Below are 72,089 nucleotides of genomic sequence, written 5' to 3'. Positions count from 1 at the left end.
CTGTTAGTGAGCCCACAGTGCCTTAGGTTAGGGCTTTTCACGGGATAGTTTTCTCTTTCTCTCTCTCTCTTTTTTCTGCTCTTTCTCTGGCTATCCCACAGTTTAGGTTGCTATCTCATGTTAGCTCCCTCAGATTGCCCTCAGGGCATTCAGGCCCGGTGCTTACCCTAAGCAATGCAGCCCGCTCCTCGCCATTCATCCCCGCCTACTCCTGGCAGATGTGAGTGTCTCGGGTACTCCTCTGCTGGGAGTTGCCCTTAGGCACATAATCTGTGGGTTTTATTTATTTATTTTTCCTCCTGGTTATGTCGCCCTCCAAGATTCAAAAACTTCCCACAGACTGGCTGGTGAGAGGGTTTCTTGGTGTTTGAAAATTTCTCCTCTATTAAAACTCCCTTCTCAGGATGGATCTCCATCCCTGACTCTTTTGTCTCTCTTTTTATCTTTTATATTTTGTCCTACCGCCTTTCGAAGACAATGGGCTGCTTTTCTGAGTGCCTGATGTACTCTGCCAGCATTCAGAAGTTGTTTTGTGGAGTTTGCTCAGCGTTCAAATGTTCTTTCAATGAATTTGTGGGGGAGAAAGTGGTCTCCCCATCCTGTTCCTCCACCCCATAGTTAATTCTTAGAAGTAGGATTGCTGGGTCAAAAGGTAGGTGCATGCTAGTTTTGTTTATTTAGCTATTGGCAAATTCTCCTCCATGAGAAATGTAGCAATGTGCATTCCCATCAGCAATGTTTGATGTTTCTCTGAAGCCCCACAAATGTGTTCTCACAGTTTTGAATTATCATCAATCTGATAGGGGAGAAATGGTACCTTGGTGTTGCTTTAATTTTCATTTCTCTAATTTTGAATGAGTTGAAGCATCTTTTCATATGTTAAGGGATATATGTGTATATTTGAGAATTATCTGTTCATGCCACACCCCTTTAACTGCCAGGTTTTGGTCCTTTGTCCCTCAATTGTTGAATATTCTTCATATTTTATGAAACTAGCCTTTGTGATACATGCTACAAATATCTTCTCCCGGTTTATGGCACAGTGATAAAGAATCTGCCTGCCAGTGAAGGAGATATGCAATATGGGAGTTTGATCCTTGTGTTGAGAAGATTCCCTGGAGTAGGTAATGGCAACCCACTCCAGTGTTCTTGCCTGAAAAATTCCATGGACAGAGCACCCTCGCAGGCTGTGGGGTTGCAAAGAGTCAGACATGACTGAGCATGCATGCATGTAATACAGTTTATCAATTTTAATTTATTTTTAGTGTTTTCTGCAAAGATTATTTGTTTTTATGTCATAAAATTGGTTTTCTTCTTTTCACTGGATTTTTAGTCACAATTATAAAGTCTTTTCCTGCATCATGCTGCTGCTGCCACTAAATCACTTCAGTCATGTCCGACTCTGTGTGACCCCATAGACAGCAGCCCACCAGGCTCCTCCATCCCTGGGATTCTCCGGGCAAGAACACTGAAGTGGGTTGCCATTTCCTTCTCCAATGCATGAAAGTGAAAAGTGAAAGTGAAGTTGTTCAGTTGTGTCCAACTTAGCGACCCCATGGACTGCAGCCCACCAGGTTCTTCAGTCCATGGGATTTTCCAGGCAAGAGTACTGGAGTGGGGTGACATTGCCTTCTCTGTTCCTGCATCATAGATAAAGAGAAACGTATATATGTTTTCTTCTAGTACTTGAATTGTTTCACTATTTTTTGCATTTAGGTATCCCACTTTTAGTTTTTCATGTATGGTGTGAGGTATGGATCTTATTTTATAGTTTTCCACTTGTCCCTACACTGTTTGTTTAAATAGTGACTTGAAATGCCATCCTCATCATCGAGATTGATGATTTGAAATGCCAGTTTTATGCTAAATTTCCATATATGCTTGAGTCCATTTCTCAATATCTCTTAAATAAGATGATTTTTATACCCAGCCTCTCTCCAGGAGGAATTGCAGGGTGTTCGTCCAAGATCCAGGTCAGATTGTGGTCAAGCCTTGACTAAGTGGTCCATATAGAGACCAAAAGTTCATTGAGACCAAAAGTTCATGTGGTGGAGCTGTTCTCCTATACCTTTAGTGTTTCTTGTAGTTGAGGCCTGCTGGCAAGGATTTTTTTTTTTTTTACATTTGTTTTATCTGAAAATGTCTTTGTTTTGGCTTTATTCTTGAAGAATATATTTGCTGAGTATAGAATTCTGGGTTGGTTTTTTTTCATCACTTTAAAGATGTTGCTCTTCTTTCTTTTGGGCTTCATTGTTTCAGATGTCAACCATATTTGAAACTTTTTCCCCTCTGTATATAAAGGATTATTTTTCTCTGACTGCTTTTATGATTTTCTAGTTACATTTAGTTTTCAGTGGTTTGACTGTGATATTTCCAGAGTTTTGTTTTCTACCCTGTTGGGGTTTGCTGAGCTTCTTGAATCTTTAAATATATGTCTTTCTTTAAAATTGATGGAAACTTAAGCTGTTACACATTCATTATTTTTTTCTACCTCATTCTGCCCTACCTCTCCCTCTAGAATTCTAATTTCAAGTATGATAGGCTTTGGGATACTGTTCCATATGTGCTAGAAGCTCCATTCATGTTTTTGTAGCCTAAAATATTTTTCTCTCTGTTCTTAAGATTGGATATTTCCATTGTTCTATCTTAAGATTACTGAAACTTTGTCTCTTTTATTTCCATTCTGCTGTTGAGCCCATCCTGTGATTTTTTTTTTCAGATATATGTTTCCAATTTTGAAACTTTTATTTGGTTTTCTTTCAAAAATGGTTCCTATTGCTCTGTGATTTTTATCTTTTCATTCGTTGTGAGCATATTTTTTCTTACTCCCTTGAGCATAGTTATAATAATCACTCTCTATTAATCCCAGCATCTTGGGATTGCTTTCTGTTGATTGCTTTATCACTCTCAAATGGATCAAAGTTTTCTGGTTCTTTATATGTTGAATAACTTTGGAATGTATCCTGGATATTTTGAACATTATTTTATGGATGCTCTGGATTCTGATTTATTCTTTCAAAAAAATATTGATTTTATTGTTTTGATGGACAGATAATGTGGTTAGGTTTAAATTCTAAGCTTAGTTGAGGGCTTTAGGGGAAGAATTTAGTTCTTCCCCATGTATGTATGGTTCAGGAGTCAGCTGAATTTGGGAAGAGTCTATAGACAGAAATTGGGGCTTTCTCTGTCTGGTCTCTTTTTTACAGGATCTGCCTTTTCCTGTCCAGTGGTTGTGGTCTTTAGCTCTGTCCTATGGTTCCTCATGTCAGCAATATTGTGAGTTTACTATTGGTGCCTTAGCCACTGGCAGTTTTAGTTTGCCCTCAGTCTAAAAGCTGTAAAAATGGGTAACTTACGTTGTGTAAACTCCCTTTCAGAATATGCTTGCTTCTGTTCACCCCCCAGTCTCTTCATAATGTGGTTTCTTTATGCTTTTTTCCAGAGTATATAGTTGCTGCCTACAGGAGGATCAGGATCAAGAGGAGTTTACTCAGCTGCATCAGGAGAAGAAAACTATAATGCTCAATTCTTGTTTCACTCTCACAAGTTTATCCTTAAAGTGGAATTCTGTCCCAGAAGGAAACCTTGGCAGGTCAGCTTTGAGAATGCATAGGGACTAGGTTTTTTCAGCCCCTTCAGTCCTTTTTGCCACAGGCTTCTTGAACTCACTTGATGTCAGACAATGTACAACCCCTCCCAGTTTCATCTGCTGTTCTCAATTGTCCCACCATACTTTCTAGTGAATACCCATTAGCTGTTTTTCCTAGTGGGTTGTGATATGTAACTAGGGGAAGAAATTAAACCTTAAGGCTTGGATGGTGCCCCTCAATAAGTCTGATAGGGAAGATATGCCTCTGGGAGAAAACCTCTAGTGTTACAAGTGATAACTGGCCTCAGCATTCCTTTCTTTCTAGAGTTGAAGTACTTGAGCTTTCAGGGTACTGTTATTTCATAACATTGGAACTTAACAATAAGAGATTCTTTCTGAACCCTAGAAGACCTTTGAGAATTTCAAACAATGAAGAATAATTGATCATCAGCTTTGGGTGCTTCCCCAGTTAATGGCATAGACATATTACCAGCTAGGGTATAGATGTAAAATGTACCTTTACAGAGGTATGTTGTAACAGTATAGGAGACTATTTTTATTTTCATAAAATGTCTCATCAATAGGCTAGAAAGTGATGAATGACTTTTCATGTATTATTGACCAGAAAAATGACGCTGGTTGCAATATTTGTTACCTAATAAAACTAACAATATCTGATTAATTATTTTTTCCTTTGCTTATGGGCCTTGTTTATAATCTTATGAGGGTAAGCTATAATTTATAGCTTCTAAGTAGATGAAGATGATAAAAAAAAGTTTGAATAAAAAAACAAGCCATATCAAATTCCTCTAGCTCTTAATTTTGTCTGAACTATTTAAAACCCAATTAGATGAGACCAAGGAGAAGGCAATGGCACCCCACTCCAATACTCTTGCCTGGAAAATCCCATGGACAGAGGAGCCTGGTAGGCTGCAGTCGATGAGGTCACGAAGAGTCAGACACGACTGAGCAACTTCACTTTCACTTTTCACTTTCATGCATTGGAGAAGGAAATGGCAACCCACTCCAGTGTTCTTGCCTGGAGAATCCCAGGGACAGAGGAGCCTGGTAGAAGGCCGTCTCTGGGGTTGCACAGAGTCGGACACGACTGAAGCAATGTCGTGTCTGACTCTGTGCAACCCCATAGACGGCAGCCCATCAGGCTCCACCGTCCCTGGAATTCTCCAGGCAAGAACACTGGAGTGGGTTGCCATTTCCTTCTCCAAGCAGCAGCGGCAGATGAGACCAAATTCCTGTTTATTATAAGCTTCAGAAATCTTATAAATGAATACTAACATAGTTATGGGAGTGCATTGTTTTCTACTCCATGCAATTTTTTGCAAAAAGGCATTGTGTCATTTTAATAACAAGTATGTGTTCCATGAATATACTTATTCACATTGAGAAGACAGCCACAACCATTGACACGCCAATGATTCCAACTGTTTAAGCAAATGAGTGCATGAGCCATTAGCCAGCTTCTTTCCTTCTTACATCTTCTCTCTTTGGTACTCGATCCCCACCCCTACCCCTGTCAAAGCTCTGTTTATATCATACAGGACCACCTCAAAAAACATTGAGCTCAGTCCCTCCTCCATAAGACACAATGACACAATTGATTGTTTCCTCCTTCATTCTCCTCTTGTTCTCTAACACCTAGCCCAGAACCTAGCCTGCAGTAAATGGTAGGTGAATGCAGGAAGAGTAAAATCAGCTGTGAAATGTTATCATTTTTAGAGATTGTCCACAAAGATGGTGCTTTCAAAAGGCCTTTCTCCTTTAATGGCAGTCAGCCAGGCCTCCCTGTCCCTCACCAACTCCCGGAGTTTACTTAAACTCATCTCCATTGAGTCGGTGATGCCATCTAACCATCTCATCCTCTGTCATCCCCTTCTCCTCCTGCCTTCAATCTTTCCCAGCATCAGGATTTTTTCCAATGAGTCAGTTCTTCGCATCAGGTGGCCAAAGTATTGGAGTTTCAGCTTCAACATCAGTCCTTCCAATGAATATTCAGGACTGATTTCCTTTAGGACGGACTGGGTGGATCTCCTTGCAGTCCAAGGGACTCTCAAGAGTCTTCTCCAACACCATAGTTCAAAAGTATCAATTCTTCAGCGCTCAGCATTCTTTATAGTCCAACTCTCACATCCATGCATGACTACTGGAAAAACCATCACTTTGACTAGACAGACTTTTGTCGGCAAAGTAACATCTCTGCTTTTTAATATGCTGTCTAGATTGGTCATAGCTTTTCTTCCAAGGAGCAAGTGTCTTTTAATTTCATGGCTGCAGTCACCATCTGCAGTGACTTTGGAGTTCCCCAAAATAAAGTTTGTCACTGTTTCCATTGTTTCCCAATCTATTTGCTATGAAGTGATGGAACTACATGCCTTGATCTTCTTTTTTTGAATGTTAAGTTTTAAGCCAGTTTTTTCACTCTCCTCTTTCACTTTCACCAAGAGGCTCTTTAGTTCCTCTTCCCTTTCTGCCATAAGTATGGTATCATCTGCCTATCTCAGATTATTGATATTTCTCCTGGCAATCTTGATTCCAGCTTGTGTTTCATCGAGCCCGGCATTTCACATGATGTACTCTGCATATACGTTAAATAAGCAGGGTGACAATATTCTTGATGTACTCCTTTCCAGATTTGGAACCAGTCAGTCGTTCCATGTCCAGTTCTAACTGTTGATTCTTGACCTGCATACAGATTTCTCAGGAGGCAGGTCAGGTGGTCTGGTATTCCCATCTCTTTCAGAATTTTCCACAGTTTATTGTGATCCACACAGTCAAAGGCTCTGGCATAATCAATAAAGCAAAAGTACATATTTTTCTGGAGCTCTCTTTCTTTTTCAATGCTCCAAAGGATGCTGGCAATTTGATCTCTGGTTCCTCTGCCTTTTCTAAAATCAGCTTGAACATCTGGAAGTTCACGTTTCACAGACTGTTGAAGCCTGGCTTGGAGAATTTTCAGCATTACTTTACTTGTGTGTGAGATGAGTGCAATTGTGCAGTAGTTTGAGCATTCTTTGGCATTTCCATTCTTTGGGATTGGAATGAAAACTGACCTTTTCCAGTCCCGTGGCCACTGTTGAGTTTTCCAAATTTGCTGGCATATTGAGTGCAGCACTTTCACAGCATCATCTTTTAGGATTTGAAATAGCTCAGCTGGAATTCCATCACCTCCACTAGCTTTGTTTGTAGCAATGCTTCCTAAGGCCCACTTGACTTTTCATTCCAGGATGTCTGGCTCTAGATTAGTGATCACACCATCATGGTTATCTGGGTTGTGAAGATCTTTCTTGTACAGTTCTTCTGTGTATTCTTGCCACCTCTTCTTAATATCTTCTGCTTATGTTAGGTCCATACCATGTCTGTCCTTTATTGTGCCCATCTTCACATGAAATGTTCCCTTGGTATCTCTAATTTTCTTGAAGAGATCTCTAGTCTTTCCCATTCTATGATTTTCCTCTATTTCTTAGCACTGATCACTGAGGAAGGCTTTCTTATCTCTCTTTGCTATTCTTTGGAACTCTGCATTCAAATAGGTATATATTTCCTTCTCTTCTTTGCCTTTAGCTTCTCTTCTTTTCTCAGCTATTTGTAAGGCCTCCTCAGACAACCATTTGCCCTTTTGGATTTCTTTTCCTTTGGGATGGTCTGGATCACTGCCTTCTGTACAATGTCACAAACCTCCTCCATAGTTCTTCAGGCGCTCTCTCTATCAGATCTGTAATTTACAAAGGCTATTTATGTTGGAAGCAGAGGGACCCAAGCATCATGGCATTGACTGACCCTGCAGATGCCAGTATTATCTTGCTGATGCTTGACGATGTAAAGCAAGGTACTCGTGATTTGCATTCTTGGCAGGGTACACTGTAAGGATGGAGACAGACCTCTTCCATCAATCACAGACGTCTGCAGTCACTGTGACCCAACAACAGGGAAAGTGTGAAAGTGTTAGTTGCTCAGTAGTGTCTGACTCTTTGAGACCCCATGGACTGTAGCCAACCAGGCTCCTCTGTCTGTAGGATTCTCCAGGCAAGAAGACTGGAGTGGATGGCCATTCCCTTCTCCAGGGGATCTTCCCAACACAGGTATCAAAGCCAGGTCTCTTGCATTGCAGGCAGATTCTTTATCATCTGAGCCACCAGGGAGGCCCTAACAACAGGGAAGAGGATAACAAATCCATTTGGTGGTATTTTGTTGAGTTTCTTCTGTAGAAAACATCCCCCCACGTTTCCAGAGAAGGAAATGGCACCCCACTCCAGTACTCTTGCCTGGAAAATCCCAGAGATGGAGGAGCCTGGTAGGCTGCAGTCCATGGGGTTGCACAGAGTTGGACAGGACTGAAGCGATTTAGCAACAGCAGCAGCCTCACTTTTCAGCAGAAACTCTTTGAATTTTGAAATATTTTAAAGAGTAGTGGCTATCTCATTTTTGTGACATTGATGAATTAGTTGTTTACTTTTGCCCTCTCCTCATGTGTTCTTCATTTGAGGCAAACATGTTGCTCTTTTGACTTTTGCATTCTCCGATTAACTCCAAGTGGAACAACCTAATACATCTCCCCAGGGTTTGAGCTTAAATTCTGAGGACACCTTTTTTTTTTTCTTTTTAATGAATCTGACTTCAAGAAAGAACAGCAAACCAAGAAGCATTACTGGCCTTCTCTGTTTTGCAAAGCATCTTTTGCAAGAAAAGAGCTTGTGGAATTTGGCTCCATTTCCCGCAGCCCTGGGATAAGGGTCCCATGTAAACAACAATATCCTGTGCTACTTGGGCCTCATTTAACTGTCTTTGTTGCTTTAGAAAGACCTGCCAAGTAGCGTGTTTCTCAGAGCTCATGCTTGACATTCCAGAAATACTGTAGGCTCCACTTCAAAGATGGTACTCCATACCACCAAGCTTGTACTGTTGGTGCACTCTTGATCCCCATTGAGATTTGCATTGACACTTTTTTTTTTTTCAAATCACATGGGAAGTGCACCCTCCATGAAGAATGAATCTGGTACTCTGAGGGTGGGCCTGTCACTTCAGGAGGCTTCTGCACTTATCACTTGGGTGTTTCTCTAGAAAGCTGTGGTAGCCTGGCACCTATAGGATGACTGTGTTTGCTGAACTAGAAACAATGTGGTGAGTTTTACAAGGTAAATAGTTATGTGGTGGATAGATCAGTATGCTGGGAATCAGGAGACCTGTCTCTACTCCCCAGCTGACTGCCTTGACCATCTCTTTGGTCTTGTGAAATGTCCTCAGATTTCACATTTCTGGATGATGGGATTATGCTCAGTTCAGTCGCTCAGTCGTGTCCAGCTCTTTGTGACCCCATGGACTGCAGCACATCAGGCCTCCCTGTCCATCATCAATGCCCAGAGTTAACTCAAACTCATGTCAGCTGAGTCAGTGATGCCATCCAAACATCTCATCTTCTGTCATCCCCTTCTCCTCCTGCTTTCCATACTTCCCAGCATCAGGGTCTTTTCCAATGAATCAGCTCTTTGTATGAGGTAGCCAAAGTATTGGGTTTCAGCTTCAGCATCAGTCCTTCCAATGAATATTCAGGACTGATTTCCTTTAGGATTGACTGGTTGGATCTCCCTGCAGTCCAAGGAACTCTCAAGAGTCTTCTCCAACACCATAGTTCAAAGGCATCAATTCTTCAGTGCTCAGCTTTCTTTATAGTTCAACTCTCACATTCATATATGACTACTGGAAAAACCATAGCCTTGGCTAGATGGATGTTGGCAAAGTAACATCTCTGCTTTTTAATATGCTGTCCAGGTTGGTCATAGCTTTTCTCCCAAGGAGTAAGCATCTTTTAATTTCATGGCTGCAGTCACCATCTGCAGTGATTTTGGAGCCCACTATTTCCACTGTTTCTCCATCTATTTGCCATGAAGTGATGGGACTGGATGCCATGATCTTCGTTTTCTGAATGGTGAGCTTTAAGCCAACTTTTTCACTCTCCTCTTTCACTTTCATCAAGAGGCTCTTTAGTTCTTCTTCACTTTCTGCCATAAGGGTGGTGTCATCTGCATATCTGAGGTTATTGATATTTCTCCCAGCAATCTTGATTCCAGCTTGTGTTTCATCAAGCCCAGCATTTCACATGATGTACTCTGCATATAAGTTAAATAAGCAGGATGACAATATACAGCCTTGACGAACTCCTTTTCCTATTTGGAACCAGTTTGTGGTTCCATGTCCAGTTCTAACTGTTGCTTCCTGACCTGCATACAGATTTCTCAGGAGGCAGGCCAGGTGGTCTGGTATTCCTATCTCTTTCAGAATTTTCCACAGTTGATTGTGATCCACACAGTCAAAGGCTTTGACATAGTCAATAAAGCAGAAATAGATGTTTTTCTGGAACTCTCTTGCTTTTTGATGATCCAGCAGATGTTGGCAATTTGATCTCTGGTTCCTCTGCCTTTTCTAAATCCAGCTTGAACATCTAGAAGTTCACAGTTCATGTATTGCTGAAGCCTGGCTTGGAGAATTTTGAGCATTACTTTACTAGCGTATGAGATAAGTACAATTGTCTGGTAGTTTGAACATTCTTTGGCAATGCCTTTCTTTGGGATTGGAATGAAAACTGACCTTTTCCAGTCCTGTGGCCACTGCTGAGTTTTCCAAATTTGCTGACATATTGAGTGCAGCACTTTCACAGCATCATGTTTTCAGAGTTGAAATAGCTGTACTGGAATTCCATCTCCTCCACTAATTTTGTTGGTAGTGATGCTTCCTAGGGATTATGCTAGGTCATCTCTAAGCTCCTTCCTGGCCCTAAATTGGATCAGTTCAGTTCAGTCAGTTCAGTCACTCAGTCATGTCCAACTCTTTGTGACCCCATGGACTTCAGCACGTCAGACTTCCTTGTCCATCACCAAATCGGATCAAGTGACATAAAATAGTAAACAGAAAATTGGGAGTCAGAAGATAGAAGTTTCTTGTCCAGGCTCTCCTGCTCACTGACCCTGACTTGGAACAAGTCACTCAGTTACCCAGACTCTGCTCTCCATTTCTGGGGAAGCCAGGGTCTCCTCTGCCTTCCTCACCTGCTGGCTGGACTGATCAAGTCAGAAATGTCTTTTCCACTTAGGACTTATTGAGCAATTGTCCTAGGACACTAGCTTGATAGTGAAGATGTGAATGTTCTTGTGTCATCTGCAACCATGTCTAATGTTAGTTAGAATTCAGTGGCTCTTCCTATTTCCAGGCACTGAAGTACAACATCCCATGGAGTCTCCTTTTTAGGGATGAAAAAAATAAGTGAAAGTCTCTTAGCCATGTCTGACTCTTTGCGACCCCATGGATTATACAATGATGGAATTCTCCAGACCAGAATACTAGAGTTGGTAGTCTTTCCCTTCTCCAGGGGATTTTCCTAACCCAGGGATCGAATCCAAGTCTCCTGCATTGCAGGTGGATTCTTTACCAGCTGAGCCACAAGGAAAGCCCAGCAATACTGGAGTGGGTAGCCTAGCCCTTCTCCGGTGGATCTTCCTGACCCAGGAATCCAACTGGGGTCTCCTGCAATTTGAGTGGATTCGTTACCATCTGTGCTATCAGAGAAGCCCAGGGATGAGGAAACTGACATTCAAAGAAGTTGAATAACTTGCTCAGGATCACTTAGCTAGGCAGAGCTGAAGCTGAGATTCCTACAAGGATTCTGTTCTTCATTTTAAAAGTTTAAAAACTCTCACCTGTTGCCAAGAAGCTTGGGTTGCTAGTATTATTCATTTTCTGGCCTGTGCTTGAATCCCACAGCCTGGAATCAGTGTGCATGTTGAGGGGAGGCAAAGAAGGGGCCAGCTTGATTCATATGAAGATAAGCTGAAGGAGAAGTTCCCTGTGCAGACACTGCCTGGAGCAGCACAGTCCCTGAAAAGACCTGAGGGGCAGCCCAAGTCCATAAGCTAGGGGAAGTCCAAGGGCTCCACTCTTCTGGTCTTCACATCCACCCTGTGAGTGAACTGGGACACGGACAGCTTCAGCATCCTGTTTGAAATCACATAAGTAAAGAGTGGGTGTGTGAGCATTGCTTGGATCTTCAGCCAATCATTACCTAGAAGACCTCTCCCCTTAAAGGCCAGACCCTGCACTGGGCCAAGGTGCTAGTTCCAGAGAGAAGGGTGTGCAAGACCCAGGCAGGACAGAAGGGCTTATCCACCCAGAAGGCATGCATTGAGGACCATCCTCTGCACTACGCGTTCAGGGAGGAGACAGGGAAGATATTCTCATCCATCAGGGTGCTAGTTGTAGGGGGGCTGAAACAGTTGATAGGACAACATGTGGGACTTAGGAGTGGGAATTGAAGCAGGAGGCTAGTTGTTAAGCCTGAGTCGGTGTAAGAGGCAGGCTTGGAAAGAGTTCTGATCTGGGGTCGTTACAGACTCTCAGGTGTCACTTTGGGGGCACCAGACCCAGGAAAGCAGCCTGGTCCTAATCCACCAGCCTCCTGGCCAGGCATTGGCCCCCATGCCTATGGAAGGATTGGTCTGGGAACTGGGTTGGGCTTGAGCCTCTAGGTGTGAGGATAAGTGGCCTTATGTGAGGATAGGTCTAGCTTGGCAATCTGAATAGAGTAGGAGAATTGAACTGGGGGCTAATGGGCCAGAACCCAAGAGTGACACCTCAGCTCCTGTGGAGCCTGTTTCCCTTCTACTATTCCCATGGAAGCATTGGCCCCAGCTAGGGTAGAAAGTGAAATGAACTGGACACTGGGAGATGTGGGCTCCTTATGTTAGTAGAAACTATGATGACTGAACATCCTTGTTGGGATAGCTGAAATTCTTAATAGAAATTCCAGGAAGACCCGAGATATCTGGGAAATATATATGGATTGAAGCAGAGAGGAATACTCAGTCTTCTGGGGGACATTTCTAGGATCAAGAACCAGCTTTTTTTCATCCTTGTTTAACTGTTTTTTCCAAAGTGACCTGTTGAGTGATGTATATGAAAGGCTTTGTAAACTGCAAGGCAGTATCCCAAGGCAAGGCCTTGTCTTCATTGTTACAGATCAAGGGATTAGTGACCTCAGGAGTTCCCAGGAACTGGAAACATTTTTGCCTCCCACCCCAGGACCTTCTCTCTGCAACCTGCAGAAGAATCTGCAGCAGACTTTTCATTCAGCTGTGTTGATTAGTCTAAGGTACGTCACCAGCCAGGGCCACCCTGGCTTTGCAACATCAAGGAAGTTTATGTCTTTTATGTCTCATCTATAAACTGGAGGGTTAAATGTTAGTTTCTGCCTCATGGGATGATTGGGAGGGTTCCTTGACAGCCTGTAAAGCCCAGCACGTGGCCCACTGTCAGCACTGGGTAAATGTTAGCTGCCACTGGGTCTTCCCAGGTGGCGCTAGTGCAGGAAACCTGCTTGCCAATGCAGGAAACATAAGAGACATGGGTTCGATCCCTGGGTCAGGAAGATCTCTTGGAGAAGGAAATGGCAACCCACTCCAGTATTCTTGCCTGGGAAATCCCATGCACAGAGGAGCCTGGCGGGCTACAGTCCATGAGTTCACAAAGAGTTGGACACCACTGAGCGACTTAGCATGCATGCCTAGCCACCATCTTCTCCTTTCCCCCTTCTCTCCCCTCCTCATCTTTATCCTTTTCCTCCTCCTTCAATTTTCCCTCTTCTTCCTCTTCCTTCACCTTCAGAGGGCTTTCTAGAGCCTCAGGTAGGTGGCTTGGTGAACCTTGAACCAGGTCGGCTTGGCCAGTGTTGCCGCTCTGTGCTGTTGGCCTGGTTTGGGGTCCTGAGCCCCTGCATTCAGAGCATGAGCGCTCCAGGGCTGTGACTTCACCTGGCCCTTGCCACCACCCCTCAGTCCCTGTGATGGAGATCCTGCTCCCTGGGCTCAGAGGCCCCTGATCCCAATCACTTGTTGTCTAGACACGCTTGTTACCTGCCTGCCCTTTTTGGTAAGAGTGGCCTGCCCAGCAGAGAGCCTCTGGGTATGGTGTCCTTACGTCCTCACCTGCCATCCTACACCGCAACTCTATGCAGTAACCTCTAATGAGCCTAGTACTTATCTTAGTGAGCCTTTCCAACAGTCCTGTGAAGTCACATAGCTCATTTATTCATTCAGCAAACATTGAGCACCTGCTCTGTGCCCCTGGAGTAATAACCAGGGTGGCACAATGGAAGGAGAATGGGAGTCTTGGAAGAGGCATTCGGGCAGGGTTGACAGAGTTGGTAACCTGGCTCTGCCACTCACAGTGGTCACCCTACCTGCCTGTACCTCAGTTTTCTTGCATGTGAAATAGGCATATGAACAGTCCCTGTTTCACAGACTTCCCTACAAGCTGCAACTCCTAATCTGTGCTCTCTTATAATGTGCACATTCCTTGTATTTCTAGTCCGTATTGCATTCTAATTTTGTCTGCCTTCCCAGCTGTTTTTCTGAGCCCTGGGGCACAGGAACCTCCTGTTTGTGTTTGTATATCTAGTGCCTCCCTAGTGCCTGGCCCAGAATACATGTTCAACAAGTTGATGCTGAAATATTAACACTACGCTGTCATTCTTTCCAGGTTTGTCTTCCTCGTTAAGCTGGAAGGCAGATATTGTGTTTGTTTCAGTGTCTACAGAATGTAGCAAGGGTTCGGCTTAGAGCAGGGACTCGGTAATGCTGAATAAATGAGAGGCTGGACAAGAAGGTGAGTCAGGGAAGGAATGAATGGAGGAACAGATGGAGGCTGCTGATTAAGACAGTTTCTTCTAGGCTCACTATTGTTAGCACGGTCATTGTCATCTTGAAATTAATTTGGATACATAGTAGGAATGTGTGGTAAGAGATAGTTCACTTTCTGTGGCTTGATCCTCTTCGGTCTTGTTCGAGGACTTAACACTGTTGACCACCCTTTCCCTGAAATCCTTTCCTTCTTTGGTCTTCATGAGATTGAACTATTTGGGGTTTTCTCTTACTTTTCTCACCCCTTCTTTGTTTTGTTTCATTGGTGTTGAGTCTTCCTTTTCCTCTTTTTCTCTCAGCATCACCTCTTCTGCACCCACTACCAACACCTCACCATAAGGTAAATATTCTAGAAGGTTTGGACCAGGCCCTTTCTTCTCTTTTCCCAGTGAAATTAATAGAATCCTACAATTTCACTCCTTAGAGGCATCTGTATGAACGACTCCCAAATCTCTCTTCAGCTCTGACATTTCTTCTGAGCTTCAAGTGCGCATGTTTAAGCTCCTGCTGCACATTTATACCTGTTATTTGGCTGTCTTCCTGAAGTTCATGTTTAAAATTCTCATCCCTTTCCCCCTAAACTAACCTCTTTCCTCCATCTTCTCTTTTCTCATTAGCAGTAATGCCTTTCATTTTTTTTAGCCCATATACATAAATATGTGTGTGTGTCACAGTAGTTACAATATACCATCATATGTATTATATATATATAGTTATAGTATATTACATAGGTTATATGCAATATGATAACTGCTATTCTAATATCTAACAAAATTAACAATTCATTAATGTAATTTAATACCCCATCTGTATTCAAATTTCTCTGGTTTTCCCAAGAATATCATTTTATAGTTAATTTTGTTGGAATTAGAATCCAAAGCCCACATGTTGCACTTGGTTATGTCTCCTATACCTTTTATTGCTTTTGAGTTGTTGGGGAAGCCAGGTCATTTGCCCTGAACAATGTCTCTGTCTCAATTTACTTGGTTGCTTTTCTCATATTGTCCTTGAACTTATTTCTCTATCCCTTGTAAACTGGTAGTTCTGTCTAGAGGCTTTGATTAGATTCAGGTTGAAATTTTGGGTAAAAGATATTTCACAGTCAGTGCTGTGTAACTTCTATCACATTATTTCATGAGGCAAATAATGCCCGATTGCCCCACTTTTAGCAATACTAAGATTGATCAGCCGATTCAAATAATATCTCCTAATGGCTTTAACAGCCATTGATGATTACTGCTTAGGTCCATCATTGTATTAAGAGTTGCAAAATGGCATTTTTCTAATTGCTATTCCTTCTACATTTATTAGTTGAAGGTTTTTCTATAAAGAAGAATTTTATTTACCAGCCATTTAGTTACCTTGAATTACAGTGTAAACAAGAAAAAAAAAGAAAGAAAGAAAGGCAGGATAAATGTTTGGTTACTTCCTTTTAAAAACATCATTTTTCAGAATGAGTTGGTATCCTAGCAACCTCCAATGGTCTTTTTAAGTATTGTTATGAACTAATGGATTTTTATATATTTAATGTGTTTCAATCCATTGTAATCATTCATTTGGTTGCTAAAAGTGTCTCATCTTAGGCCAGTGGGGGTCTTTTCAAGTTGGCTTCTGTTTCCTTTTGTGATGATAGATTCCTTGATTTTTGGTTTGACACAATGTTTCAGGCTCATCTTGTACAATTACAAGCCCAGTCCTGGAGTCAGCCATTTCACCAAGGAACTCTAGCTCCTCTTGATGAAAAATGATATTAAGAGAGCACAGTCTGAAGGCTGGGTTTCCTCACTGATATTAGGTTGTCAGGTCTTTTTTAGTGAAAAGGGTTTAGAAAAATGAATATATTTTTAAAAAAGGAAAATGAGTTCCTATTGATGGTTCAAAGTTGACTTTAAGAGTATAGGCGTTTATTTAACATCTTTGATTTTGTAACTGTCTCTTGTCTCCCACTCTGAAAGTCATGGTCCCTAATGATATTAGCATAATTACTTGTATTCCCCTATAGTATATCTGGAAAAATTTCCAAAGAAGAATTCTAGTATTACTAGCAAAACTTCTGAACACAATTTAAGATTTCTTTGCTCTTCCTTTTGCCCTTAAACTAAATCCTACTAGGGAGATAGTCAAAGTATTGTGTTTAAAAGTCACCTGAAGTCATTTTTCTCTGTGTGATTATGCTGCCAAGTTGATACACAATTTGATTCAATTAACTCATTTTTTTCTGAATTTTAGGGGTTTTCTTTTAAATTTATTTTATATAAAACATTTACAGAGTTCCAAAGTCAAAACCACATAACAGGAGATATCCTAAAATTCTCTCTTCCATCCTGCCTCCATTCTTTATCCTTCTTCTCTCTAGAGCAATCATGTTTATCAGGGTTTTGTTTATGCATCTGTTATATATTTGAATATTAAACAAATGAGAAGTAGTTGTTTTCCACCCTCTCTTTTTTTTTTTAAAAAAAAGAGTGAAATTTTTAAAATGTTATTATTTATTAATTTATTTTTGGCTGCACTGGATCTTTGTTGCTGCATATGGGCTTTCTCTAGTTGTAGCGCACAAACTTCTCATTGCAGTGGCTTCTCTTGTGGAGCATGGGATCTAGAACATGTGGGCTTCAGTAGTTGTGCATGGATTTAGTTGCCCCATGGCATGTGGAATCTTCCTGGATCAGGGACCAAACACCAGTCCCCTGCATTGGCAGGTGGATTCTTAACCACTGGACTACCAGGGAAGCCCCGCCCCTATTTCTTACACAACTGTAGCATGTACTACAAACATTGCTCTGCTCCTCATTTTTCCACTTAACGTTTTGGAGATTGTTCTGTCACTGTATGGGGATCTTCCTTGCTCCTCTTTTTTTAACTGTATAGCATGCCATCCCAAAGAGGAACCAGAGTTTGTTTAACTAGTCAGTCCATATTGACAGCTATTTGGGTTGGCTCTAGTCTTTCATTATCACAAAGGATGCCCCCACAGTGACAGAGGTGTCTGTCTTGTGGTTCTCCTAGCCCCAAGCCTCAATGGCATCCTCAACTCTCCCCTCTGCTTCCTTTTGTACACCTAATCACTTCTGAGCCCTGGTGGTTCTTCCTTTGTGAAGAACCTTCCTTCTTGTTTCTGCCTTTCTGTCTCTGTTGCTTTCTCCCAATTTTGAACATTAGTTGTCTTTGCCTGGATTATAGCAATAGCAGTAAAATCTCTACTTATCTTCTTCCCCAATCCAGTCTGTGCTGCACACGACAGTTTCATCTCTGGAAGTAATTCTTCCATCATGATTTCTTCTCACCCTACTCAAAAATCTTCAATAACTGCATAAAACCAGTTCCTTGGTTTGGCATTCAAGGGCCTCATGAACTGACCCAGATCTCCTCCCCTGATATTCATTCCCTCTGCTTTGGTCTGAAGGTACATTGTGCTGAATATGTGACTTACCAAATATCAGGTTTATTACTACCTTTATACCTTATCTCTTTTTCAGAGCTCCATTTAAATTTCAGATCTTCAGAGACTCTACTGGAACTTCACCCATGCTCTCTCTCTCCCTCAAGCTCCTATTCTTTGTGATATCTGTTTGAAACTGAGCATAGACTCAGGCCCCTAGCCAAATGGAAAGATCCTGCTAGGACCATCTGGTCACTACTGTGAGATCTAAGGAATTCATTGATACATTCATGAAGCATTAACTGAATATCAGAATAGTATCTGAAGGTGAGGAAAGTGGACTTTTAGATTGGCTAGGATTCATTCATGTATTTACCAAAAGACATATACAAGAATACATACAAGAATATCCATTAAAGCATTATTTAATACCAGCCAAATAAATAGTGGAAATACCCCAAATGTCCATCAACAGTGAATATATAAATAAATTGTGGTGCATGTATACAATGGAATATGGTACAAATTAGAGTACATGCTATACACAAGAACATGGAAAACGCTTGCAAACATCGTGTTGATCAAAATTAATCAGACCCAGATTTCCCAGGCAGTCCATTGGTTAAGACTCTTCACTTCTAGTGCAGGGGATGTGGGTTCTATCTCTGATCAGGGAACTAAGATCCCATATGCTGTATGGTCAATAAATTAATAAATAAAATAAGTCAGACTCTAAAGAATCACACTGTCTGATTCAATTTCTATAAAATTCAGAAAGAGACAAAATTACACTGTTGCATTAGAAATTAGTACAGTAGTTAACTTTTAGGAGGAAAACGACCAGCCCAATGGGGCTTCTGGAGACTGGTAATGTTCTATTTGGGGGCCTGGGTGGTGGTTACTTGGGTGTGTTCACTTTATGCTCATTCATTGTGCAGGTATGAATGGTGCAGTTTTCTATATGTAGGTTATCCTTCAGCAAAAGTTTGAAATGCATGCACATGATATTTCAAGCTATATAAAAGAGTGTAGAGTGCAAAGGAAGTAACCCTCCCAGCCTAAATTCCCTTCCCCTTTCATCAGAGTCTATCACTGTTGCTGATTACTTGTGTATTCTCCTTGAAATGTCCTACAATAAAAGCACCATGGTGGTGTGAATGTATCCATATGTATATCTTTATTTCTTTTGTTTTTTTTTTACAAAAATGGAAGCACACCATATACACTGTCTTTCCATGTGCTTTTTTCAAGTAGCAGTATGTCTCGGACATCTTTTCTTATCCATAGATGGGAAATATCTACCTTCTTCTCTGTAAAAAGCTCCATAAAGTATTCCATTGTGGGGATACACTATGTTTAAACAATCTACATTGGATTAGTGAACATTTAGGATTTCTTCAGTTTTTAAAGTATTACAATAATGCATTAAATATTAAAAAATGTATTATATATACTGTTACACACATATGTAGGGTACAGTGGACTTTTGCATCTTTTGTTAGATTATTTAACTACCACATATGGAGAAAATCCCATATAATCAAAAACACCCTTAAAATTCCCTTAGGAAGGCTAACATACCCTATCTTCATCATTCCAGCAGAGTCTGTTTGCCCTCCGGTATTGAAATAGATCTTTGAGCATGGCTCAGCACCTGATGAGGAGATGAGCTTGTGGTTATGAGCCATGTTGAATGACATGTATGCATCTTTGAACACCAGAATCACAATGAGATGCTCACTCTATGAGAGCCACATGGAGATTGAGACTCACCGAGGGAGTAACAGAACCACAGCGTCCACCTTACTTTCTCTCTAGGGCAGAGCAGAGTCATTAAGCAGAACTGTCGGCCCAACTTGCTGCACCATTTCAACTGTTGTCTCTCTGAACTGTTTCTTCTCTGTCTTTATGTGTTTGTCTCTGTCTCTTTCTCTGTCCCTGTCACACCTTTCTCCCCTCTCCCTCTCTGTATGCTGAGTGCCTACTTTTGAATTTGTATGACTCATATATGTGATTCCACTGTATACCCATAGGATCAATTCCAAGAGGTGGGATTTTGGCATGTATATATGTATGCATGTATCTTCAAATCATATATATGTGTTATATCATTTAACTACACAAAAAGATACACAAAAGCAGATAGAATTACATAAGGGTACCCTATCACCAAACCTCAAAAATGATCACTCCATGGCCGTTCTTTCATCTATACCACACATTCACTTTCCTTCATTCTGTAATATCTTAAAGCAAATTGCAGACCTCATAAACGTTTCATCTGTGAATAGTTCAGTGTGTATTTCTAAAGTGTTAGGACTCTAAAAATCATATCCACAATGCAATCATCACAGCTCAGAATGAACAAAACTTCATTAGAATCAATGGATATCCAGCCAGTGTTCCAGTTTCCAATCATCTTACAGTTGGGGTAAATGGATTCTTGTTTGTTTGCATAAAGCTATAAATATGAACTAGATGCTGTAATTGATTGATATGGCCTTTTAGTCTCTCTTAACCTACAGGTTCCCCCTTGATCTTTTTTCATCTTGCAATTTAGTTTTTAAAGAAGATGGATTATTTTCCTTGTAGCATTTATATATATATATATATATATATTTATTTATTTATTTATTTATTTATTTATTTATAGAGAGAGAGAGAATGAACGTAGCATAGAGCTTGTCATACTCTGGATTTTGCTAATTGCATTCCCATTGTTACATTTAATAGATACACTAAGAATCCTCAGACTTTTGTGTTTTCTCTAAATTAGTAATTGATTTTAGAGGCTTAATCAGATTCATGTTTAAGCTTTTTACTTTTTGTTTTGTTTTTAGTGATACTACTTCATACATGGTTTTGCACTCTCCATTAAGTAATATTATCTGGGTGTCTCTTTTTATGTCAGCCACTGATGATCAAGTCTAGATTCATTCATTCATGAAGGACTGCAAAACTGTTATATTCTTATTTTATTTTTCCTTTCTTTATTTGTTAGATGGAGTACATCTGTATATCTACTACTTGATTATCTATCTGAGAGCACAGCTTATATAACAGTGTAAGATAAATGCCTGATTGAAAACACTGAGCTGATTCACCAGCATCTGCAAGTAAAGTCAATGAAGGATTACTTCTTAAAGTATGATGATGAATTCATGAATTTAACATATTTGATGTGTTTTAATCCATTGTTCTTATTCATATTGAGGCCTGCATTGGGAGTTTCTTTAAAATGACTCCTTAAGCTTTCTTTACATGACTTTAGTAGTCTTTGAAAGCTTGTTTGCTAGATATAAAGATAATCCAGGACCATCATGGACATTTCCTGCCTCATATATAAAGAACAATATTTTTAGATATTAACATGGTATCAATAAAGGACAGAAATGGTATGGACCTAACAGAGCAGAAGATATTAAGAAGAGGTGGCAAGAATACATGGAAGAACTGTACAAAAAAGATCTTCACGACCCAGATAATCATGATGATGTGATCACTAATCTAGAGCCAGACATCTTGGAATGTGAAGTCAAGAGGGCCTTAGAAAGCATCACTATGAACAAAGCTAGTGGAGGTGATGGAATTCCAGTTGAGCTGTTTCAAATCCTGAAAGATGATGCTGTGAAAGTGCTGCACTCACTATGCCAGCAAGTTTGAAAAACTCAGCGGTGGCCACAGGACTGGAAAAGGCCAGTTTTCATTCCAATCCCAAAGAAAGGCAATGCCAAAGAATGCTCAAACTACTGCACAATAGCACTCATCTCACATGCTGCTAAAGTAATGCTCAAAATTCTCCAAGCCAGGCTTCAGCAATATGTGAACCATGAATTCCCTAATGTTCAAGCTGGTTTTAGAAAAGGCAGAGGAACCAGAGATCAAATTGCCAACATCCACTGGATCATGGAAAAAGGAAGAGAGTTCCAGAAAAACATCTATTTCTGCTTTATTGACTCTGCCAAAGCCTTTGACTGTGTGGCTCACAATCCACTGTGGAAAATTCTGAAAGAGATGGGAATACCAGACCACCTGACCTGCCTCTTGAGACATCTGTATGCAGGTCAGGAAGCAACAGTTAGAACTGGCCATGGAACAACAGACTGGTTCCAAATCAGAAAAGGAGTACGTCAAGGCTATATATTGTCACCCTGCTTATTTAACTTCTATGCAGAGTACATCATGAGAAACGCTGGACTGGAAGAAACACAAGCTGGAATCAAGATTGCCGGGAGAAATATCAATAACCTCAGATATGCAGATGATACCACCCTTATGGCAAAAAGTGAAGAGGAGATAAAAAGCCTGTTGATGAAAGTGAAAGAGGAGAGCGAAAAAGTTGGCTTAAAGCTCAACATTCAGAAAACGAAGATCATGGCATCTGGTCCCATCACTTCATGGGAAATAGATGGGGAAACAGTGGAAACAGTGGCAAACTTTATTTTGGGGGGCTCCAAAATCGCTGCATATGGTGACTGCAGCCATGAAATTAAAAGACGCTTACTCCTTGGAAGGAAAGTTATGACCAACCTAGACAGCATATTCAAAAGCAGAGACATGACTTTGCCAACTAAGGTCCATCTAGTCAAGGCTATGGTTTTTCCAGTGGTCATGTATGGATGTGAGAGTTGGACTGTGAAGAAGGCTGAGCACCGAAGAATTGATGCTTTTGAACTGTGGTGTTGGAGAAGACTCTTGAGAGTCCCTTGGACTGCAAGGAGATCCAACCAGTCCATTCTGAAGGAGATCAACCCTGGTATTTCCTTGGAAGGAATGATGCTAAAGCTGAAGCTCCAGTACTTTGGCCACCTCATGCGACGAGTTGACTCATTGGAAAAGACTCTGATGCTGGGAGGGATTGGGGGCAGGAGGAGAAGGGGACGACCCAGGATGAGATGGCTGGATGGCATCACCGACTCGATGGACGTGAGTCTGAGTGAACTCTGGGAGATGGTGATGGACAGGGAGGCCTGGCGTGCTGCGATTCATGGGGTCACAAAGAGTTTGGACACGACTGAGCGACTGAACTGAACTGAACTGAACGTGGTATAGTTAAAAGAACATAGTCTTTGGAGTCAGATAGACTAGGATTGAATCCTGCCTGTATCTCATACTGCTTGTATGGCCATGGGTAACCTGCTTAATATCTATCCACTTCAACTTTCTTCATTATTAAAATGAATTAATGGCACCTCTCTTCTATGGTTCTTAAGAAAATTAAGCTATAGATGTGTAACTGCACACACACACACACACACACACACACACATATATATATATCTCCAAAATCAGTGCAGATGGTGACTGCAGCCATGAAATTAAAAGATGATTGCTCCTTGGAAGAAAAGCTATGACCAACCCAGATAGCATATTAAAAAGCAGAGACGTTACTTTGCCAACAAAGGTCCATCTAGTCAAAGCTGTGTTTTTTCCAGTAGTCATGTATGGATGTGAAAGTTGGACCATAAAGAAAGCTGAGAGCTAAAGAATTGATGCTTTTGAACTATGGTGTTGGAGAAGACTCTTGAGCATCCCTTGGACTACAAGGAGATCCAACGAGTCCGTCCTAAAGGAAATCAGTCCTGAATATTCATTGGAAGGACTGATGCTGAAGCTGAAACTCCAATACCTTGACCACGTGATGCAAAGAACTGACTCATTGGAAAAGACCCTGAGGCTGGGAAAGTTTGAAGGCTGGAGGAGAAGGGGATGACAGAGGATGAGATGGTTGTATGGCATCACCAACTCAGTGGACATGAATTTGAGCAAGTTCTGGGAGTTGATGATGGACAGGGAAGCCTAGTGTGCTGCAGTCCATGGGGTTGCGAAGAGTCGGACATGACTGAGTGACTGAACTGATTGATTATATATATATATATATATATATATATGTACATACATATATATATATATATATATATATATATAGAGAGAGAGAGAGAGAGAGAGAGAACTTAGCATAGAGCTTGTCACATAATAGATACACAGAAATTCAAGTTTTCTCTCCTTTATTTTTTTAGAGTAACCCCTCACAGATATTAATAAAAATCCCTTCTAACCATCTCTGCTCCACTCCTCAGAATGAGGTATGATGGTGATGCCAGCCTTCAATTATGTTAAAGAAAGAAGAGAAGCATGAATAATTGAAAAGGGTAATTCCCAGGCAGCGAGTCACTCCAAAGTCACTCATTTCAGTTTGAAAGACATTATTTAATATATGTAAAGCAGATCCCCTTCTTAAATTAGCGGTACTTACGCTACTACTCAAATGGCTTTTCCTCAAGGTCACAGCAGCTAAAGAGGGTCAAAAATCCAAAATGGATGGAACAAGCCATGGAAGTCAACTCAAGATGAGACAGTTATCCTGCATATTCTGCCACGCCTGTGTTGCTCTGGCACTGTCCTTGACTTAGGATTAAAATTAAGAAATTGTCAGGCAGCCTCGGCAGCCCAGCCCCAGCAACCACAGGAGAAGCAGGTGTTGAAAAGAGCACCACCATTTGACAATTAACTAAAAGATATTGGATAAAGGTGGAAAGAGTGGTGAGGGAAAGAGTCACCTCAGTAAAGCAGTATCGTGCAGTGGACTCACTTAGCATCTATTCCAGGGTGCATTGGGATTTTGAGACAGCTTGCTGGACAATTCTTTTGTCCAGTGACTGCTTCCCCCAAAGTACCCACAGGGTCATCACATGGCCCTATGCACTCAGAAGATGTTGATTTTCAAGTAGGGAAAGCTGTGTGACCACCCACCCATGGGGCGCATTCTCCAAGCTTTTGTCCTTTGGTGGGGTGGATGCAGCTGCCTGAAATGCCTAGAAAGCCCATTTGCCTTTTGGGGTCCTGAGAGCTGACCTCTGGAGCTATTTCCTATTGGGCAGGTCCAGGATCCCTTTTCCCATAAGCCTCAGGGTAGACTCTTAATAAAGACAAGAGCTTCCTCTTGGCCAGAGTTTTTAGGGGCTCTTTCCATGCGTTCTGACTCCAAATCCTCATATTCAGTATGGCAGTGTGGGTATGAGAGGCGCATTTGATAGATGAGGAATTGAAGGTTCACAGAGACTCAATGCCATGTCACATATGCTTGTCTTCTGCTTTGCCCTGGCTACTCTCATCCTGGGGCTTCCCAGGTGGTGCTAGTGGTAAAGAACCTGCCTGCCACTGCAGGAGACATAAGAGATGCAGATTTGATCCCTGTGTTGAGAAGATCCCCTGGAGGAGGAAACAGCAACCCACTCCAGTATTCTTGCCTGGAGAATCCCATGGACAGAGGACCCTGGCGGGCTGCAGTCCATGGGGTGGCAAAGAGTAGAACACGACTGAAGCAACTTAGCACGCACTCAGGCTCCGCTTCCTAGCTGAATTTTCTTTCATTTTAGGGACTTCACTGCCACTCAGTCCCTACTAGGAAGTAGGCAGAGGAAAGCAAGGATATCAAATAAGGAAAGGTGATTGAAGTTCTGGGAGCCTCACACAGTTGTCCTTCCATTTACTTCCCTCCCCCTATCCCGTCTCTTCTGGCTGGATCTGAAATTTCTAGCCATGACATTAAAATTCTAAACCATAATCTAAGAGCAAATATTTTTAGAACCTGGTTAATGAAGCCAACTATTGGAAATGTTCCTGTCCTGGGAAACCTGGTATTCTTGGTTAACAGAGCTTTGAGTCCTCACTGACTCCTTTCCCACTCTGGTCCAGTGGCCTCCCAGAAATGGTGAGGGGACCACAGGACTCACAGGTACAGTGTGGTGGGCTGCTAGCTGGGCCCTGGACAGACCACATCTGTGGTTCATATGGCTCTAACCAATTGAGCCACAGGATTTCAGAACTGATGCCAGAACAAAAAGCTGTGTCTCCATGTAAGGCTGTGGTCAAATAGAGAAAGAAGCAAACTTCCAGTATGAAATGTTTAATCTGAGCTAAACAGACCCATGGAAGCATTATGTTGGTGCCAAGTAACTGTCAGAAGTAGAAATTATTTGAGCAAGCACTCAGTATATTTAGCATTTTACTTGTTTTACTTTGTGATTAAGGATTGCAGATAAGTAAGAAAAAAATGAGAAGGAGAGCTTCTACTGAAGTTTTTACCACATCTCAAAAGATTATTTTCATCACAGGGCAGTTTTATATTAAGTGGTGGTGGTTTAGTTGCAAAGTTGTGTCTTACTGTTGCAACCCCATGGACTGTAGCCTGCCAGGCTCCACTGTCCATGGGATTCTCCAGGCAAGAATACTGGAGTGGGTTGCCATGTTCTTCTCCAGGGAATCTTCCCAACCCAGGAATTGAACCTGGGTCTTTGGCATTGCAGGCAGATTCCTTACTGACTGAGTTACAAAGGAAGGTGCTTATAATTTGGTCATAACCATTATTAAATAAAACCAATTTTCTTTGACAAGAGAGTTCAGTTAAGAAACATTTTCTTTGGGAATAACATTAAACATTGTATTTCTTAAATTGAAGGATAGTTGATTTACAATGTTGTGTTAATTTCAAGTATACAGCAAAGTGATTCAGTTTTATATACAGTAAGTCCCCTACGTACGAATCTTCAAGTTGCAAACTTTCAAACATGTGAATGTGTGTTCACTACCTGGGAAGCCTACTGTTGCTGCTGCTACTAAGTCACTTCGGTCGTGTCCGACTCTGTGCGACCCCATAGACGGCAGCCCACCAGGCTCCCCCGTCCCTGGGACTCTCCAGGCAAGAACACTGGAGTGGGTTGCCATTTCCTTCTCCGATGCATGAAAGTGAAAAGTGAAAGTGCAGTCGCTCTGTCATGTCCGACTTCGCGACCCCATGGACTGCAGCCTACCAGGCTCCTCCATCCATGGCATTTTCCAGGCAAGAGTACCGGAGTGGGTTGCCATTGCCTTCTCCGGGGAAGCCCGCAATGGACTATTATTCAGACATTTAAAAAATGACATAATGCCACTTGCAGCAACATGGATAGACCTAGAGATTATCGCCCTAAATGAAGTCAGATGAAGACAAATAAGTACCATGTGATATCATTGAAATGTGGAATCTAAAATGTGTCACAGATGAACTTATCTATGAAATGGAAACAGACTCACACATATAGAGAACAGATTTGTGGTTGTCAAGGGGGAGGAGGGTGAAGGGGGTTAGCAAATGCAAACTATTATATATAGAATAGATAAATAAGAAAGCCCTACTGTATAGCACAGGGAACTATACTTAATATCCTGTGATAAACCATCATGGAAAAGAATATGAAAAAGAATATATTATATAAAGCTGAGTCACTTTGCTGGACAGGAGAAATTAAACACAACATTGTAAATCAACTATGCTTCAATAAAATTTTAAGAGTTATTTAATTATTTAGATACAAGTACCTTATCAGGTATATGATTTGCAAATGTTTTCTCCCATTCTGTGGGTCATCTTCTCATTTTCTTGATTAGTTCAATATGCAGATATTATACAACACATTTCTAAATAACCCATTTCAAGATAAATTAGAAAATGTTTTAAACTAAATGGAAATGATGACACAATATTATAAAATCTGTGGGGTGCAGCTAAAACAGTGCTTAGAGAGAAATGTTTAGTATCCAGTATTTAATTTAAAAAAGAGCAATGGTCTAAGGTCTAAGCTCCACTTTAAGCAATGGTTTAAGCAGCTGTCTATGAGGCATTATGAGAGTGGCCTCCAAAGCAGTTACACCAAGTTGAAGCGTCCAGCGACAGGGTGTGTTCCCATCATCAACAACATTCCTGATATTGTTAGACTGTAACATTTTTGCTAATAGGTGGGTTTGAGATGTGTCTTCTTGCTTTAGTTTCTATTTCCCTGACTACTGGGGATTTGACTGACTTTTCGTATCTGGAATGGTCTTTTTGGTCGCATCCTCTATGTAGTTCATATTTTCTTTTCCACTTTAGTTGGGTTGTTTGTCTTTTATTTCTTGATCTGAGAAAGTTTTAAGGTGTTATAAATGCAAATATTTGCATTATATCTGTTGGAAATATCTTCTCCCAGTCTGTAGGTATCTCTGAACTTCATGTTGTCTTTGTTGAATAAATGTTTTAATGATAAAAAGTCTAATTTGTTAATATTTTATGGCTGGCTTGTGTTTTCCTCTTAAGGTGTCCTACCTTTCTCTTCTTTTAATGGTTTAATGTTTTACTTTTACATACTGCTTTATAATTCACCTGGAACTTATTTATGTATAGATATTTCCTTTTTTTACATGGCTAACAATTCTCTAAGCACCATTCATTAAACAGACTATCCTTGCCTCGTCTCTCTACTGTACTACCTTTGTCATAGACCAAGTTTCCCTACCGTTCAGCTTTCTGTTCTATTTCATTGGTCTGCTTTACTTTGCTCCTATGCTCATACCACATAGTTTTATTACTGTAAGCTCATAATAAGCATTGCTTCCTGATAGCAAGTTCCCTGCTTATTCTTTTCTTCTTCTTCTTCATGTTTTTACTATCCCTGCCCCTTTGTCCATGTAAGTTTTATTGTCAGCTTGTCAAGCTTGATGAAAAACAATCTGTTGGGATTTTTATTGAAATTGAAATTAATTTATGGATTCATTTTCGAAGAACTGTGGTCTCTGTAATTCCAAGTCTTCTCTCTTGTGAAAAGAACGTGTTTTAGAGGGACCTCTTGAACCCTCTGAAAGTGGTCCCACCTCCAGGGATCTAACACAACAAAAGCCAGCTAATCATGCTTATGCTGAAGTACCTTGCACTGTGTGTAGAATTTAGTCTAAGTGCTATGTTCCATAATGGTCAATTGTGCATAGAAGATCAACCCAGTGGTGTTTCTCAACTGTGTTCTTTTATGGTTTTTTGTTTTGTTTTGTTTTGTTTTTGCCACATCTGTTCGTTTCGTTTCTTCCAGGTCCTAGGCACTCAAGGACTTAGCACAAAAACCCAGGCTGGAGAAGAACAAGGAGTGTCTAAATAGTTCCACTTCTTGGTCTACACCCCTTTCCTCTGCCTCCAGTGGGAAAATCATAGGATGTCATGTAGTTAGTATAGATTGAAAGGGAACATTTTGTAGTGTTTTTATACATAGAATGACAACTATCCTCTGAGTTTCTGGTTTGTTTTGCTTTTTCTATTTTCATATGTTCTAGGGCTGTTGTTTAGAAACATACATGGTTCAGACAGTAAAGAATCTGCCTGCAATGTGGGAGACCTGGGTACTGAGTTTGATCCCTGAGTCTGGAAGATCCCTGGAGGAGGGCACGACAACCCACTCCAGTATTCTTGCTTGAAGAATCCCATGGACAGAGGAGCCTGGTGGGCTACAGTCCAGGGGGTCACAAAGAGTCAGACACTTTCACTGAGGTGACACTTTCACTTTCAGGGCTGTTGTTTAGATACGTATCACCACAGACCATGACTACATAATGCCCATAGAAAGATATTCCTAAGTATTTAAATACAGGATGAAATTGTCCACTATTTATTTCCGTGTGTTGATGCTGACTTTTAGCCAGGGTTTCTTGCTTTTCTGTCTGATATGGAATAGAAGCTTTCCAGACCTGCACTGCTTCTTTCCATATCTGAGCACTTAGGCCTATTTATTTTCTTTAACTTGTAGACTTTTGAGGGAGCAGTTTTAGGTTTACAGAGAAATGGAGCAGAAACTACAGAGAGTTCTCATATACTCCCTCAGTTTCCCCTATTACCAACATCTTGCATTGGTGTGGTACATTTGTTACAAGTAATGAACCGATGTTGATATGGTATCATTAACTCAAGTCCATAGTTTACCCTCGGGTCACCCTTTGTATTGTACAATTTTATGGTTTTGGGGCAAATACATAATGTCATACACCCACCATACATCATCTGTGCTCCACCCCCATCACTCCCCACTTCCTCTCAAACTTCTGGCAACAAGGGATTTTTTTTTTTTTTTGCCTTCATAGTTTTACCTTTTCCAGAATGTCATATATGTTGAACCATACAATATGTAGTCTTTTTAGACTGTGACTTTCATTCTTTTCACAGTAAATGACTCCTTTCACCTAGCAATATGCATTTAAGTTTCCTTATGTCTTCGCATGGCTTGATAGCTCATTATTTTTAATTGCTGAATAGTATTCCATTGCCTGGATGGATCACATAGGCCTATTCTTAATCTGTTGTTCTTTAATGTACCATTAACTATAACAGACAACCCCGAATTCTAAATTACAAATTCCTCTATGCCCAGCTGTAGTCAAGGGCCTGTTTGAACAGCCAGTGTATCTCTTTTAATTAAAAAAAATATATTTATTTTTTTGGCTTTGTCAGGTTTTGGTTGGGGCATGTGGGATCTTCTATCTTCATTGCACATGTGGGATCCAGTTCCCTGACCAGGGATTAAACCCAAGTCTCCTGTATGTGGAGCGCAGTCTCAGCCACTGCACCACCAGGGAAGTCCCAAGTCCATTTAAATTCATTCCCTGGCTGATGCAAACAACTGATCACTGGGGTCTGAAAAGAAATTAGCCAAATTAATGGTCACTGACTTGACCAGACAATTCTATAAAGATGATTGGACCAGTGGGACTTATGGGTCTAGTTTGAGAGGTAGGCAGGGTGGTCCAGTCTGAGGAGCCTGGACCCAGGAGTCAAGAGCTCTAGGCTGTACTCACAAGTCTACCATCAATGTGTGCCAACCACTCCATCTGTGGACTCTAGGCTTTGAAGGCCTTGTCTCCTTTACTGAGGACAAATTCCAGAAGAGCTGCAAGTCCTATCTTACTGCTCAGCCCATGATATGATATGTCATTTGCCTGTCAGAGTACATATACCTAGGCAACAGGACCAAGGACTCACACATCCTTGCAGAGATTTAGTTTCTGACCCTCAGCGGACATGAGTTTGAGCACACTCTGGGAGACAGTGAAGGACAGGGAAGCCTAGCATTCTGCAGTCCATGGGGTTGCAAAGAGTCCAACATGATCGAGCGACTGAACAACTTCTGACCAGGAGTGTGGCTCCTGCTGCCTGGTCCTGAAGGCTTGGAAGAACTTTTTCAGGAAGGGGCTCATGGTACATACTCAGCTTTGGGCCTATTGGTGATAAGCCAAGGGTGACACTCTGAAAGTTGCATTTTCCTTGGCCTGGTAAATGCCTTTTCTTCCTGTGTTGTTAGACCAAAACAGATGCAAAGCCGATGATGATTCACGCTGCTAGATGGAGCTGGTTCACTGTGGATCCAGGATCTCCTTGTCTTCTGCGTGTTTGTGGAGATGACTATGAGCTATCGCCCTTCTGAAGTTGCAACTCCTCTTTGCCCTCAGGAACTGAAGCTTTACATTTAGATATTAGCTGCTTTTCACAATGAAGTCTCTCTACTTTTCATTCCCTGTCTCTTTTGGGGGAGAGAAGCTCTTTCTACAGAGTTAAAACAGAAATTTAGCATTCATTCCTTCTTCTGCAAGTTAATTTGGTTCACAAGCCTTACCCGAGAGACTTAACTCTATGCTGGGCCTTTGGCTCGAGCTTGGCAGTGAGCACTGTGGAAAGAATGGAAGTGCCTCTGACCTTGGGGAGCACACAGGGCCAGACAGTTTCAGGTCATGGCCAGGAAGCCCACTGTAGCCCCAGCTGCCTCACTCCCTCAGCCACTACTCACCACTCGGCTTCTGGGCTTCAGACTACTTACATCTTACCCAGATGCCCACTCTCTTGTCTCTGCAGCCAAGGCCTATTGTTCAGAGTCCTCCTCACCCCAGCATTCTACTTTCTTCTTAACTTTCTGAGATCTCGACCAACCTTTCCTTTCCCCAAATCTTCATGCCCAGTCATCTCATACTTGCTCAGGAACCAGAGCCCGGTTGTCAAAGCCCTCACCCCAAGCCATCTGGTGAAAAGAGTATTTCCCTGGGCCACCTGGAGTCTGCAGCAAAGTGGGTTACCAGGTTCCTTGCTGCAGCTGCACCCACCCTCTTCCGTGATGAAGGAAATCCTCTTTGACTGCAGACGATCTAGGGAGGGAAGGCCCTGGAGGCAGGCCCCCCCAGACCTGTCCTGAGAGAAATGAGGAGCTGGCCTCCCAGGCCAATATCCTCCCAGCCCACACGGAGCAACATTGCCATCAGCAACTCTTGAATGGCCGTTCACTGGGCACCGGGCACTGGGGACCAGGCTGTGCTGGGCTCCTGCCCTCAGGGAGCTCATGGTACTGCAGGGAAGACAGAGCTATGTAAATTGGTGCATTCATTTGCTAGGATTGCTGTAATAAAGTACTATAGAGCAGGTGGCTTGAACAAGAGAAATTGATTGTCTCCTTCTGGAGGCTGGAAGTCCAAGATCAAGGCGTTTGCAGAGCTGCTTCCTTCTAGGGGTTGTCAGGAAAGGATCTGTTCCAGGCCTCTCTCCTTCATTTGTAAATGGCCCACATCATCACAGTATCTTTCCTCTGCATGTCTGTGTCTCAACCTCTTCTTTTTATTAGGATACCTACCAGTCATATTGGAGTAGGACCCACTCTAATGACTTCATTTTTTTAAAATTTTACTGGAGTATAGTTGCTTTACAATGTTGTGTTAGTTTCTACTGTACAGCAAAGTGAATCAGACATACATATACCTATAATGACTTCATTTTGACTTAATTGCCCTTTTAAAGACCCTATCTCCAAATCCAGTCACATTCTAAGGTATTGGACTTCAACTTATGAATGCTAGGGGACAAGTGTGTGAGTGCTCAGTCGTGTCTGACTCTTTGCAACCCCATGGACCATAGCCCAACAGGCTCCCCTGTCCATGGATTTTCCCAGGCAGGAATACTGGATTGGGTTGCCATATCCTTCTCCAGGAGATCTTTCTGACCCTGGGATCCATCTTGCATCTCCTGCAAAGTGGGTAAATCAGGTTCTTTACCCACTGAGCCATCTGGGAACCCCTTTGGGAGACACAGTTCAGCCCATAACATGGCTAGTGGAAGTTTAGGGTAGTAAGGTCCATGAGTGGATGCAGGTTCTACGCAGAATGACATTGGGACATGGAGCAGCAGTGCTCATTCTGGCCCAAGCTCTCTGGCCCACACTACACGTTGGCAGTCAGGACTACAGCTACCAGACCTCCTTTGAATAGAGCAGACTGCTAGTAAGAGGCAGTCATGGAATTAAATACACAGCCATGTGCCTCCATGTGGTTCCTTGTTAACTCAACCTCAGAGTCTTCCAGTTGAGAAACCCAGGCCCCTTGTTTCCCCTTGTCTGGCCCAGATCCTGTTTAGAAGAAGAAGAGATCATTATAAACCTCTTCATATTGCTCCCCTTTCCTGTCCACCTCCATGGAGAGTCAGGAATATAAGCTTAGGGCAGAGAGAAACCTGAATTCAAAATCGCAGCTGGGCTACTTATGGCCTTGTGAGTTTGGACACTCACATCATATCCCTCCGACAGCCTCAGCTCCTTCTTCCATAAAATGGGGTGATGACCCTCACCAGGCATGATTATGGTACTAAAAAGACACTATCCAGGGGAAATCTGTGGAGCCAGCTGAGCCAGGAATGTGAGTAAGAGTTGGTGAACTTTGAAGAGAGGATATCTGAGACAAGGTCCAGTCATGGGGAAGGCCTTGTTGGGAGGTAGCCTTTCTCCCATCTCTTCTATTGCAAACAGGGCCTAGATCTCTTCATAGCTCCTCTTTGCTGGAGATATTGTCATCCATGCCATCACTTTCCTCCCCTTAAGCCCTGGGAGGGTCCCCCCTCCTCAGGACAAGCAGCAAGAGAGAAAGAAGGTAGCTGATCTACTCCTGAGCTCTGTGGCCCAAGTGTTGGAGTCAGCCTGGAGTGTGAGGAGAAGTGCCATGAACCTAGGCCTGGCAGCCTGAGTGCTGGCCCCAATTTTGCTTTGGTTTTTTCTGAGTACCACCCCCCCCCCCCGCCATACTTCTCTGGTTTCAGATTGAGGACATTGACACATCCCATCTCTGAACTCCCTTCTCACCCAAATCCTCCCTACATCCAGACCTCTATTTAAGCTCTGGGATCAGTGAGCTGACAGGTTTTCCAGTCAGGATAGGAAGCATCCTGCCAGCCTGATCTACAGTCATACTACCCCAATACACCCCATCTCGTCTCCTGCCAGCTTAGTTGAGGGTTTCGTGCGAGTCTTGCATGCTCCTGCCTCATGCCTACTGTTTCATAAGTCCTAAGCAGATACTTGTCTACTGTCCTTAGAGACAAACTCTAGGTAGGAAAAGTATTGTGCTTCTAAGCAGCCATACAGCAGCTGGGCACCAACCTATTTCTTCACAAAGAGTGTCCACCTCTTGGCCCATTTGCTTTGAGTAGCCTGAAGCAGGGGTTCCCAAGCTACAGGATCTAATGCCTGATGATCTGAGGTGAAGGCTGGTGTAATAACAGAAATAAAGTGTGCAATCCATGTAATGTACTTGAATCATCCCCAAACCATCCCTGCCCCACCCCCTCCCCCACTCTCGGTCCATGGAAAAAATGTCTTCCACGAAACTGGTCCCTGCTGCCAAAAAGGTTAGGGACCCCTGGTCTGAAGCCCAACAAAGATGGTCTGTGTCCCAGCTGTGGATTTGGGACTAAGCCTGCCTTAACAATCTGCCTCACGCCTACATTTCCCCTCCAGCAATCCTTCAGTCCTGAATGACCCCAGCTCCTTCCCACAGATACTTGGCCCAATGAGAGCAAATATTTCAACAGTTAACTCTCTCCATCCAGTTCTTCTCTCCTCATGCTAAATCCCAGTTTAGGAAGGAAAAAAATACTTATCACATTCTTGCATGGCCATTCTACATCAGATTTGCATGGGTGACGGGCAGGAAAACTGGAAAGGAAATGCCTGGAATGTTTAGTGACTGTGCTCATCATGTTTGATTTGGCTGCATCTTTCCCAAGGCAAATACAATGTCCCACTTTATTTGCATGTGAGTCTTCTGCCACAGAGGGAGGGGTGAAAGAGCTGGCACAGGTCCCCAGGTGATCCTGGAGCAGGGCAAGGCCTTAGCTGGGACTTAGAGCAGTTGAGCTGAGTCCTGGGTGGCTGGTGTGTGGTCTCTAGGGGCTGCTGAGGGGACAAGGTCACAGGCAAATCTCGATGGAGCACAGTTTGAGAAAGACTACAGCTCTGTTTTGCAGAAACTACCTCACTGGTACTGTTCCGGAGAAGGCCGTGGAGTGAGGAGAGCTTGGAGTAGAATTACTCTATTCAAGTTACAGTTCTACCACTTGACTTGGGTGAATTTCTTAACTCCTTGGAGCCTCAGTTTTCTCCTTGATATAAGTGGGCTTAAAAATCCCTGCTCTGCCAACCCTTCGCGTGAGATTGTTGTGATGGGCCCAGGGGGAAAAGCATATGCAAGCTATGGTCCATTGTTATAGGAACATGATGTATTACTCTTACTATTATTCTTATTGTTATTAGATGAGGAAGCCAAGGAGAGTGAAGAAAGCAAAATCAGGCAGCAGTTCTGTTTTGAGGTGATTTGGACTCAAAGCAACTCATCCAAAAGAAGTCCTTCGGAAGATGTTGAATTGTTCTGAAGGACTTGTGAGCCCTGGGCTTTAAGTCAGAAAGCATCCTGAACACAGTCTGGCCTAGGGCAGCCTGCTGCCCTCCTGATTCTCTCACTTTACCCCATCTGTACCCTTTTGGTGTGAGGCAGCCCGCTGTCTGGTGTAAACTGATCACACTTTCAAGACGTTTCACATTGCATAGGGCCTTCACCAGTAAGAACTTCTACGTTGCTGTAGGCCCAGCCTTTCGACCAGAAAGCCTGTCTGCAGCTCTGGTCTACTTGAGCCAAGTGTTGGCTAGAGAACAGGCCAGTGTTGTGATCGAATAGCATGAGACCTGGAGGGAGAGCCGTGGGGTCTTAGACAACAGTCCTCAAGGCCTCAGCCTTCATAAGCAAAAGAAATGGCATCATGGGGGCCTTCGTCTAGACTATTCTATGGGTAGTTTCTCCAGCCCAACCAGCTCTAGGACCAAGTAGAAAGAAAGCCACACTCAAGACCGTTTCTCAAAGAAACTGCCAATCAGAAGAATCAAGGTATTTAGATGGAAATTGGCATAGTTTTAATGGGCCTGATTTAAATACACAGGAAACTCATTTTTAACCACTGCCAACCATTTATCAATGGCTTATGCAACTTCACATTGGAATGCCTATTAGCCATACTTCAGGGTTTGGCTTCCTAGAAGGTTCCTCCCACCCTCCTGGTCCTCGTAAAACACAGGATCTGTGATGCTGCCCAAGTTAAAGCCATTTTGATAGAGAAGTCAGAATAGCTGCCACTCAGAGACTTCCTATTCTCAGATATCCTGCCTTCAGCCTACTGCTCTGCTTTGCATCACGTCCCAGGAGCAGGACCTTACTGGGCTGGTGGTATTTGTCTTACTGCCACAGAAAGAACCTATGCAACATAGGTGGGCTTTTCTTGGGTCCCATTCAGGGGAACTTGTATTCTGAAGTGCCAAAAGACAGCTTCACAATGAAACCTTGCTATCTCTACTACCCTGAGAGAGAGTAGTTAAGATAGGCCCCAGTGGCTGGACACAGTGGCTCTTACTAAGGTTGTGTTAATGTGAAGTCAGTTTGTGATGATGTCTCTTAGTGCTCTGGTGAAAGCTGGCCACTGGGATCTCACTGGTGTGTAAGGAAAAGTGCATCTCTTCCAGGAAGAGCTGCTTTTGACCAATATGATTGGGTGGTGATGGGAGGCAATGAGGAGGGTTTTGTGACAGGGGCCCTGTTGCATGTAGCATAGGGATGAACTCAGCAGAGCTCCCATTTAACGCTTAATGCTTTGTCTTCTGTGAGACTGGGGGACAAATTGCTGGTCCATGGACAGAAACCTGGATGGGCTCAGTGGTGGGCTGGGCCATGTCCTTAGCAGGTTAGTCTGCTTGAGACAAGGAGGCAGTTGGGGCCATAGAGACAGGTCTCTTCAAAAGCCACTGAGAGGGCCTAGGTCTTGTCAGAGTGGTGAGGAAGTGTGGGTGTGGCTTCGCAGGTGTTGGCATCTGAGGCATGGCTCATCTTGTGGGTCAGCGTGGCAGTGGGAGCCTGGTGACCCTGGAAGTCTGGGCCGGGAGGCATTTTGCCAGATGCTGAAAACTGCAGCAAAAGTCAGCCAGCAGCTGGTGGGGAGAGGGGCTGTCTGTTGCCTCAGTGGAGGGTCTGGACAGAAGCTGGGCAGGGATCCCAGCACCCTGGGGCTCAGCAGAGAACCTGAGGCAAAAGGTCATCTCCGTGGACCTGGCCAATGTGGCTGGGGCGGGGACAGGCCGGGGTGGTGGAGGAGGCCCAGACACCAGCTGTGAGTGCCACGTGCCAACAGAGACTGAATGGTTGGCTGACCCTGTTCCCTCTTCACTCTATTTATTTTCACTTGGACACCCTTTAAAATGTTACTTGGCTACATTTTTCCTCGTTCATTCAACCAATATTTACTTACTGGGCACCTGCTCCCGGGAGGCCCTCTCCTGGGTTCTGAGCAGACTAGTGACACTGAGCCGTGGCTCTCTCCACACAGACCTCCCTCTGTCTACTGTGGTTGGCAGATAAGTGGACAGAGGGAGCACAGCGTGGCCAGGATGATGAGAGCCTGAAGAGGGCAACCCTGGAGTCCTGAAGGGCACTCCCACCTGGGAAAGGCAGCTCCCAGGAGGCCCGAGATGGCTCACTAGCAGACTGCTGCCACCATGCAGTAGCAAAATTGCTCCCTACCTCTTCTCTCCACCTCCTTCAATAGGCACAGACTTCTCAAACACAGAGTGTAGGAAATTGTAGACTCCTCACCAGGCCTGGCTTGATTTCATTCTCACAGCTGAGACCAGAGCCTTGGGGGAAAGAAAGCAGAAATAGGCAACTTCTTTGGTTGTAATTTTCTCCAAGTTAGCAGCAAAGTCTCATGGGAAAATGAAAGTCTCATGGAGGCTTAGGCAGCTTTTCCCTCTGGTATGGGGGGTATGCAGGCAGTTTCTTGCAGAGAAGGCTATGTGAAGGCCCTAGATCTTCCTGCGACCAACGATTTCCCTTCTAATGATCCAGGGGCTGGGATTTTATTTTGCAACAGGATCAAGAATGGCAAGCATAGCTTGCCGGACACTGAGAACCTGCGGCCCCTGGAAATTCAGGACAGGACAGTAACGCCCTGCGGCTTGGGCCCCGATGGAGGAAGAGCATCACGGGAGGATGCTTCCAGCACAGGAAATTCACCAAAGGCAATAATAGAAGTCACTAGTTGGAAAGGCTGTTTTGCTTTTAAAAATGGTTTGACAGGTATCAGTAGGAAAATTATACTGCACCAGAACTAAAGAAGAGGCAGCTCTCAGTGGGCTCTCTGGCCTCTTTCCATCCTAAAATGTCCTATTTTTCCATGTAGAATAAGAAAATGCACTTGTACCCCCCTGCCTCCCTCCCTCTCATTTTGTTCCAGTTTTATAAGTCATTGTGAGGAGCAGCCTTACTCCAGCCTCAGGAATCACACGTCCACCTCTACAGCCACCTGCTCATACCATCTTCTGCTAGCGACCCACTCAAGCCAATTTACTTGGTTGGCAGGACTCCGAGTGCCACCACATTCCCAGGCACTGCTGTTATTTTTAGGACAGCTCAAAGGTACCCTTGTGTATCCCCACTGGAGAACACTTCCAATTGCTAATCCCAGGGAAGACCAGATTAACAAAATCCCTCTGAAGCCAGCATTCTCTCTTCTGTTATCACTATGCCTGTTTTACACATGAACAGAGGGATGTCTAGGACCATAAAGACTAGGATGTCTTAAAGACTGGTGGCACCAGACTACACTGGCATCTAAATATGTGCACACATGGTTGTTGATTGTGAAGCAAAGTGCCAGGCTCAGCCAGCAGCAATTAATGTGACTCATCTGTGTTCATCTGGAGTGATAGGAAGATTGATGAATTTGGAGGCAGAAAGTCTAGGTTCAACTCTGCCCTTTGCCACAGACTATCTGTGTGGCCTTGGGAAGCTGGTCATACTTTCTGGCCCACCATTATATCATTAGTAAAGGGATGCCAAAGCATCTAGCTTGTTCAGGATAAAATGAAGTAAAGGAAGTGGCAGTCCGGGAAAGTGGCAGCAGGCTAGCCTTCATCAAAACCCCCATTGCTAGCTGGAAGTGGGTGCAACATGTTCATAACATCTGTGGGACTTGCGTTTGGAGCTGACCAGCCATTCCTAGAACAGCTCTTTATCATTGGAGGGTGGGTTCAATTATCAGTAACCCAAAAAGTTTTCTGAGAAAATATAGAGAAGATGGATGGTTAAACAAGGAAAGGCTGGACTGGGCTACAAAGGGTCGTATAATTCACAAACTGTCTCCAAGGGCCGCATCTACAGCCCCACAGGGTTTGAGCAACAGCAGCTGTGAGAAAACATGTAGAGCCTCTCAAGGGACAACTTTGAAGGGAGACATTTCCTTGATGGTATAAATTCTGGCTCCTTTGCTTTTAAAAAAAAGTCTTGTTATGATTTCCGGTATAAAATAGTATCCATGTAAATGTCTAGTCAATTGCATCCTGTGAGCCTCCATTTTTCAATTGACCGTGGCTACTAGGGAGTTGATAGTCGGTAGAAGTGCTTCCAGTTCTGATGTGTTCCCATTATGTCTCTGCTTCTGGGGACATGGCATGATGACAGGAATTTGCCTCAGTAGCAATCACCACAGGATGCTGGGAATAATAGCAAACACTTATAGAGCCTTACTTTTCCCACGAGGTAGGCACTGTCATCACCCCTATTTTGCAGATGAGTAAACAAATAAACAGAGAGGAGAAGTGACTTGCCTAAGGTCACACAGCACATAGGAAGTGGTAGATCCAGGATGCAAACTCAAGGAGATTGGCTCCAGAGTTCATGCTTTACTCTATTGGAAGGGGTCTTGTGAGCTGAGGCTTCCAGAATACTCATCCAACAGAAATGATGTGAGCACGCATTTCCTAGACCAGAATCTCTTTGTCTGAGGGCTGCCGCCTCTCTTGTCTGTTTTGGCTCCCCAACACACACAGCTCTGAGGAGCATAGAGTGCTTCGAGTTGTGTCCCCTCACCAAAGATACATCCACCCAGAAGCTGTGAGTGTGATCACATTTGGCAAAAGTGCCTTTGCAGATGGAATTTATTTAAGGATCTCAGCATGCAATCATCCGGGATTGGGATGGGGCCCACACCCAATGACAGGTGTCCTTATGAGACAGAGGAGGAGAGACACAAAGAAAAGACAGCCATGTGAAAGCAAAGGCAGAAATTGCAGGGATATGGCTACAAGCCAAGGAGCACCAAGGACTGCTAACAATTGTCCAAAGTGAGGAGAGCGTCTGGGACACATTCTATCCCAGAGCCTCACGAAGGAGTGTGGTCCCACTGGCACTTTTTTAAAAAGTTTTATTTATGTTATTATTATTTTTGGCCATGTGGGGTCTTTGTTGCTGTGCAGGCTTTTCTCTAGTTGCAGCAAGTAGGGGCTACTCTGTAGTTGCAGGGTGCAGGTGGCTTCTTTTATTGCAGAGCATGGGCTCTGGGCCCTCGATCTTCAGTAGTTGTGGCTCCTGGGCTCTAGAGCACAGGTTCAATAGATGAGGCACACAGACTTAGCTGCTCTGGAGTGGCATGTGGGATCATCCCAGACTTTAATTTGTACCTCCTGCATTTGCAGGCGGATCTTTAAGCACTAGACCACCAGTGAAGCCCTGCCTTAACCCTGCTGACACCTTTATTTTGGACTTTTGGCCTCCACAATGTGAGTGAATACATTTCTTTAAGGTACCTACTGTGGCTGTTGTTCAGTTGTCAAGTTGTGTCCGAGTCTTCGCAACCCCATGGACTGCAGCACACCAGGCCTCCACGTCCCTCACCATTGCCCAGAGTTTGCCCAAGTTCATGTCCATTGAATTAGTGACCAAGTTTGTCACCATTTGTATGGCAACCCTAGGAAGTGAATATAGGGAGTGAGCCCCCATGAGGAGTCTTGATGCACCATTGCTCCTCAAATCGATTTGAGGGTCAAGGTCAGTATGAGCCTAGGTAGCAACACCACCAACCCTTCGGAAGTATCCAAGAGAGTGAAATTTGTTCCTTCCTGGTCCACAGCCCTGTCTGCTGAGAGGCTTCCAGCCCAGTGCTCAGAGGCCATTATAAGTGGCAGAACCATCTGCCTGCTGAGCTGCTCAAGAAAGGCCTTGGTTCCCAGCAGTATCCAGGAAACCCCAAGAGTGGCAGTCATAATGGCCCTCAAGAGGATTCCTGCCTTTCGCTTAATTTATCTCTCAGCTCGCTTGAGCTGTATTTCATCCCTTCTGGCATATTTTGTTTTGTACCTGGTTAATGGAGGGAAGGGAAGGAAGCCAGAAGAGGAGTATGTTTGTTTCTTTCCCGGACATTTTGACATTCTTGGCATTGGCATCGCTCTTGCTTGGGGATGTTTGGGAACAAGGGTCTTCCATTAATGTTCTCAAGATTTTAGGGCGACAGACTAAGGAGTGTGGTCACCTACTAAGTTCAGCCATGCTTCCTGGCTTCCCAGGTTCCCATTGAAAGACTGAGCTGTGGGTGCTTAGAAACAACAAAAGGATGGTGGAGGGCCCTGGGGTAGAAGCCCAGACATCTGGGACTCAGCTCAAACTCCACACACTGGACACACCCTTGGATCTCAGGAAATCCAAAGCTCTTGGGTCACACTTGGGAAGACCGTCCCAGGGGTCAGTAAGTACTCATCCCTGTGCTGTCTGCCAAGCTGGCACTGGGGAAGCAGGCTATTTCCGGCCTGGGTTGCCAGGCAAGCTTAGACCCTCTTCCTGGTCATCATAGAATCCAGGCCTAGGGCAGACCTCCTGAGTTATTTTTCTAGCTGCAAGTCCTCTGTCTCTCCCCAGATCCTCCAGCCTGCACCATGCTGTCCCCAGGGCACTGTGACCACATTGCACTTAATTATGTAAGTCCCTGCCTTGTCTCCTCTGCTCGACCACAAGGCTCAAGGTCAGGTCTTAAGCCTGCCATGTGTCTGTTTTCTCTCTGCTCCTTCGAGGGCCCATGCAGGACTTGTGGAATAGGAGCTCAGCACATGTTTACTGAATGAATGAATGAAATAGATATGATAACAGTAAAAAGTCTTTTGTACTAAACTACATATTAAGAGGGAATTAGAATGAATTCATTTTATATTAAATTGCATTAGAATTGCATTAACATTTCAGATTTTAGCAGAGAAGAAATTACAGGCAAATTCATGTACCTTCATTCCTCAGTGATGGCTAACCTCTGAAGATTTAAAGGAGAAACAGTTACTAGTATCACTCTTTCTTTCCTTCTCCTTTGCTTCTTGACAGAGCTGTGATACTATGCATACTTCAAAATGCATGCTTGGGGCCGGTGCATGGGGATGACCCAGAGAGATGTTATGGGGAGGGAGGTGGGAGGGGGGTTCATGTTTGGGAATGCATGTAAGAATTAAAGATTTTAAAATTAAAAAAATAAAAAAACTTTAGAAAAAAAGAAAAAAATGCATTTTCTATTATTTCAAATCCCATACAGCAAATCCATAAAATTAACTGCTAACCTTTTTCTTCCTGCCTTGCTCTGGCATCATGTGGTTAATGCATCCTTTTACAATATTTGAAAAGCCAAGTTCACTCAATGGCACGAGCCCACATGGGGCTCCCTATCTGGCTTCATGGGCTCATGTGCTTAGCCAGCTCTCCTGAATATAGGGTGAGCAGGGCTTGGGATGGACCCGGGCTTGGGCCTGGCAGCCCTGGGTGTGGCAGGCCAGATATGGGAGGCATTTAGTATGGCCTCAAAGCAGGAGGAGGTGGGGCGGGGGGTGGCTTGCATCATGAAAAGGCCTCTCTCTGGTAGGCCAAGCAAGAGGGAGGCTCCCTTCCAGAAAGGTGGGGCAGGGCCGGTGGGGACCATGTACAGGGACTCATTCCTGGGTTTTTGTATGACCATGGTCTTCAGTAAAGCAGTTTTAAGCCAAGACTGACATTCAAGAGGCAGTCGAGGGGAGCAATGCAGCAGGAGCAATTAGAACCTTAGGCTCTAGGCTTCCCCATTTCTTAGCTAAGATATCTTGGGCAAGTTACTCCATGTCTCTGAGCCCAGTTCCCTCTTCTGTAGATTGGAGGCAATAGCACCCTGCCACACAGGAGCCTAATATCTGTGTGTCCTTGGCACAGACCATAGCCCATGAGATGGTAGAGAATCTGCCTGCAATGCAGGAGACTTAGGTGCCATCCTTGGGCCAGGGAGATCCCCTGGAGAAGGGAATGGCAACCCATTCCAGTAGTCTTGCCTGGAGAATTCCATGGGCAGAGGAGCCTGGGGGTTACAGTCCATGGGATTGCAAAGAGTCAGACACAGCTGAACAACTAACACTTTCACTTTTTCTTTTGCTGACCCATGAGAGACACCCTACATGTGAGTCCTAGGGGACAGGCAGTGGTAGAAGGTGGGCGTATCATCATAGTGTGGTGACAACAGCTACTTGTGGAGTACCTTCTAAGTCATGGGCAGGATGACTGCCCTCTTCTCACCTAGAAATGCACTGTGAGAGGTGACTGGCCTTGCCAAGGGTCCAGTGAAGTGACAGAGGCCCCTTCTCTTCCAGCCTGTTGTTCATCTGGTCTTGATTCTCACTGGGATTCAAGGACAGGTTCTCCTAAAAAGAGGGAGCTCAGTAGGCTGTCAGTGAACTATGTGGACCATCAGCCAGCAAGATGTCATGGCTGGGACTGTAAATTGTGTTTGCTTGAAGAATGGGAGAAAGGAAAGGAAAAAAAAAAAAAAAAACTATCCCTTGCAGACCTTCAATGTCAAATTGACTTAAACCAACCATGCAGCTGGCTTATCACAGTCTTCAGCTGAGGAAGGGAGTTTGGAAGCATTTCTAGGTGAGAAGAAATCAGGAGAGGGTCTAGAGAGGAGAAGGAGGTAGCCCTCCAGGCAAGGGGCCTTGGGGTTTTGTGACTCCCAAATCTCAATGAGGTCACACATGCATCTTCTAGGAGTAGGCTGGGCTTTGTCTGGTATTTCAGGTAGGGTTCTTTGAAGGAGATAAATCAGGCAGGTGGAAAGTGGGGGGCGGAAAGGCCTCACAGGAGGGAGGCCATGCTGTCAGCTGGGTGAGAGAGACTGAGCCTTGCACACAGATGGACGGGAAGAGATGGCTCTTCTCAGGCCCCACCTCTCTCTGGAGGCATGATGCTGTGGGCTCTTCAAGGAATCAAGGCACTGTCTGAGCAGGCTAGTCTCCTCCTCCCAGCTCTGGTATTTTCTCCCACCTTCCTGGCTCAGTTTCCTCATCTGCCCAGGTGTCCAAACCAAGTGTCTGTGTTTCTCAGTGAAGTGTGGGAACACAAGGAAGGCTTGGCCCAAATATGTTGAAATGAGAGGAAAGCTGGGCCTGGGCTAGTATCTGGCTTGTCCAATGGGCACACCAACCTTCAAGTTCCTTGGTCCTCCATCCTTGCTACAGAGAAGCCCTCCTGGCCTTGATGCTTGCCTGCCCTCCCAGAATGCAGTGCTGCAAAAGTGAATGCATATGTCACAGTGCCACAGCCTATAAGGCATATCTGTTAACTTTTGCTTTTTTTTAAACATTCTTAAAAATATGCACTATTTTAAAGTCTTTATTGAACTTGTTGCAACATTGCTTCTGTTTGATGCTTTGATTTTTTTTTACTGTGAGGCATGTGGAATCTTAGCTCCCTGACCAGGGATCAAACCTGCACTGCTTGCAGGTGAAATCTCAAGCACTGGACCACCAGGGAAGTCCCTTGTTGACCTTTGTTTTTAATTCCCATGAGCCCTGAGGAATTGTTTAGGGGTGAGACCCATGGATACCCTTCAGGCTTCGTGGGTTCTGTGTTTTCCCTCCTTCCTTCGGCAGCCTGCTCCTGGTTCAGCCAGTCCCAGTTGTGTAGAAAGTTTCTCTTTGAGTTGAAACTTCTCTCTGAAGCATCTACCCACCTGTCCTGGCCTGTCCGTAGTGTGCACTCGCCCGTACCATTTCTGGACCATAGGCGAAGTTGGCAGCCGTGGACCCTTCATCTTCTTTTCTCTGGGCTTATCGTTCATTGATCTTACGTAATGATTCCAAGATCCTTTACCAGCCTGTTCTCCATCTGTTCACTTCTAGTTTCTCTCCTCACAGCTATTTCTATAACCTATCAGGAATAAATTGAATTGTTCAAGGAGAGGTAAAGATTGAAGTGGATTTCCCCTTGTATTCGCATCCGAGTTCCCCTAGAGCACTTGCTAAATAAACTTTGATTTCCCCAAGGTTCTCTTTCACCTGGTTCTTTGCTCTTTCTAAAGTAGATTTCATACATGGATTTCCTTTCCCTTTTTTCCCCTCAGATCCTGCCTCACTCTCTTATTGCAAGTGTAACTAAGTACCACACTTAGTGGCTTATAAAAATATACTTTTATTATGTTACAGTTTCCGAGGCCAGAAGTCCAAAATGAGTCTCACTTGATTAAAATCAAGGCTGTATTGCTCCAGAAGGTTCTAAGGGAGAGTTGTCCTCCTAGGCCTTTCCTGTTTCTGGAGACTTCCCCATTCATTGTCTCATGACCACTTCCTCCATCTTTAAGACCAGTAACAGAGCATCTTCAAACTTCAATCTCTCCCACCCCTCTCCCCCTGACTGCACTTCCATTATGGCCTCTTACTAAGAGCCTTGGTGATTACATTGAACCCACCGAGATAGTCCCCCAAAATCTCCCATCCCAAGATCTTTAATTTAATCACATCTGCAAAGTACAGTTTTCCATTAAAGGAAACATATTTGCAGGTTCTAGGGATCAGGATGAGATGATTGGATGGCATCACTGACTCAATGGACATGAGTTTGAGCGAACTCTGGGAGATAGTGAAGGATAGAGAAGCCTGGCATGCTGAGTTCATGAGGTGGCAAAGAGTCAGACACGAGTGAGCAACTGAACAACAACAACAAGGGATCAGGGCGTGGACAACCTTGGGGGGTCATTTTCTGCTACCACAGACTCCTGACTGCAAAGTCAAGGTATTGGCAGTTATCAGGATGAGCTCTGTTGGATAGATTCATCTGGGGTTTCCATGCCCTTGTGCCTACCCAGTCCCCAGCCTCCCCTCACACAGGGATACTGTGCAGCTCCACAGCCCAGAACAGTCCCACATGTGGTATTCGAATCATCTAGCTGCCAGGAACTCTTCTTTTAGGCCCTTTATGGGCCTGACATGGATAAGAATTCATTGAGTGCTCACTGATCTGCTGTTCTACCCAGCATGTTCATAGGACCTTCACACAGCGTCCATCAGCACATGGCAGCTGTCTCTTCAGAAACAGTCAGTGGCACCCCAAGTGTACAGATCCCACCCCAGACTCCTCAGCCCAGCGTATGTGACCCCAGCTTACAGGTGTCTCACCAGACTTATCCATGAGCCCTGTCCTATGGCCCCACTAGACTGATAGGAATAATAGCAACCAGCACAGACAGGATGCTTGCCAAGTTCCAGGCCCCATTCTGAGGGCTCTTCCTATATCAACTCATTCAGTCCTCACAGCAAACCTATAAGCAAGCACTATGACTGTCTCCATTTTATGAAGAAAAAGGTGTAGAGCAGGGCAGTAACTAAACCTGGTCCAGGGTGAATTACCTGCAAGTGAGCCCAGATTCCAACTTGGGCACTATGTTTCAGAGCCCATGGTTTTCACCACTGGGTTACACTGGCTTTCAAAACACCCTACGCTGCTCTGTCCTACGTCCTCTGGGGCATAGTCCTTACTCTGACCTTCGGGAGCTGGTTTCTCTTTCAAAGTGCAGTCAGCGATGCTGGAACTGTCTCCTGCCCTCGCCGCCTCCTGCCTACCCCACCTCCTGCCCACCCCGACTTTTCTCACTTCTTGCCTCCACAGCCAGTTCACCTTTGGGTGGTTCTGGACTGCAGTGTGGGCTGCTCCCATGTCGAGATCTCTGGGGTTCAGCTCAGGGGTCCCGTGGATGCTGGGGTTCTTACATCTCACACCGCATGACCTGTTGGATTGGCTCTGTGTGGGTCCCACATGAGATGGAGTGGCTGATTCTTAACTAAGCTCCACACCCTCCCTGCCCAAGAGGGAACCCTTGAGATCAGAGGTTCTTAACCTTTGCTGTATCATGGAACTTCTTTGAGGCTCCAATGGAGCCATGGGAGCTTCTCCCCAGAAAATGCTCATGAATACACACATGGGTCATATATGGGGTCCTGGAGTCCATCTAGCGCCCCTGGTTAAGAAGCCCTCCCCATGGGAGGAAAGGCGACATCACAGAACCCCTCGTGGGTACCAGTCATATTGCCAGGAACTTTCAAATCCATTGTCTCATTGGACCCTTCCAGTCCCCTGGGAATAGGCCGTTCACTGCCTACCCTAAGTCACACCACTGGGAAGGGGGTGTGGGCACTGTCATCCTGCTACCCCCCACCTCGGTCTCTAGAATGCTTGGTTCCCCAGCCTTTGCTTAGAAGCTGACAAGCCATTCACACAGGCCCTGCGGATGAGGAACAAGCCAGAACAGAACAGTTGACCCTGGCTATCTCCTTGGAACTCAGAGAAGGAATCTGTGAAGCCACTCTGGTTGCTGGGCAGGATCCTGGGGACCCGGTGCCTAAGCTTTGGCCCCAGAGTAGCATGGCTAGGGGAGGAGCTGGTGGCAAGTCTGTCAGAGCAGAGGGGCCTGGATGCTGGGAAGAAGCAGATAGTGGCCAGAATGGGATTTCTTGAGGTACCATTGAGGGCAGGGAAAGGCCCTGGGCCTCGCCAGGTAGCAGTTCCCAGCATACAACTGCAGGTGAGGGGGGGTGGGCGGTGCTGCAGTACCATCTACCAGGGCCTCACTTGTTCTGGAATTACTGGACTCAGCTTGCCTGGATTGGAGGAGGTCGAGGACTGCACAGGGTGCAGGGCAACCAACCTAAGGTCAAGAAGTGTGAGGTGTGGGGCCAGCTCTGTCCCTAGCTTGTTGGTGACTTGGGGTTGTCCCTTCCTGGCACTGGCTGCAGGCCTGTATCTGTCTGATACCTGGGCCATCTCCCAGGGCCCCTCCATAGCTGTGGCTAGGAAACTCTAGGATCTCTGTCCTCGCCTCTGTTGGGGATGTGGCACCATCCTAACTTTCTTGAGCCTCCAAGGCAGTCATCTGTTATCGAGCAAGGGTATGTCATTATCAACTGAACATACACGCACTGAGGCGGTCTGCATACTGCACTGGGCAGGGTGCTGAGGCTCTGAAGAGGAGGCCAACCCTGCCCTAGTCTTGGAGGCTTCCAGATGGGCAGGGACAACTGGCCTGTAAAATAAGCATGGAGCAGCTGCCTGTGCACCTTGCTCATTTCTATAGAGCTCCCTCTCACGTGACTATCACTCCTGTTGGAGACTCTTGTGCTGTGAGGCTGGAGCGAGAAGCAGTGTTAAAACAACGTACACTGCAAAGCTCTCATGGGGCTGGAAGGAGAATTTCTTTACATGCCCAGGAGCTGGCCAAACCTGATGCTCCACAAATGATAGCTCTTATAGCCCCACTTTACCAGCAAGACAACAGGGGCCCAGTGCGGTTTACAGTTATTTGTCAAAGATCACAAAGGCACTTACTGGCAGAACTCGAATTCTCATCCAGGTGGACTGGCTTTCAACCCATGCATTTTTCTTCATGCCACTTGACTCTGCATTACTTTGGGCTGGTTCTGAAATCAAAAGTCTCTCATTCAAATCAAAGACTTGCCAGTATTTGTCACAAATATATATGGGTTGTGAGCAGTTCCTCAAGAGAAGCTTGTTTTAGCCAGCCCTTACTTCTGAGAGCCATTGGTCCATGCCCAGCTTGAAGCTGGTGCCAAACTTCTGGGTAGGGTGGACTTTCCCTGTGTGCATACGTGTGTACGTGCACAAACTCACACACACACACACACATCACCCTGCTCCCTGCCTTCTCTCCTTGGCAGAGAGTAAAACAATGCTTGTTAGGTGCAATTCTCTGCCTGCAGCCAAGGTAGTTCGCTTGACATGGATGCACCAAAACCCATCTGACTCCTTTCTTTCTGTTCTTGGTGACACCCCAAGGCCCATGGTCTCCCTCATTCCCTAGGAACATCACTGAGGATCCTAACCCCAGCCACTGCACGTGTCAGGCAGCCCCAGGTGAGCATTGGGAGAAGCCTCTGCAGGTCATGGAGGGGAGGGCTAAGGGCCCAGCCCCAAGTCCCAACTCTGTTCCGAACACCTAGCCTGACATTGGGAAAGGCTTTTCTGTATCCTGGGCCCTGGATTGTGTTAACCAAGTGGCTTGGACATGTTCTCTGGCATTCCCAGGATGGTACCTTGGGGGAACAAGAGGCCAAGGATATGCTTCTGCAAAGAATACTCTTCTTTAGAAGACTAAAAACCATTGGACTGAATGACCTTCAAGGGTGTCTCTATCCCTGACATCCTGTGATTGTGTGTGTGTGTGTGTGTGTGTGTGTGTGTGTGTGTGTGTGTAAGAGAAGCTTGTGACTTGTTCTGGCACATGTTTGTACTGAGAGATTACCTGTGTGCTGTGGTTGTGCCAGTGTGTTAATGTTGTGTCTCCTCCCTTGAACCTCACGACCAGGACTGCCAACCCCCAACCCCACCCCGCCATGGTCACCAGGATATAACCTGGATCTTATTTTCATAACACTTATTATAAAATTATCATTCATAATGTTTATTATGAAATCACTGTGTATTCGTTGACTTCATTTTCTCTCTTCCCCATCTAGAATGTCTGTTCTCAGAGAGCAGGGCCTGTGGCTGGCTTGGCTGCCAATTTGTCCCAAGTGCCCAGCAAGCTGGCTCCTTCATAGTTGGTGTTGATTGAACGCCTGTATGTGTCAGGCGTGCCTCTCTGACTTTGGGAGGGAGAGAGGGATGCTGAGTGAAAGGGTAGTCAAGGGACTGCTTTCAACATAGTAAATGTGACCTTGGTGTCAATCTGAATCCTGAGCCAATCCCTAGTCCTGTTGCTGCCTGGTCCCTCAGGGGAAGGTTCCATTAACTGAGAGAACAGTAGGCAGGGGAGAAACCAGGAAGGCAGAGGAGAGAGGTAAAGGGGTGAAACTTTGCCCACTCACACCCTGCCATTACTGAGTTAGGGGTCCCACACTGGACTTTTCTTCTGTGCTCTGCATTAGCCAGTCTCCAAAGCTATGATGAGTTTGAGGGTCCTGTAGCTTCAGCTTGTAGGGAGTGGGGTGTGGTTCATAGTAAAGAAAAGAGTCCTTCAATGTGCTGTTACTTTGGTTCCCTCACCTCACACCCAGCATTGTCTGGACACCAGCTCTCAGGCCATTGTCCCCAGCAGGTGGCTTTAGAAGTGCCTTCATGGTTCTGCCCAACTGGCTGTCTGAGGCCCACACTGCTGAGCCGAAATCCTGTTAACAGACACAACATGGGCTTGAGACTTGCTGCCGTTTTCCATTCAGACTAACATGGCCTTCACAAATAACTAATCAGACTGCTAGACATGTGCAGGGGCCCAGGGAAGGTCTCAGACAACCATCTTTTCCCTACTTCCTGCTGGTGGCCCTGGAAAGGGCAGGACATTGTGCTTCCAGGGTTTTCTCTAAAGATGGCATCACCGAGTGAGTGGATAGCATTAGGGCCCTTTTGGTCATAAGCTGTGAGGCCAATAACCAATCTTGTTTGCTTTCCCCAGTGTGCATTCCTATAGGCTACCCCATGTAGGAGAAGGCATGCCAGCTCCAAGCTCCAGAGAAAGACCAGGATAGGAATGCAAGTTCAGCTCTGTGAGTTTGGGCCACTCCCCTCACCTCTCCGAGCCTCCATTTCCTCATTTTATAAATAAGAATAATAAGGCCTGCCTCTTGGGGCTGTGTTTGATGATTAACTCATACATATGAGATCTATGTAACCCAGTGCAGTCCTGGACAAGGCCAGAGTTGACATGTTGGGCCAGTCTGATTATAGCAGCAGACGTCACACAGAGTTGGCACTAGTACAACTGTGCCAGCTGTTGTTACGATCAGGAGTAATGAGTGTCACAAACACAAGGAAGTGTCTTCAAGGCTCCCAACCCTGGTCAGAGAACAGAATTCCACAATTTGGGGAGCTCATCGGCCTACTGGTGGGGTGATAGAGGCTCCTTCATAATATAGTCATGAGCTTTGTGTATATCAAGCCGCTCATATATGTGTATATCAAGCCCTTGTAGAATACCCCATCAATAAAACTATCTGAGGACTTCTAGCTTACCAGTTTCCCATTACTTAAAATTTTCACTCTGTGTACATGACAGTGCATCATTACCTGGGGGTGGGAGGAGCTGGTAACAGTTTTTTTGGTAATGATGTAATTTTCATTGTTAAGAAAGCAAAGTGAGTGATTTTAGTTTTGATCATCACAATGGCAACTCTAAGTAGATGGCTTTCCCTTTTAGAAGCCACTGGAAGCTAAATCAGAGGATTTGCTCCAAGGGCAGTTATGCTACAGAGGGTGTTAAATCTTGAGCTTGAATCCCAGTTCTGTCATTGGCTGCTTTTTTTTTTTTTTCTTTTCATCGTATTTTACTGTTTCCTGGCTGTAACCCGAGCGTTGATCCCAGTGAAAGCATGAGGGTCAGATCTCTTAGTGCTAGAGCTGAAATGTGGCCAATTCTTGGGCACACACCTAGGATAGCAGTTGGAAAAAAATATTTTCTTTGAAATATAGTTGATGTTATGTTAGTTTCAGGTGTATAATATAATGACTTGGCATTTGCTTGCATTATGAAATGATCATCACCATGATAGGCTAGTAATCATCTGCCCCCATATGAAGTTATTACAATATTACTGACCATGTTCCCTGTTCTATACTTTACATCCCTGTAAATTGAAAGTGTTAGTCACTCAGTCGTGTCTGACTCTCTGCGACCTCATGGACTGAAGCCCACCAGGCTTCTCTGTCTGTGGAATTCTCCAGGCAAGAATACTGTAGTGGGTTGCCATTTCCATCTCCAGGGGCATCTTCCAGACCCAGGGATTGAACCTGAGTCTCCCGCATTGCAGGCAGATTCTTTACTGTCTGAGCCACCAAGGAAGCCTTTGAGAGTTATTTATCTTGTAACTGGGAATTTGTGCCTCTTAGTCCCGTTCACCTATTTCACTCAGCCACCCCCACCCCTCCCCTCTGGCAACTACTCTTTGTCCTCTGTATCTATGAGTCTTGTTTGATTTTGTTTTGTTTTTCTGTTTGTTTTTAATTTTAGATTCCACATGTAAGTGAGATCATGTTGTATTTGTGTTTCTCTGTCTGACTTAAGTCAGTTAGCAATAACGCCCTCTAGGTTCATCCATATTGTCGCAAATGGCAAAATTTCCATCCTTATGGCTGAGTAATACTCCATTGTCTATATGTACCACATTTTCTTTATTCATTCATCTCTTGATGGACACTTAGGTTGCTTTCATGTCTTGGCTATTGTAAATAGTACTGCAATGAACATGGGTGTACATATATCTTTTTGAATTATGTTTTTCTCTAGATGTATGCCCAGAAGTGAGATTGCTGGATCGTATGGCAACTCTATTTTTAGTTTTTCAAGGAATTTCCATACTGTTTTCCACAGTGCCTGTACCAATTTGCATTCCCACCAACAGTGTAGGAGGGTTTCCTTTTCTCCACACCCTCTCCAGCTTGTACTGTTTGTAGACTTTTGGATGATGGCCATTTTCACTTTCACTTTCATTCATTCATTGTAGTCTTGATTTGCATTTCTCTAATAATTAGTGATGTTGACCATTTTCCTGTGTGCCTCTTGGGTTTTCTTGGCTGTGCAAAAGCTTTTAAAGTTTAATTAGGTCCCATTCATTTAGTTTTGTTTTTATTCCCATTACTCTAGGAGGTGGGTCATAGAGAATCCTGCTGTGATTTATGTCAGCGTGTTCTCTAAGAGTTTTTCTAGTGTCCAGCATCACATTCAGGTCTTTAATCCATTTTGAGTTTATTTTTGTGTGTGGTGTTAGAAAGTGTTCTAATTTCATTCTTTTACATGTAGCTGTCCAGTTTTCCCAGCACCACGTATTGAAGAGACTGTCTTTTCTCCATTGTATATTCTTGCCTCCTGTGTCGAAGATAAGGTGCCCATAGGTGTGTAGATTTATTTCTGAGCTTTCTGTTTTGTTCCATTGATTTCTGTTTTTGTGCCAAGAGGTGTTAGAGAATTGGAGAATTCATTATTGTCTAGGAATGCCGCAATATTTGGTGTCAGATAAAACATGCACTATACTCCTTGAAGTCTGTGCCACATATGCATGATTTGAGGTCAGCAGAAAGTTGGGTGTAGTTTAGACATAGGATTGGAGTCTCTTTCTTTCTGGCTCTTATTTGGGGGTGACTTGCTCCTTACTATTCAGGTGCTGTGGTTGCTCTGAATGCTATACTCCAGTTCTTCAATCTCAAAAGGCTGCAAGTTTTCCAGTAGAGCTTTAGTTGCCCTGCCTGGTGCCAAGTGGGTCATGTCTTCAAAGCTCAAAGTCATACAACATAGGGAGAGTGACCCAGTGGCATCTTCTTCCCGGTGTTTGCTCCCCTCTAGTGTCTGCCTGCTTTCAGTCTCTCCTTATAGTCTTCAGGTAATGCGTTTTGTTCATTTGTTTGTACCTTCATTTTGTTTTGTTCATTTGTTTGCATATTCTCCAGGTTTTTAGTTTTAACTGCAGTAGTATTGGTTCAATAAGAAATTGCCTGTCCATTGGTGGAAGTAGACTCTATAGCTTTTTTTTTAACTTTTTTAATGATTTTTGGTGAGTTGTGAGGCTTTTTTTTTTTAATTTTATTTTTTCTTTATTTTTTTTTAATTTTTATTATTATTATTTTTTTACTTTATTTTACTTTACAATACTGTATTGGTTTTGCCTCAGCACCTTGTATTTCTCTTCTGGCAGCATTCTTTGCCTGGAGGAGGTGCAATTTCAGAGGAACCTCAAAGAAAGGTAGAAGGAGGTTTTGAGACAGCCCTCTTGATGATGCTACAAGCTGAACTAGTGTGACCCTGCCACAGCCCCTGGGGTGAGCCCAGGCAAGCCCTTTTCTTCTCTGGATCTCTGTCTCTTGACTGAAAAAGAGGGGCTTTGACTCCAAGGGGCTTGGACTAGCACATGTCATCTGGCTACGAATCTCCTGCAGGGCTTTTTCCACATGGGTCTGGAGACCGATATGCTTGGGCGATGCTGTGCTGTCTCTGGAAGAGTCACCGTGCCCTTGGTCCATCACAGGTCCTGGGAAGTCGGGCAGTCAACAAAGCTTAGTGACTTTCCTCCACTCAGCTTTACTCAAATTTTTGTCACCACACCCCCTTCTGGAGCTGAGCATCGATTGGAATGTCATGGCACCCCTATGTGTGGTGCCTGCTTTGGGAGATACTGGAGTGGATGATTATTCAGGGCCAAGGACTTCCCTGTAGCTCAGACAGTAAAGAATCTGCCTGCAATGTAGGAGACCCAGGTTCCATCCCTTGGTCAGGAAGATCCTCTGGAGAAGGAAATGGCAACCCACTCCAGTATTCTTGCCTGGAGAATCCCATGGACAGAAGTCACTAGCAGGCTACAGTCCTTGGGATTTGAAAGAGTCGGACATGACTGAGCAAATAACACTACTACTGTGCCACTCAGTTCAGTGGGGATTCCACTGGAGTGTTTGAGAGGAGATGATGACATCTGCCCCAGACGAGCATCTGCTACAGGAGATGCTCAGATGATGGGCATTCAAGACCGGGTGTAATGAGAAATGGGTAGATTGGATGCAAAGAGAAGCTACTTTGGATGTAGATGATAGCTTCCCAGCCATAAAAAGAAAGCAGGTTTTTCCCAGGAAGAAGTGAGTACAAGCCTTGGTGGGGACTTCTGAGGTCCACGTGCCTGCACAGCCAGCCGTGTCGATTAAAGGCCATTCTCAACTGACAGTTCCTCTGGGAAAGTTTACTCTGGGATCGGGGGCAGGTGGGAAGAGCAGTCGCCCCCACTCATGTTCCTGTCGTTGCATAGAAGACACCGCTGGCACTGGTAAATGTCTACTCTAAGTAGCTCTGCTATGAAGTCAGCTTTTAAGTTTCTGGCCTGTGTCCTGGACAAGCCAAAAGGCTGCGTGGCACTGGGCAGGGGGCCTGGCCAGTTGTATTCCTCAGCTGGGCCTTGCATTAGCTCTGATGGCTGGCAAGGTTGTCTGCCCAGGGCTGTGTTTTTCTAATCAAGTGGCCGGTTAGGCACTCAGGAGAGACTAGTCAGCCGGGCCACATTACTTTCCCTTCCTGGTAGAAATCACACGCAGAGACTGTGGAAGCTTTTCCACAGAGACTGTGGAAGCTTTTCCAGGCAGAGACTGGCTTTTCAGGCAGCCCCCCACTGCGAGCCTGTCCCTTCCCACCACCACAGGGCTCCTCACTTGCAGCCCTTCCTGTCCTGGGGCTGGTGGAAGAGGCCAGCCTTTCTGACCTGCTGGTGTCTCCCAACATCTCTCAGTGCCAGGAACAGAGGAGGGCAAAAAGCATTTCCTGATCCCCAAGCAGGAAGACTGAGGTTTTGTCTACTCTATCAGACTCCCTCTTTGGAAATATTTCACTTTCTACCTGGTTTTAGTAACACAATGCCACTACTCATAGCTGGGATCTATTGACCACTGACTTGACTCCAAGGCAGGCACTGTTCTGTAGGCTTTCCCTGCCCTGACTTACCAACTCCTCATAACAACTCGACAGGGCACAGTACTGATATTACTCCTGTCTTGTAGACAGAGTAACCAAGGCCCAGAAAGTTATGTAAATTACCCTGCTCAAGGCCATGCAACAACTGGAAGTCCAAGAGGGCTCCCAACCCAAGTCCGCCTGGTTTGCAATGCACCCACTCATGACCACCGCACCGTATCACATCCTCATTAGGCTCCACCTGAGGTGGCGAGCTCTTTGAGGGAAAGGATCACTTCTGGTTCATGGCCGGACCTGGCACGGGAGGTGCTGAGGGGAAGAGTGGTCTGTGCAAGGCTGCATGTGTCAGAGCCTGTGATCCCCTCATCAGAGTGTGGGGAATGTTCTCAGCCATGTAGGCTCAGAGAAACAAGCGCATCTGCTCCATGCTTCCCAAGGCTGCCATCCCCTAAAGATAATTATTGTGGACTCTCAGCTGTTGGAGCTCAGAGTGTATTCCACGTTGGTTCAGTCTGTTTCCCAAAACAAGTTTGCATTGTTTTGAAACCATGGTGCAGGGCACCCAGAGAGCAAATAGAAGTTGATCCCCACACAACAGGCAGTTACTAAGGCACCAAGAGTGCGTGGGACAGCTTTGGGGAGGCTGAAGGGGAAGGCTGGCCTATGTGGATGGCACATACATTGCAGAGCAGGGCCCGACCCGGGGGAAGTCAACCCAGGCCACTGAAGCAGGAGCCCTGGGGCTGCTCTTACCATTTCACCCTATAATCCTGCCTCCTGAGAGTTTATTCCTCAGGAAGCATTTCAACAGAATTGAGAAGATACATGCACGAAGATGTTCATGATGAGATTGGCTGTAGCAATATAACACTGGGAACAAATGAATTGCCCAACAATACAGGGTGGTTAATTAAATTATAGCATATCTATTCCATTGCATATTATGAGGTTATTTAATATGCCCACTCTGAAACCTGCAGCAGGCTGAGGGACAGGGACACGTGGAACAGAAGATTTTGTAAAGGAGAAGGTACCGTTATATTTACATTGTGATCTTGTAAGTTTGCAACTTACAAACACTTTCTGCACAGCAAACTCTCAAATATAAAGAGCTCTGTTAGGGCGATGGGATTCGTGTGATTCCTTTTTTAAAAAATGTCTTGATCATAGTTATACTGTTTTCACACTTCCAAATGGAAGTGTGTGTGTGTGTGTGTTTGGGGAAATCAGCAAATAATTTCTCCCCAAAGCTAAATCTATTTGCAGTGGATTCTTACATCTACTTGAGAATAACTATATATATATATATGGAACAGGGACAAGAAGAAGACAGGTGCTGGCACCATTTGATGCCTAATCAGGACCATGACATGTTATTAAAAAAAAAAAGCCTGGATCCTTCCTCGGTACAGCTGGCTATTCATGAACCTTTGAAATGGATAAGGCAGGAGCATCTGGCCCATTGTTGCCATTCCGACATCACCAGCCATCCTTCACCTTAAGGCTTTAATTTGCAAAAGCTTCCTGCCTATCAGTGAGCAGGGGTGAATCCAGATCCTTTTTCTCAGATGAACCAAGGAAGTGGGCATTATCCCCCTGAGAGGATAAGGAAGTTTGTCCCAAGTTCCCTGCTTGAATTTCTTGTCAGGGCACCTGTAGGCAGAGAGCTCCCTAACCTGCACTATGAGCCAGAGTCCCTTTGAGCCCAGAGGTAGAGGATACGACAGAGCAGTTGTTGGAAGCAACAGTGGTGATCCCCACCTCAGGCACCCTCCTTGGGTGCTGATGCTTTGCTTGGCCTAGAAAATATCAGCCTTGTGCCACTTCCCCAACCTTTAAGCCTGACATGGCTAATCATCCCCGGGGACGGTGTGCAGTGAACTTAGTAGAGGTTCAGGGCATTTGGCTTCCATACCTCCCTACTTTCCTATTCCTGCTACCTGCTTCATAAGTGGCACCTTTTCAGATATTCAGCTTGGAATAGCTGGCAGGCAGTCCCTCACATCACCACACTAACTCACACCCAGAGGCATTTAATAAAACCCAGGGGTGATCAGATGTGGAGGACCAACTGATTGCCTGAAATTGAGACCTTTGGTGTTCCTATCTCAAGACTTTATTGAATGGGCCATTCCTAAAGGCTGGATTTAGATGTAGAAGGATATAGATTTATAGATATATGCATTCTTTCACTGCCTTTCTTAGCCAGGGCTAGTAACAAGGAGACTAATACTAAGAGGTGAAATGACCTGTCCGAGGTCATGTAGCTAAACATGACATTGCTGGTGCCTTAATCCAGGTCCCTAGACTTCCTGTCTGATGCTTTATGGTAGGCGACCCCTGGGGAATATGCTCTGACTTAGGTGGGTCTTGATGGCACATGCTAATGCCATCAGTGAGTGCATGAGCCTTAGATGAGTATGCTGCATCCCCATCCCTGTGCTGGGTATGCGATGGGGAGCACTTAAGAAGATGTACTGTCCATCTACCATCAGCAAGTTCAAGGATTTCCCTCAAAATACTTCACAGGCCCAGTGCCACAGTCCCTGCTGCCTGTTCTGTTCAGCTCTCAACTCTCCTGACCTCATCCTCTGCATCAGCCTCAGCTTGTCATTCAGTGAGCTTTTTTGCTCTTCTTTTAATGTCTTTAGTTGTAAAATATAATGGACAGACAAAAAGGTACATAGTCAAAACAATACAGATCAACAAATTACTCTAAACACTTGTGTTACCATCATCCAGATCAGAAAGAGAATATTGGTAGTATCTGAGACACTGTGCACATGTCCCTTCAATTAGGAAAACTTTAGCCTGGCTTTTCCCACAATCACTTCCTTGCTCATCTTCTTAGTTTGCTTAACTGGTAACTCTAGTAGGGATCCTTAAGCACTATACTTGAGCTTTGCCTATTTTTTTTTTGATACATTATTTTAATTTTTATTTAAACTTTATTTTACTTTACAATACTGTATTGGTTTTGCCATATATTGACATGAATCTGCCATGGCTGTACATGAGTTCCCAATCCTGAACCCCCCTCCCACCTCCCACCCCATATCATCTCTCTGGATCATCCCAGTGCACCAGCCCCAAGCATCCTGTATCCTGTATTGAACATAGACTGGCGATTCATTTCTTACATGATAGTATTCATGTTTCAGTGCCATTCTCCCAAATCATCTCGCCGTCTCCCTCTCCCTCAGAGTCCAATAGTCCATTCTAAACATCTCTGTCTCTTTTGCTGTCTCACATACAGGGTCATCATTACCATCTTTCCAAATTCCGTATATATGCATTAGTATACTGTACTGGTGTTTTTCTTTCTGGCTTACTTCACTCTGTATAATCGGCTCCAGTTTCATCCATCTCATTAGAACCGATTCAAATGTATTCTTTTTAATGGCTGAGTAATACTCCATTTTGTATATGTACCACAGCTTTCTTTTTTCTAACTTAATGAAATCATGCAATATGTATTCTTTTTTGCATGGCTTCCTTCTCTTATTTGCAAGATTGATGGCTATTGTTGGTATAGAACATTTCTGTTACCTTAAAAAGCTCCCTGGTACCCTTTTGTCAGTTGAACCTCTCCTTCCCCAGCTCCAGGTAAGAACTCATCTTCTTTTTTTTTTTTTTCTTTTTTTTTTTTTATTTTTTTTTATTTTTTTTTTAGTTTTTTATTTTTTACATTTTAAAATCTTTAATTCTTACATGCATTCCCAAACATGAACCCCCCTCCCACCTCCCTCCCCATAACATCTTTCTGGGTCATCCCCATGCACCAGCCCCAAGCATGCTGCATCCTGCGTCAGACATAGACTGGCTATTCAATTCACATGATAGTATACATGTTAGAATGTCATTCTCCCAAATCATCCCACCCTCTCCCTCTCCCTCTGAGTCCAATGTATTACTCAGCGGTTAAAAAGAACTCATCTTCTTAGTCTTGCCTTTTGTAGAATTTCATATAAATGGAACAATACGTATGTTCTTTTTTGTCCCATGCTTCTTTTGCTTATCACATTTTTTTCTGAGCTCATTCATGCTGTTGTGTCTATTGTACATTATTTTTTCCCCAATGCTGTGTAGTATTCTATATTGTACATATATTGATACTACAGTTTCTTTATCCATTCATCTCTTGATAGCATTTGGTTTGTTTCCAGTTTTTAGCTATTTGAAATGAAATTGCTATGAACATTTTTATACAAATATCTGTGTGAAAATATGTTTCCATTTCTCTTGGCTAATATTTACTAATGGAATTTCCAAGCTGTGTGATTAGTATTGCTAACTTTTACAAGAAACTAGAGAAGGATTTTTCAAAGAGATTGTACCATTTTCCATTTACAAAATGCAAAGCTCAACAGATCTAGTTGCTCCTTGTCCTTGCCAACACTTGTTATTATCCAACTTTTACATTTTTGCCATTCAAGTGAGTGTGAAGTGATCTCTCTTTGTGTTTTAATTTGTGTTTTCTTGATAACAAATGATGGTGGATACATTCTCATGTGTTTTTTGACTATTTATATGTCTTCTTTTGTGAAGTCTCTATTTAAATTATTTGCCCATTTTAAAATTTGGTTCTTTGTCTCATTATTAAACTGTAAGTGTAATTTGTATATTCTGAATATAAGTCCTTTTTCAGATATGTGGTTGGCTAATTTATCATGTAATTTTCTTAGTGACTCTTTCACAGAGCAAAATTTGATAAGACCCAATGAATCATTTTTTAATATGGTAAATTCTTCTTGTGTCCCAGCAAGAAAATGTTTGCCTATCCCCAATTTGCACATACTTTTCTAATTTTCTTCTAAATGTTTAAATAGATTAACCTTTTATGTTTAGATGTATATCCATTAAAAGTTAATTTTTATATATGGTATATGATAAGGATTCAGATTTATTTTTCCCCATATAAATATATAGCTGTAATTGCACCATTTTTTTTTTGAAGTCTGTATTATTATCCACTGAATTTCCTTGGCAACTTTGTTGAAAGTCAGTTGTCTAAATGTGTGTGAGGTTATTTATGGATTTTTTATTCTTTTCCATTGATTTTTTTTTGGTCTGTTCTTATACCAATACCACACTTTTATGATTATTCAGTCTTTATAGTGAGTCTTTAAAAGTCTGTCCATATAACTAACTCCTACAATTTTTCTCTTCATTTTAAAATTTTTATTTGCAAATTAACATTATATATATATATATTTGTGAATTTTACAAGATACAGATTGATGTAACTACCAATACAATAAATACACAGAACAACACAACCTAGGGGCAGCCTAGGGGAAGATCCAGAGAAATTGGATCACTCATATGTTGTTGGTGAGAACATAAAATGGTACAGACATTCTGGAAAAGAGTTTGGCAGTTTCCTTAAAAACGAAACATGCAACTACCATGCAATCTAGCAAATGCACTCTTGGCATTTATCCCAGAGAAATAAGAACTTATGTCCACACAAAATCTGTACACAAATGTTACAGCAATGTTCTTCATAATAGCCTAAAATTGGAAATGATCCAGATGTCCTTCAATAAGTAAATGGTTAAACAAGCTGTGATACATCTATACCATGAAATACTATTCAGCAATAAAATGAAGAACCATCAGTGCATGCAACAACCTGAATGAATGTCCAGAGTGTTATGCTAAATGAAACCTGACAATCCCATTTATGATTAGCTTTCTTATATGTATGATTCCATTCATATAACATTCTTAAAATGACAAAATTATGGAAATAGAGAATAGATTGCTGGTTAACAGGGTGAAGGATGGGGAGGGGGAGGTAAGGCTCTAAAAGGGCAACATGAGGGATCTGTGTGGTGATTTCTTTTGACCTATGACTATCCAATTTCTCCAGCAGAGTGTGTATCATTTGTAATGTATATTTTTTTCTCCTGACTTCTTTTGAGCCTTTCTCTTACCTTTCATTTCCAGTGGCTTGACTATGATGTGGCTAGGCATGGTTTTCTTTGTATCTATTCTGTTTGAGGTTCACTGAATTCCTTAGTTCTATAAGTCATAATTTTCCTCAAATGTTGGGCAAATTTGTCCATTATTTTTAACATATTTTTCTGCTTCATTCTCATTCCATTCTCTTTCTGAGACTACAATATGCATGCATATTATACTATTTGGTTTCTCAAGGTCCCTGAGGTTCTATTTTTTTCTTTCATTTTTTTCCCTGCTCTTCACATTAGATGAATTCTGTTCATTTGTTTTCAAAGTTACTGAGTCTGTATTCTGTCTTTTTCAAACTACTATTCATCCCACTCAGTGAATTATTCCTTTCCATTATTGTTCTTTTTCAGTTCTCGAGTTTCATTTGGTTATTTTGGATAGTTCACTCATCCATACTGTATTTGCCTTTTATTCTTAGGACATATTTTTTTCATACTTGCTTTATTGTCTTTGCTAAACCCAACATCTGGACCGTCTCAAGGTTGATTCCTATTAATTGCTCTTTTCACAATTCCATGGTTCCTTGTATGTTTAGTAAATTTGTATTGTATGTGTTTGTGTGTGTGTGTGCACTCAGTCATGTCCAACTCTTTATGATTCCATGGACTGTAGCCCACCAGGCTCCTCTGTCCATGGAGTTTTCCAGGGAAGAATACTGGAACGGGTTGTCATTTTCTACTCTGTTTATTATATACTTAACATCAGAAATGATATCTTCCCCTGCCTATTTATAGCCCAGAATCAGCCAAAGACTTTCAGGGGATCCCACATGGACTCTTTCTTATATGTTGAATTGTGTTCTTTCCAAGTTTGTATGTTGAAGTCTAAACCACCAGTACCTCTGTGTGTCATCATATTTAGAGATAGGATCTTTACAGAAGTGATCAAATTTAAGTGAGGTCATGAAGGTGGGCCCTCATCCAGTACAACTGGTGTCCTTACAAGAGGAAGAAATTGGGATGCAGAAATACCTGTTGATGGAAGGTGATGTGAAGAGACATAAGGATAAGATGTCCATCTACAAGCCCAGGAGAGAGGCCTGGAACAGATCCTGCCCTCATAGTTCTCAGAAAGGACCAACTCTGCCTACACCTTCATTGTAGATTTCTCACCCCCTGAGCTGTGAAACATTCTATTGGTTTAAGCCACCCAGTCTGTGGTAGTTTACTCTGACATCTCTATCAAACTGATAAATGGACTTTCTGTGCTTCCTCCCACTTGTCGCTCTCCTCTTCAGGATCCTATCCCAAAGATCACAAGCATTTTAGCTTCCTTTAACTCTGATCTCTGCTTCCGCCCCTTAGTAGGACCACCATTCTCTGCTGGGATTCCAGCTTGCTTCTCTGCAGTTTGGGGATTTTCCCCACGAAGAGAACTGGAGTGGTTGTGTAGCTCATCCTTTGCCCTCAGGGCTTGAAGTCTTGTGCTGTTGTCTAGGGTCTAATGTTAAATCCATAATGCTTGAAAGCAATTGCCTTTTATATTTTGTCCAATTCACAGTTGTTTACTGTGAAGAGGGCTCCTCTGCTACCTAATTGGTTGCACTTCTAGAAGTGAAAGTTCTCCAGATATTTTCATCTATAACTGTGGCCACTTCTTCCAGTATTATTGCATCATTTCAAAGTAAATCCCAAACATCATATAATTTAATTCTAACTGTGTTTGATATTTTCTGTTTGTCTTTTATTTCAGCAGTTTTACTGAGATATGCCTCAGTATACCAACTCTGTTTAGGTCTGTAGGCTTTTTGAATCTGTGGTTTGGTGCCTTTTATAAGTTTTGGAAAATCTTTAACCACTAACTCTTCAGCTATTTCTTCTGCTCCCATTTTCTGCTTTTCCTTTTTCTTCCTTAGACACCAGTTACATATATGTGAGATCTTCTCATTCTGTCCTCTGTGTCACTTTTAGTTCATTTTTCTGTGCATAGTCTAGTTTCTTATTTTCCAGTTCATTCATTCTTTCTTCAAAAAATCATCCAGATTTAGTTTCTGTTACTTTAAGGTAAGAGCCCTGAATGATAGAGGACCATAAATCCTTGTTGAGAACTTGAATGGATATATATCCTTTCCTATTCTCTCCACAACCTAGTCATCCTTTGAAGTCCAACAGAAATCTCTCTTCTAAGAACCACAGTCTAAGTACTCCATTCATCCTAACCACATTTCTTGCATATTTGTTTTGAGCCAGGCACTGTGCTAAGTGCTGAGAATGTAGAAATAAATTGGACCTTGTTCATTTGCTCAGAGAGTTCCTATTATAATGATAAATGGACTATCAAAAAGAAATGTGATAAGGGCTATATTAGAGGCTTGCTGAATCCCAGGCTGCCTGGCCTTGATGGGAAAATCAGAGTTGAAACGTTGAGGCTTCCACTTTTGATAGTGGAGGATTTCTCCCACTGAAGAGAAATAAAAAACCTAGTTAAAAGTTTAAAGAACAATTTCTATAAAATATTAAAGATCTAATAAGATAATAGGGATTATTGGGGTAAGATCTGAAAGAACACAGAATCAGAAGAATGAGTGGAACATGTGGGGCCTTTAGATAAAGGAGTTTATAGGAAGGATATTGAGTAGCTCACAGAATTGCTGGGGGGATTAGAGAACCTGGCTTGCTGACCATGTGGCTAGATCCACAGAAAAAATCATGGTCCAGAATTAGTCTAATAAGGACACCTTTGTTGGCACCACTGAGCAGCAGACCTTGTAGCCTGTCTACTAGCATCAGTTGCTCCAGGAATTGAGATGTTGTGGCAGATCCTTTGCTGGCCCTGCTTCTCTTCAACATTGGCACTGACCCCAAATCTAGTGGCCTAAGCCTAAGTCATACACCTGCTCTAGCTCCGACAGGAAGCTAGGAGAATAATTGGTGCTTTCAACTTCCTCAGACCTGGGAATGGAGTTAAGATGTTTGGCAGCCAAAAAGAGCTGGATAACTCCCACAGGCCCACACCAGGATTGTGTGGTCTCGGTGCACTTGGCCCATCTATGCCTATCTGGCTGGCAGGCCAAACGTGGGCATTGGCATGGACAGGGGCAGCGGCTTATGCCTATGTCCTCCCATGCCATCCAGGAGGACCTGTTCTCTCATGTTTGGGCCTCATATGGAGAGGCTGTCCTCAGTAGTCCCCATGTCCCCACCACGTGTCTTGCCATATCTGAATATCTGTGTGCCCCTTGGGGTTAGGAAGCCAACTTGCCTCAAGACTTAAATGCAGAGCTCCTTGCCCCTAGTATGAATCCCAGCTCACATCCTTGCTGGTGTGCCTTACCACTGGCAGTGCCTTCCTAGGGTTTCTCCCCAGTGTCTAGGGCTGAAGCCAGGAGCTTCTCATGTAGAACACCAAGTCCCAGAGCAGTTGTCTTGTGAAGGCTTGGAAGGCTGCAGCACAGGGCAGACACTCAAAATCCTCTGTTCCTTACACAGCAATGATCACAGCCAACTCTGGGGCTTTGGTGTTTATGTGATGTTTATGTCATTATCTGGTTTCTTGGCATTCAGAATCCTCATTAATATACATTTGTGTCTCCCCGTGGAAATAAAGAAGTGTGTTTGTGTATGTCCTCACATTCTTTATTTAGCCTGGCACCTGCCTTCCTCCCCAGCATGTTAGTTTAGCACCCATGCTGTTTCCTTGCAAATCTCCAGAGCTTACAATGCTTGGAGGAAATGATTTGTTCCTCTCTAGGAAGATTTCCCTCTGTCCCCTTAACTATCCTCTAGGGCAGGAGTCCCCAAATTCCAGGATCCAATGCCTAATGATCTGAGGGGAACTAATGTTATAATAATAAAAATGAAGTGCACAATCAGTGCGTTGTCCAAAACCACCGCGCCCCTGCCCCCCGTCACCCCCGGTCTATGGAAAAATTGTCTTCCAAACTGGTCCCTGGTGCCAAAAAGGTTGGCGAACCCTGGTCTGGGGCTGAGTTCTTACAGGTTGGTGAGCTATGCCAACGGCTCCAGCAGGTGGGGCCACTGAGCACCCCTCCCCTGGGCAGAGGTAGTGTCCCAGGCCAGAGACTGCTGCTTCCATAGACTCTCTTCTATCAAGCCCTGAAAGTTTCCAAGGCTGACTCATTGTCAGGATTCCTGTCACCTGCAATGGGCCAACCGGGCTCCATGCCAGCTCTAGGCAAGAGGGAAGGTGTCACCGGAGCATTCCTGGGTGATTGCTGCTCACCAGCCCCTAAGAGAGTTTCAGGAGGAACTGAGACCACTTCTAAATAACCTCTGGGAGCTAGGCCCCGAGCCAGTGTACTTCCTGCATGGATTACTGGCCCACCTACTGGGTGCTGGGCATTTGGGGTCATTCCTCACAAGCATCTCCTGGGGGATGAGGGCAACTTGTCAACCTGGCCACTTGTTCCAGTCATCATCTCTGGAGGTCACCCAGACAGGACAGCATGGAGGGGTTGTACCCAGCCAGGTCACAGCGTCAGCCAGACCTGCAGCTTCCAGCTTCCCCACCATCTCTCAGCCCGACATCCTCATCTGGAGAATGTCAGGGCTCCATGAGGGCATCCACCAAGCCCCACGCTAGGCTGCCGCTTGTTCCACAGGCACGCAGCACCCACCTTTCACTGTCTGCACCTGCTCAGGTCTGATAGGGGCTTAAGCGATGTGAATACAGAAGTGCCCATGCGTCTAGAGAGCAGTGTGGAAAGGTGGGGTGTGTTTTCATTATGCATCTGCGTCCACGTCAGATAGAAATAGGAAGCTGGTTTAAACCTACTAATGTTTTGCACACACGGGGCTGGCCGGGCTCTGCTTCTCTGGGAAATGCGTCTGTCTGTGTTTCAGGCCTGGTGAAGGTGAAAGTGACAGTGTGGGTTGCTCAGTCATGTCTGACTGTTTGTGACCCCATGGACTGTAGCCTGCCAGGCTCCTCTGTCCTTGGGATTCTCCAGGCAAGAATTCTGGAGTGCATTGCTGTGCCCTCCTCCAGAGGATCTTCCTGGCCAGAGATGGAACCTGGGTGTCCTGCACTGCGGGCAGATTCTTTGCTGTCCATGTCACCTAAACGGGATTTGTTAATTTATTTTTAATTTGAGAATATTTGCTTTGCAATATTGTGATGGTTTTCCTATACGGCAGATGTGGGGTATGTGTGTGTGTGCATGCGTATATGTATTAGTTTACTGGGGCTACTGTAATACAAACTGGGAGGTTTAAACCACAGAAATTTATTCTCTCCTGGTTCTGGAAGCTCGAAGTCTGAGTTCAAGGTGCGGGCAGGGTTAGTTCCTTCAAAGGCTGAGAGGGAGAACGTGTCCCAGGCTTCTCTCCCAGCTTCCGGTGGTTTACTGGCCACCTTGTGTGTTTCTTGGCTGTAGAAGCATCACCCTCTCTGTCTTCATCTTCGCATGCAGTTCTCTGTGTGTGTGTGTGTGTGTCCACGTTTCCCCTTTCTATAAGGACACCAGTCATGGTGGATGAGGGACTATCCTGCTCCAGTATGATGTTTCATGTTCACTTGTTACATCTGTGTGACCCTATTTCCAAAGATGGTTCCATTCTGAGGTCCTGGGGGTCAGGACTCCACTATGAATTTTAGGGGAATACCATTCAACCCCAAACAGTATACATGTATTTTTTGATGAAGTGCTGTCTTTAAATATACCTGAGTTCCAAGCCATTGTAGCCTGTCTGCTCTCCCAGCGCCTTGGTGTTTCCTTATCCACTGTAACCCAGCCCTGGCACAGGTGGGAGGAAGCCTGCGCTCCATTCAGGGTCCAGGTGGCTGAGGCGGGTGAAGAGCAGAGAACTGCCAAGCCTTGTAGCCCAGCACGCCTGCCTGCCTACAACAGGACAGAGCTTCCAACACTCTTGGAACTAAGTTCATTGTCTTCCCTGCAGAGCCAGCAGCCTCCTTCTCTGTGCTGCTGCTGCCTGGCCAGCTGCTGAAGCATGACTTTTCAGCTCCTTGACCTCTGCAGCCCTGCTGGAACTGGCCTGTCACAGGCCTGCACTAAAAGTATTCCAGCCGGAGACAGAAAGTGGAACCAAGCTGCTTCAGAGGTCTGCAGCATGGGTGGCCCCAGGGCAGGCCTGGATCTGCATGCCCATGGCATCTGTGATGTGGAGCCTTTGGGCATGCATGGGCCTTCCTTTCCTTTGTATGGCCCCACCTTGAGGCAGGCTTAGCAGTGATGCAATACGGCCTTCCAAACCCCTGCCGTCCCTGGTCAGTTCTGAATCCAGAAAATTTCGTATTGACAATACTGGTCAGAATCTGGCCCCATGGTCCCTGTGTTCCGGATGCTAGGAAGATAAGAGCCAAGTGTATTTTGATCTCAATGACCTCAAACCCAGGGCTCAGTGAAACGACTCCTTTCTCTGAATGTTTCTGACTGCTTTCTTAATGGCTTAGTCCCACTGCCCTCTTTAATCTGTGTCTTCATTGTAAGCCACCTCAGATCTTCACAGAAATATTAAAAATAATAGTGTTTTTCTTACTGCAACGTTGGTGGGAAAAAGGTGTTTCTTTAACTTGTAAGTTAGGTGGATGAGCTGGCTGGAGAGTCGTCACAGGACATGGCCAGTCTGATGGAAAGGGCCCTAGGAATTGAGTCTAAAGATTTAGGTTTGATTCCTGGCTTGACCATTGACTAGCTATATAAAATCAAGCAAATCGCTGTTTTGCCCCAAATCTCAATTTTATGATCTGTCAAATGGAATAATAATCTTGCTCTTCCCACTTCAAGAGGCTTTTGTGGATCCAGATAAGATTAAAAAAAAAAAAAAAGAAATAGCTAGTGTGAGGCAGACACTGTTCTAAACACGGTATATGTAATGTTTCCTTGAACCCTGACAACAAACCTAAGGAAATAGGTTCTATTATCATCTCCACGAAGCTCAGAGATTAAGAGACTTGCCCCGGCTCACACGATGAGTAAGTTTTCAGCTCCAGGAGTCTGGCTCCCAATCACTAGCTCTTGTCCACTGTACAGCCTGCCTCTCGTTGGAGGAGTGAAAATTCAAGAGATGGTGAAAAGTTTTCTAAATCTTGAGGTACAACCCAAATTCAAAGGATGCTGCCTGTATTAATTTGTTCTGGGACTCAGCTTATCCATCACAAAAGGGCAGAGTTTAGCCTTAAGGTCCCTTAGCATCTCTGACAAGCTCTCATGTTTATATGTCTCGCGGAATATGCAAAAACCAGATACACAAATGTGTTCTTTATCCTACTTCTTAAATGATCATATTTGTTACCAGGGTAAAGTGATACTCATGTTAGAAGTTGGAACGCTGTGTGTATTTTTGGCTGCGTGATTTGATCATGAGACAAAAATCAAAAAATAGCTTGGCACCAACCAGAACATTCTAGATGTGTGTGAGGCCCATTCCCCAGCGACCTATCAAAGTCTTGGCTCTCTCAGCCCATAAAAGCATGTGTTGCTACCAGAGAATAAGAGCTCATGCCATCTCAGGGTCGTGCCAAGCCTCTTGTGGATACCAGCTCCTGTGGGCTTGCTGGGGGGAGTGCAGTGCTGCCCATGAATGACTTCCCCCCAGGCAGGAGCGTAAAGGAGATGTCACTTCGTTCCCCACAAGGGCCTGTCAACTTCTCAATGGAGTGCCTGTGAGGAGTGCTTGTTTAAAAAAAAAAAATGGCCTTTTTAGGAAACGGAATGAGGTTAAAGGCCCTTGGAGTTCATCCTCAGTATTTTCTAGAGGCTCAAGCCCTGCCAGGCTCCCAAACCCCCCAGGCTCCCCATCACTTAAGCTGAGGCCTCTTCAGCTCCACCTACAGTCTGCTCTCCGTACACCTGCCCAGGCTCTCAAACCCTCTTCCCTGTCACTTGCAACCGGGACTGACAGGTGGCCAGATGGGGCTCCCGGTCACGAGGCCCTGGGGCCAACCAGCAACCTGCTGCTCAGGAAGTCAGCACGCAGGGGGCAGAGGTTTGGGCGCTGTGGAATGGCAGAGAGCCTCGGATAGGAGACAGGGCAGGAGAGGGAGGCAGACACCTAGCCTAGGACCCAGTTCTTAAGCTTGCTCCTTGCCCTGGCTTCCCTGATTTCCAAGACACTCGGTTCATGCTGTTGGGCCCTCAAGTCTCCCTGCAGGGCCTGGTCTCCTGGGACCCCACCCCTAACCCTGCCTGTACCTGTGCCTCCAAGGAGCATGACCCTAGAGTTATCTCCTCCCGAGGCAAATTCTCTGGAATGTCCACAGGAGCCAGGGCTACAGGGTGCATTCGGTTTGCCCCTGGAGCTGCAGCCCAGCTCAGGTACAGGAACCAGATGCCCTTGGTTCCCCTTGGTGTGAGCTTGGCCCTAAATGTCACAAGAGGAACCCTGCGGTCCGAGTGAGAACTCAGGCCCTTCCTTCAGTAAGTGGAAGTTGCAGTCAGCAGTGACCTAGGGGCTCCCCAGGGTCACTTTTCTGCCAACAGTGGCTCGTCTGTGACAGTGTCCTCCTGAGGTGTCCAGGCAGCCACCAAGGTGGGCTCCGCTTGGCTTTTCTCCCCTGGGAGTTTCCCAGGGCTCTCAATTCCCAGGGCATCTCCTCCAGCGGCCCCATAGAATGAGCCACTCAAACCTCTTCCTGATTTTCTGTTGTCTGTATTGTTCAGGTCAGCTCGCCCTGTATTACTCCCTCACTCAGATGATTCCATGGCCCCTGCACCCCAGAGGCTGGAGTCCAGGTGCACCTTCCAAGGCCCTCTGTGATCTGTGTTCAGCCTGCGTGCCCAGCCTGCCCTCTCTTGAGGTTACCTGCTCCCCTGCCTACTTGAGACTCCTTAGTCACATCTCTGAACCACCATGGCCAATCTGTGCTTCTCTTCCGAGGTCTGATTCAGCCTATGCTTCTCTTATGCTCAGAAGCTTTGCTTTCTAGTGAGGCCCTCATTGATCCAGGTGTGAACTAGGTGCTTTATATGTAACTTTTTATCTGACCAGTTCCCCACGTAAGCCCTAAAACATGAAGACAGTTCAGTTCAGTTCAGTCAGTCGTATCTGACTCTTTGTGACCCCATGGACTGCAGCACGCCAGGCTTCTCTGTCCATCACCAACTCCAGGAGCTTACTCAAACTCATGTCCATTGAGTCGGTGATGCCATCCAATCATCTCTTCCTCTGTCGTCCCCTTCTCCTCCTACCTTCAATTTTTCCCAGCATCTTGTTTTCTGAGCAAACTGAGGCCCAGCAAGTTTAGCTGCACACCTGCAGCTAACACAGGGTCACGCTGAGATTCATATTCAGATCTATCTGACCCCCCATCCCCTCTTCTTTCCACTTTGCACCACTTTCGGGTGCTAGGCCCACCTCCCACCCTCCCTCTGGGATCACTTTTTCTCCTTCTTTTCTCCCTTCTCCCCCACTACACTGGGTCTAAGTCCTTGGATGCCAGCATTCCTGCTTGGCCAGGCTGGGCTATGCCTTTTGCTCAGCTTATGTGGAGAGAGCTGTGTTTAGGGCCTAACCAAATCCTCAGCAAGAAAAAGCAAAGTGTACAGAAAGGAAGCGCCTATTGTTGGGGCTGGGGAGGCACGGGCTGTGGCAGGGTTGGGAAAGTTCCAGAGCTCTGCTTGGACATCTGCTCTCTTGCATGATAGTAGTCGCTATGGATAGTATGCCCAATTTGACTTTCAGTTCAGGTCAGTTGCTCAGTCGTATCTGACTCTTTGTGACCCCATGAATTGCAGCACGCCAGGCCTCCCTGTCCATCACCAACTCCCGGAGTTCACTCAGACTCATGTCCATCGAGTTGATGATATCATCCAGCCAACTCATCCTCTGTCTTCCCCTTCTCCTCCTGCCCCCAATCCCTCCCAGCATCAGGGTCTTTTCCAATGAGTCAACTCTTCACATGAGGTGGCAAAAGTATTGGAGTTTCAGCTTCAGCATCAGTCCTTCCAATCTGACTTTAAATAGAATTAAAAATCTAGTTCCTCAGTTGCACCAGCCTCACGCCAAGTGCTACAGAGGCACAAGTGGCTAGTGCCTACTGGGGGGATAGCTCAGATCTAGAACATTTCCATTATCGCAGAATGCTCCCCTGGACAGTGCCATCCAGGCCCTTGGAGGCTGAGAGAAGTAAACAGAGCTGGGCTCCACCGCAGATACCCATGCCCATGCGCCCTTTTCTGCCCAGGTTCTTCTGTACTCAGGCACCACCTGTGAGGTTCATTTACACCAACCAAGTGGGACTCATTAGAAGCCCTTTGGGGAGCTTTCTCCTGATGGTAGTGATAAAAAGTCAGGTGGAGATGACTGCCCATGACTCTGAAAAGCTAATTGAAATCGTGTTAATCCTCCAGAGGTTATCAAAGGGCCTCTGGCCACCCTAAGAAAGAGGACCACAGATTAGTTGTTGCTATTGTTGTTGTTTGCTTGTTTTTGTAGCCAAAAATATTGTCTGGCAAGATGAACTCGAGTCACTTACTGGTGTTTAGAAATTTGGGGAGAAATAAAGATGAGACTCGACCATGGAGGCTTGACAGTCAAGAGCTGGTCTTCCTGATAAATGACAGGCAGTGGAAATCACAGGTGTCTGTGGGGACTTGGACAGAAGCAAGTTTCCCATGGAAACCTAGTGATACCTGATGCCCATGTTTCAGCTGGGTGGACCCCTCTGGCTTCCAGGGCAAACAGCTGCCTGGTTGGGGGTTCTGGGGTAGTCTCTGATGCAGGATAATGCTGAGTGATCTAGCAGCCTCCTGTTCTTCAAATGCCAGGCGGTGGGCACAGGAGCAGGGGTGGCTTAGGAGAAGGCCCAGGAGGAATGAAATGGGTCAAAGGGCAACATGGACTACTCAGAATT

Source organism: Ovis canadensis, chromosome X (assembly GCF_042477335.2).
Source record: "Ovis canadensis isolate MfBH-ARS-UI-01 breed Bighorn chromosome X, ARS-UI_OviCan_v2, whole genome shotgun sequence".
Classification (NCBI taxonomy): domain Eukaryota; kingdom Metazoa; phylum Chordata; class Mammalia; order Artiodactyla; family Bovidae; genus Ovis; species Ovis canadensis.
The sequence above is the reverse complement of the archived record's forward strand: the minus strand, read 5'-3'. Positions refer to the sequence as shown.